General features: G+C 40.0%; 3 protein-coding genes and 1 long non-coding RNA gene across 4 annotated transcripts; 1 reads left to right on the top strand and 3 right to left on the bottom strand.

The window, feature by feature from the left end:
* Window positions 1–21,837: 21,837 nt before the first annotated feature.
* Window positions 21,838–28,468, bottom strand: LOC120295424 (zinc finger transcription factor YY1-like). Its single transcript, XM_039316561.1, is given in 7 exon segments — window positions 21,838–22,734; window positions 23,052–23,195; window positions 24,331–24,420; window positions 25,697–25,902; window positions 27,037–27,095; window positions 28,131–28,158; window positions 28,161–28,468. Coding segments are annotated over 7 exon segments (1,140 nt in total). The 5' UTR covers window positions 28,231–28,468; the 3' UTR covers window positions 21,838–22,191.
* A 9,785-nt stretch (window positions 28,469–38,253) lies between these two features.
* On the bottom strand, window positions 38,254–49,216 carry LOC120295583 (disease resistance protein RPV1-like). The gene is made up of 5 exons (XM_039316826.1): window positions 48,374–49,216; window positions 47,552–47,672; window positions 39,799–40,812; window positions 39,331–39,579; window positions 38,254–39,249 (listed from the first exon to the last, which is right to left on the bottom strand). Exons 1-5 carry the CDS (start codon window positions 49,036–49,038, stop codon window positions 38,329–38,331), a joined length of 2,970 nt encoding a protein of 989 aa, XP_039172760.1. The 5' UTR covers window positions 49,039–49,216; the 3' UTR covers window positions 38,254–38,328.
* Window positions 49,217–60,380: 11,164 nt separating this feature from the next.
* On the top strand, window positions 60,381–64,010 carry LOC104452593 (disease resistance protein RUN1). The gene is made up of 4 exons (XM_039316737.1): window positions 60,381–61,032; window positions 61,180–62,407; window positions 62,542–62,844; window positions 62,931–64,010. The coding sequence occupies exons 1-4, from the start codon at window positions 60,536–60,538 to the stop codon at window positions 63,924–63,926; spliced, it is 3,024 nt and encodes a 1,007-aa protein (XP_039172671.1). The 5' UTR covers window positions 60,381–60,535; the 3' UTR covers window positions 63,927–64,010.
* A 309-nt stretch (window positions 64,011–64,319) lies between these two features.
* Window positions 64,320–67,139, bottom strand: LOC120295607. The gene is made up of 2 exons (XR_005552972.1): window positions 66,719–67,139; window positions 64,320–64,992 (listed from the first exon to the last, which is right to left on the bottom strand). It is a non-coding gene; the product is annotated as an uncharacterized LOC120295607 (long non-coding RNA).
* Window positions 67,140–72,089: the final 4,950 nt, after the last annotated feature.

The following is a 72,089-nucleotide window of genomic DNA, read 5'->3' as shown; positions in this document are numbered from 1 at the left end:
GCACACTGCTTTTTCATGCCCCTATTTTTATTCCAGTTCTTCATTTATGGGCATTGACCTTACTTTTACCAGGTACACTGCTTTTTTATGCCCATGTTTTTTTCATTCTTGTTGCTTGAGAGCTAATCTTGACAAGTTCAAGCAAACGCCTTTGTTAGACTATTGAGTCTTCATCTTTTGTCGGCGCTTTTGATTATGCTGCTCAAACGGCAGTAGCTTCTGCTTTGCCTCCATGTGAGGGTGAATTTATAGACTCAATTGAGTTGTACAATAGATACAAGTGCGTAAAGAAAGAATTACTCTTCATGACTCTAGGGCACTTAAATTAACATGAGTGTTCATATGCAATAAAGACACCCGAAGATTGATGCAAGTGCGAGCAATAAAATTTCTATCTCTCTTCTCACCTTGTGATGCTGTTTCGCCTCCGATCTGCCCCAGTGTGGGGTGGCTCTTGACAGGGATAGGACAGAAATTTCATCAGTGTATGGGGCTCAATGGGGTGAGCAATGAAATGCCTCTCACTGTTTTGGTTATCGTACCATTCGCAAGAGAACTCTTTACCCTGCAGCTATGGAATCTTCTGCACTCATCTCACAAGTGTATAGATAGGGGACTGTGTGTAGGATATGGCTTGCCTTTCATCATTCTGACGCACCTCATCCAGCATGCTCAATTAATCTTGTATTCTTCACTTAGCTGTCTATTCTAATAATCCTCAGTGGAATCAGTGACTTAGACAGGCAAAATCATCATGCAGAATTCATTTGGAAACGACATGCAACATTTCGAATATGATGGAGTTTGAACTCTTCAAAACAAGTGAATGGTTTTGACTCAAAAAATACCCTATTGACAACTTTAGGGGCTAACATAGTGGTGTTTCCAAATATGTTAGATTTTGAACATCAAAAGGGTTATTCGCAAATGGACGTCGATGGTTGTCCCTATTGATTAAGAATATGACACATGAATGATCAGTCGAGGTTGGGAATCTGATCGGGCATCTCTGCTTTTGCCCCTGCAGAAGAGAAGATGTATGAGTAGATCAATTAGTTTGGCGAGTTGAGGCCTGAAGATTTTCTGTCATTTGCTTTGGTGATTACTCAGGATGCCATTTCGCTTAGGAGAGCTTATCAGAGTTTGACATGTCTTTCCTTGATTTGTTATTCGCAATTTTTTTTACGGTCAAGTGATCCTGCAACAAATAAAAGGGATCATGTTAGTCAAAAACTCTTTCAAGAGTCGAATAACTTGGAAGTGATACAACATTACCCTTCACTAGATTGGATGGACCTGAAGTGCAAGTGGGACACGAAGTCCTATGTCTTTTGCTTCGTTAGGTCATCTGCTCTCTCGTAATTTGCTGGCGCAAGAGAAGCAAAATTTTTTTATTATTTTTTTACCAAGCAGCTAACTACCGCGTCGGAGATTCGAACCCTCGACTTCGGACCTTTTTGCTTCTTCCCGGATACCACTCGGCTAGAGGCGCCGATGGTGTCCGTAGGGCGCTTCTTTTTTTATTTAACCGAACCGGCTCCTGGACGACACTTCCTTTCATACCAAGTTAGGTAAATCGATATGGGTCATCTGATTTGCCCAAATTAACCATTAAGCTTGTTTCTTGAATCCTATGTTTCCTGTCAATAGGAGAAAATATGTCAAAAGTGAATTCAAAGAGTGGGGAGTATTGGAAACGATACCAAATTACTCTTCCCCAAAGCTTGTATGTGCTAGCTCTAAAGATATTTGAATGTCGATGATGGCCTCTTTATCTTGGCATAGTTTGACATTTCTTTCAATTGGCCTTCCTCACTCATGGCCACGTATGCATGATTGATGGTTGTTGATTTATCTTCAACGCCTTCCTTCTGTGGAATTTCTCCTTATAGCATCATTGGGCAAAAGTCATGTACCTCAAGCTTCTATGGAATCTGAGATAAAAAATCTCAAGCTTTCTGATGGCAATTACTCATTGGAAGAATATGCGTCTGGAGTGAAGTTTCTAGATTCCAAAGTCATTGTCCAGGGTGTGAGGCTATAGATCGCTTTGACTGTCTAGATTTTCTCCCTGTTAACAGTAGTCACTTTAAAGGAAGAGAAGCAATTCCTTCTTTGTGCTTCTTGGCTTGTTGAAGCTGGAAGTCCCGCCAATGAACTTGTGACATCCTGCCATGAGCTATCATGCTATGCATGCTTCAAGTTTGATAATATGCCTGTGCCTATTACGTCCCATCCTTCGTCTCCTGTAGATGGAAGAGAGAGGATGTCATTTTCGACATTATGTTCAGGGAATAGGACTTACCATTTTGAAACGTGATGATTATTTCTGTTTGCCCCTGCTTTCTTAAAAGGGTGTTCTCGAGTTTGGTCTGTTCACACGATGTGCCAGTTTCAACTGCCTTCTGTCACACTAAATCAAAAGGGGATGCTATGAAGTGAGAAAGTTAAAGAGACAAACATGATTAAATTCATCATCTTATTTTGACAAAAGCTTTTGGTGATGAAATATTTTTCATTTTCAAAATATTTTTTTTGGGAGAAAAAGCATGAGGAAGCCCGGCCCTCAGTATTCTCCTTGGATGATGTTTTCTTTTCATGGTTGGATAGCATCATCGGGCTGGTTTGGGATACCGCCTCATGCTCTCAAAATATTTTCAACTTTATTTAATAGGTGGATTTACATTTTGGAAAAGTGTTTTCAAAAGTTAGTTCCTCAAGCGGAACTAATGTTGAAAATAAAAACAAGCCAGACTTAAGAAAGAGGTACAAGTTCCCACGTAGGGGAATACGAAAGGAAATTAAAAAGGTTCTACTCGGCGGGCCTGCACCCATTTCCCCTTACGGTCCTTCATTGATGGTGTCCATGAAAAGGTCTCCAAACATGTCGGGGATGTCATCTGGCCCTTCTTTCTCTGTTGCTAGGGGTGGCACTTCATTGCCTGAATAATACCCGGCCTTCGCCAGCCCTTGATGAATGTCAGCAGTATGTGCTTCGACATTTCTGCTCTAACTGTCTTCAGAACTGAATACCGCATTTACTTTGTCGGTGTGATCAGGGAGCGAATTGCTCTGGAATGAGAAAGCTTTAGTGTCTAACAGGTTATGGATTCGACTCTTGAGGGCGAAACACTCATCGCCGAATGCCCCACTTCTTCCATGTGATAGTCGCATATCTTTGACGGGTCATAGTTGGAAAAACTTTCAGCGTTGGGTCGCTTTGGCTCAATCGAAAGGAGGTTCTTCTTCCGAAGGATTGCCGATGCACAGTGACGGAGATCCGGGAAGAGGAGTAAATTGTCTCTTATTCTTAACGCTTGGGATGGCCGACGGCTGGTGGTCTGTTCTGTCTTGCACTTGTCTGAATTATTGGAGAATGATTGTAGGTCGCATTGACATCTACCAGGGGTTCTTTATCTTTCTTCATGCTGAACCTGCCCGTGGATGTAGGTTCAGTGAACCAACCATCCCTCAACCCTATCTCGATTTGCTCCCCTACTGGAATGAGTTGATTAAATGATTCGGTGATCGTGGTTACCATTCGATTACGGTACTCGTAAGGGAGGGTTTTGATGAACATCTTTCTCAGCTCAAAATCGGTTGGTTCAGGACTGATTTGGGCAGCCAGATTCCTCCATCGGATAGTATATTCTTTGAACGATTCATGCTTTTTCTTTTCGATTCGCTCAAGGTCCTCACGAGAAGGGTAATGTCCATTATGAACTTATACTTTTGCTTGAGGAATGCCTCACTCACTTCACTCCATGTTTCGAGGAGATTCATGTTCTTTGTAATGTACCATCTCGGGCGGGGCCTATTAGACTTGATTGGAACAAGCTGGATCATTAATGGTGCATTATTAACGTATTGGGTCATTCGAACCAAGTACATTTGCAAATGAGCCCTAGGGCAAGTCGTGCCATCGTACTTCTCAAACTCAGGCATTTTGAATTTTTCCGGCATTTTCACATTGGAATAAATGGAGAGGTCCATCAAAGTAGGATCTTGGAGGCCTTGCAGTTGTTTCAGCTTCTCCTCAAGCTTTTCGAGGCGTTTGTCATGCTCGCTTTTAGACAAACGCCATGCCCTAGCTTTCTCGATCATGGTTGGGTGCGGATCATCCTCCAATTCGGGCATGTTATCGTCGGTATCTCCACCTTGATCACCCTTAGTAGATGATTGTGGCAACAATACCTCGATTGAGGCCGGGGCGGGAGTGAGTTTGCCCTGGATGGAGTCTATCTGCTTTGAAAGTTGTCGAAGCACATTGAAGACTTGCTTCATTTCACTTTCCATGACCGCAATACGGCTTGGTACATTTTCTTCGGCCATTCTTGCTCTTGCTTTTGAACGAGTCTGGATCGGCGAACGTTAACGTTCCGTGATTACCTAGTCATGAGTAAACAAACGTGTGTGAATACAAGGCGTAAATAGGGAGTCAGTCCATGATGACAACCTAATCCTACTATTTTTGTTTATTCATGAAAAGGTAGAGGATTTCCTAAACATGGGATTGAAGAAGGGCACGTGACATGTTAACATGAGCTAAAAAGATTTTCAATTTGAAAGGCGAAGAAAGCATGAGTTGCAACAAATTTTGAAAAAGGTTTCTATCCCCTTTTTTTAGGCAAATGAAAATTCTTGCGGAAAAGAATTTTGTAACATGCTTGAGAATAAAAACATCAACTGAAAGTAAATTTTTTTGCAAAAGTTTTTTTTTTAAACTTTATAACAATTACTTTCAAATTTAACTGACCGTGGTATTAAACCCTAAACTAATCATGGACCGCTCAATATATGCAGGAAGGTAAGTAAATTGCAAAGTACACGAAAAAAAACTTACATCACATGAGAAAATTGATGACAATCACATAGACATGCGCATGATATGTGCGGCTCGATTTCTAACTGAGAAGGCTTGGTGAGATTAAAAGGATATCCGCCCGTCGCAGTCTCGCGTTAGCAGCATACCCTTCTAACCACGGCTAAGAAATTCGGGGAAAAGAAAGGCAACCTCTACATCGCAGTCTCGCGTTCGAGGTCGTATCTTTCTTAACACCATCCTAGAAATCCTATGGCGGCCCGGAGTCGGGCGGCGGGTTGTGTGTGCCATGTGTAGTGCTAAAACATTTAAGGATGCACAGCAGTTTCTAATCACAAAACATTTTATTTTAACAGAATAAAAAAAAAACTCTAAGCTATTATCCTGCTTAAAAGAAAAAAAAAAACCTAAGTTAGCAAAGCATTTAAACAAAGATAAAATGGCCTAAATCCTTAAAGTCCCCAGCGGAGTCGCCAAGCTATCGCGACCTCTTTTTTTTTTTTCGACGCCCGCGATCGGGTACGAGCGCCTAAAGGAGGCTAATGGCTCGGCTGAAATTAGTTAAGCCCGGACTCTCCCAAGTCCACCAATTCACGACTTTAATAGTCTGAGTTTTTAACCTGTAAATCAATTTTTAAATTGGAGTCGCCACTAATCGATTTTTGGTGGGTTGATTAGAAACCCAAGTGAAGTATCGGGAGAAATACTCACTCTGCGCAACCAGAGAAATTAGGATCGGGGACTTGATTACACTAGTTAATCACTAATGCCCTTTCGGTACCTAATATTGTTTAAACCCCGAGGTTTTTTGGATGTTCGAGAGATTTTCCATGCACTTTGGGAGGAAAAACATTTTTGAGTCTTTTTCTAATTTTTTTGACACAAAAGGGATTTTTGGTATTTTTGAAACAATACAAGTCTTTTTGGCGTTTTCTGAATTTTTTGGCTTTTTCATGAATTTTTGGCTTTTTTGGATTTTTGGCATTTTTTGAAAAATATGGAATATTTTTATTTTTTTTATTTTTCGGAAAATAAAACATTTTTCAACATTTTAATATTTTTCGATTTTTCTGGAAATTAAAACATTTTTTTATTTTTTTCGAAAATAAATTATTATTTATTTTTTTGGAAAATATTTATTTATTTAAATATTATTTAAAATAAAATTTAAAAAGCCGACCGGGGTCGGATCCGCGGGTTGGGTCCGACCCGGACCCAGCGGGACGGGCCCGCGTTGCGGGCCCGACTCGGATTTTTTTGTCTTCTTTTTTTTTTTGGCAAGGGGCCCAAGCCCACAACAAAATTGGGCCCTTCCGCGAAGAACAGTCCGTGCACAAACGTGCCCCGGATGACCGGGCCACGAAAATACTCGCCCGGTTTGCAAACCAGGCGATCCGGCCCAGCGAGTAAAACCCTAAGGGAACCGGGTCATCCGCCCGACCCGATTCCACCCGGCTTCGCGACTCCCTCTCCCTCTCCTCTCAACTCGCGACGCCGGTGGAGGGGCTAGGGCGGCGGCTTGTGTCGTCGACGACAAAGAACGCAGGGGACGGCGAGGAGTGGCGAGCGGAAACGACGACGGCCAAGAGGGGCTGATACCTGCTTGTGGAGAAGATATGGCGCAGCGGCGTGGGGAATGGTGACGACCCAGCACAGGGGGAACTCCGCGACGGGGCTCCGAGTCGCGGTGGTTCTTTGAGCTCCGAAGCAGCAGCGGATCTGGGGGGTGCAGGTGCGTGTGACGACGATGGGGCAGCTACGAGAGTCCGTTAGCTTTCCCGATCTGTGTGGCGTTGGCGGGTCGATCGCGGCGCGGTGTCGGGCGGGAACAAAGCGAGCGAACCTCACTCCTCCGGCTGACCTCGCTCGGCCTCTACCCTCAGATCTGACCCTTCACGCTCAGATCTCTCCCTCTCAAGCTCACCTGCTCTCGGATCTGGGTTCGCTTGACGCCGGCCTCCCCCGATGTCTCTCGGTGGGAGGTCGTTGCTTGCGACCCAATCCTTCGCTCGCTCTTTGATTTCCCCCTTGAAGTCTCTCAAGAGGAAGATCTTGGAGTTTTCTGTTCTTTGGCCTTCCCCCCGACACCCTATTTATAGGCGCGGGGGTGCCGGTCGACGGAGGCTAGGCCGGCGGTCCTTGGTGTGCCAACCGGCCTTCCTTCGCCGGCCGAACCGGCGTCAGTTCCTCCCCTTCCACGGAGGCTTGCTCACCATCAATGCCGCGTCCTCTCAGCCACCGGCCTACGCTCCTCTCTCTGTTGTAGGTGGTGCTCAAGCGCGTCTTCGTCGCAGCGCGTGACTTGCAGAGGCGGAAGAAGGAGGAAGGAAGAAGATGGGAGGAAGAAGACAGAGAAAAAAAAGGGGGCCAAGTCGTGCGAGCCCACGTGAAGAAAAAAAGGGGGCCGCTGCTTTTGCTTTTCTTTTGTTTTTTCTTGTTTTCTTTTTGTTTTTATCGAATTTATCTGAAAAAGAGGCAAAATACAAAAATAAAGAAACTTAAGCCTAATTAAAAACCTAATCAAAATTTTAGATGTCAACAATCTGCAAGATAATTTGAAGGTCGTTAGAGTATGAGTTTTAGTTCCTTTCTTGATCATTCGTCTCATTAGTACTCTCCTTGATCAATAGTAAAGGATGAAATCTTGTTCTTCTTTTGTCAATTTTAAAACTAGAACAAAAAATTTGATGCTGCATCTGACCATCTAACAAAGATTCTTCAAAGGTACAATATGTTTGTGAATGTTGTCGCACCTATATTACCCAAAATTGGAAGTGATTGCTCTTTCAAATAAAAATTGAAAATGATTATTGCTTGGTTCTCCTATCATTGATTTAATTTAACTAGTATGAAAACTAGATATGTAATAATCTAACCAAATACATTGCGTTATTCAAAAAAATATCTTGCACGAAAAATTGTGATTACATGAACAATAAAAAAGAGATAACTTTCTGATTCCAACGGAGTACTGTGATCAATCTAACTAACAAAAAAAAAAAAGTGTATTTTATTTCCAAGATGTCCTTAAGGATGCTTATAATTAATGAAAACATCTGCTATATGATTAATATGCTGACCTTTTCAGACAATTTTAATCTTTCTTAACGAGATTTTTTAGGATTATATCTTGTGATATTATGACTCACATATATGTATGATATATTATCATTATCTAAGTATTGGATTCTTAAGCATTACCTGTTAAATGATGTCTCGAATTTGTGTCGTGTATGGAATCCATATCTGCTGGAAGATTTTGATCTGATGTTGCCTCTATATATGTATACATAAGTCCAAGGTTCAGCACAAGATATTCGGTGATTACTTCTTTTATCCATGTTTTGAGTATTTGACCAAGAAGTGGACGTCTCTTCCTTGTTCAATAAAAAAGTCAGCACAAGAAAGACAAAAAGAAAAGGGCAGCTCTTGTTTAAGCGGCACGGTGGACTCCAAGAAGGATTAACAAGGAGCCGAACAGACGACTCTTTCTTGGACGCACGAAAGAGTTTAAGAGTTTGTTCTTCGGCCACGCATAGGAGCAAGACACACGAAAATTAATTTGTTTTTAGAGTTTTACATCCAATTGAGTTATTTATTTTTCAAATACTATGTGCTTCAAATTAATCTAAGTATGTAAAACATTCAAGCTTATGAGTGATTGTAATTCTCACCCTCCCCATTGAGTAGGTACCAACACTCGTACCAAACCACATAAATCTACTGTATCCTTTATTATTCTTAGTATATTTCTCTACTAATTTCACATTAACTTAATTACAAGGTGCTGTGAATTTCAGCATTAATTTTTCAACACTAGTAAAAAATAAATGTATTATAAAGAAAATTTTGATCAACTAAGGATCCATTTGTTTCACAAAAAATGAAAAATTTGAAAAACTTTTTCCTAAAAATGACCATTTATATCACTTGAAATAATTAGTCAATAAGAAAATGTTTTCATCATCGACAACAAATTAAATTTAAATATTTTCTTGGGCAACGAAAAAAATTTCTTTCATTCATTTTTATAAACAATATAAGTAATTATTTTTAGGAAAATATATTTCATATTATTCATTTATCACAAAACAAACAAAACATAAGTATATCCAATATTTTCAAGCGCAAATGGTATGAGTAAGTTACTAGATTCATATGACCTAAGAAATTCGACGTTCAATTGCTGTAACCACAATTTTTTTTTTTTTTTGCTTTAGAGTGATATAAAATTGAATAAAAATAAAACAAAAACCGACTTTATTCGGAAGTTTAAATGTACTTCTTAATTATTCATCCTTCATATATTTTACGTCTAAAATTATGAAAAATTACGACTTTATTTATGTTATAATATCTCGTGCATGGCACAAGGGTTTTTGTTTTACTTTTTAGAAAGAAAAAAATTCACATCTATAGCACCAAACAAGGAATCTTTGCCAGAGGCATATTCGACTGTTCCTGCACCGGCCCTTGTTTGTTTTTCATTGCGCTTTGCTTGTGATTGTTTTCATTTTCTTTTCTTTTCTTTTTTTCTTTTTCAGTACATCTGAAGAATTTTTTTAATGTACATCTGAAGAAGGAAAAAAGAAAATAAAAATGAATCAGCAAAGATACCACGCTCCGGCTAAATCAGCTTGCAAAAGTGGGCACTGAGACCCGTCCAAAACAAAAAGGCAATCTCTCAGTGCACGTTCAAGCTTTAGCCAAAGATCCTTGCACAAATTGCTTTCGCGAAAAGCATGCTGACGAATGATGAAACAACTTCGGAAAGTACGTAGAATCTGGTTAAGAATCAGCCAGAATCCTATTTTCTAGTACCTTTTAAGATGATCTCTAAGGAGGCATCACACAAACTGATTGGTCTATATCGGCCTATGGGACCCTGATAATTGAAAAGCCACATGTTCCATGTTGACCATGTCATCTCCAACCACACCCTGGAACGTCAGGAAGAAAACTACGTTTGGGACGCATGGAAGACGAAGATGCTGACACTGGCACGCACGTGCACGAAAGGAAGATGACGAAATGAGAGCCATGGAATTATGATAACTGAACCACTGGAGTAAGAACCACATGCATCTGCGCCAAAAATTTGATGGACTTCGTCTTTGTTTGAAAAGCCGCACGTCCCACATCAACCATGTCATCTTTAACCCCATCCCCATGTGTCATAAAAAATAAAAAATAAAAAAAAAAACTACGTTTGTGGGGAGGCACGAAAGGCGCTGACCTTGGTGCGCACATGCACATGAGGAAGCAGACGAAACGAGAGCCGCCAGCTCTCCTCCCCAAGATCCGTCTTTCCCAAAGATGCTCTTTGTCCCCCACCTCCTTAAGGTTCTCGCCGATCTCGAGAAAAACATGAATATAATTTCATGAGGCTCGCAAAACGAGAATTAATATAAAAAAATTCACCATCACCTAATAAAAATAATTAAAATGACCAAAAGAAGTCTTTGTAGAGTGGATGAATTTGTATAGAAATTGATAAAATATTGGTCATACAAAAAGAAAAATAATTAAAAAGTTATTACTACCAAAGAAAAATGTTTATAAATGACCAGACGCAATGTGAGAGATTGGGTAAACTACTTAAAAAAAAAAAAAATCTTGCACTTCCGAAGGCCACCACTTTGCAACATTATCATATGCAAGGCATCTTATAGGATTGTCCGAGTACTTAAAGACGGTACAAGCCAAGAACGTGCGATCCCAATGGTAACTCCATGGTTCAAGTTTTCTCGGAGGTTTTGAATCGTGTTATTTAGGTTGGATTGGATTGGATTGGATTAGGCTAAGCTAGGTGAGGGACTCGTCTAAGTTAGAAATCTGAAAACTTATGCTCCGTTCGTTTCACGGAAAATAACTTTCGGAAAATGTTTTCCGGATTTTCCGGTGTTCGTTTCACGGAAAACCAACTACTCAAGGAAAATACTTTCCATCAATAGAAAAAACTACCTTCAAATATAAGGAAAATGTTTTCCATAACTTCTTCCACCTTATATCTTTTTACTAACACATTTTTATTTTATTTTTTACGCTTTTTCTTTTCTTTCTTTCCTTTTCATCTTTCTTCCTTAGCTTGGCGGTGTGGTCGGCCCCGACGGCGGCTGCGATCGGCGACCGGGCTGCGGCCGCGGCCGCGAGCGGCTCGAGCTCCGCCCAGGCCGGCGAGGCTCTACCTAGCCCGATCTGTGGAAGCCGAGCTCGCCCGAGCCCGCGAGCCTTGCTGGCTTAGTGCGGGCTACGGCCTTGCCGGATCCGGCGAGCTAGGCGAGGCTCGAGCCTCACCGGCTTAGGGCGGAGCTACGGCCTTGCCGGATCCGGCGAGTTGGGCGAGGCTCGAGCCTCGCCCGAGCTTGCCGATCCGGCAAGTTGGGCAAGGCTCGAGCCTCGCCCGAGCTCGCGAGCTCGACAAACCTCCGACGAGCTCGGGCGAGATCGGAGCCTCGCTCGCTGGATCTCGCGACCGGATCTTGGTCGGCTATCGGGCGATCGGCCATCATCGGGTGTGCGCCGCGGAAGGAGGAAGGAGGAGGAGGAAGGAGGAAGGAGAGGGAAAAGAAAAGGAAATATAAAAAGAAAAAGAAAGAAAAATAATAAATAATAAAAAAATTGATTTTTTTAAAATATAAATAATTAAAATTTTATTTTTAAAAATATAAAAAATAAAACTAATGAACGGTGGAAAATAATAAAAATTGTATTTTTAAAAATACAAATATTTTTGGTCAATTAAAAATATTAAAATTCAATTTTTTGATAATTTTCATAAGCAATTAAATTAGTTAATGAACGGTGGAAAATGTTTTCCACTCAAAATTTAAGTTTTAGCCGAACACCGGAAAATATAGCCATTTTCTTGGAAAATGACTTATGGGAAAATGTTTTCCGGAGATGGCCCATTTTCCACGAAACGAACGGACCCTTATTCCAACTATTTATATGCTCATGCACTGATGTTCAACCCTTAAGTAAATTATTTGCAAAGTGATACGTTTTAGCTATATTATGCAAAATTCTTCTAATTAGAATTCAATTTATTTAAAGGTACATATCATTGATGTGCAAATATATTTGGGTTATGAAATTTTCAAAAAATATAGCACTATATGGACATGGAGATCTTGATTCTAAGTCCCTTATAATGGGGGCTTTCCTTATGTTACCATAAGAAGATTGAGAAAATTGGTTAATGAGCATGAATTTGGCAATGAATCCGTATAGCTAATTTTGTCTATGAAATGATTACTATAGATTATAGTACGCCCTTGTATTGTTTTTCAAATTATAGTTCTTGGAGAGTGTCATAACCCAAGCTTTCATTTTATTCGGAACCTAGAGGACTATATCTAGGTCCAAAGTTTAGAACCGCTTTTGAATAAGTTCTTTTTTGAAAGGGAACGCCACCAAAAGTCCCAAATTTTGCTCATTGTGACGCATTTATTCAAATTTTTTTATGATATCAAAATCCCCAAATTTGTACCTATATGACACATTCACTCCAAACTTTTATTAGTGTGACACATTTATCCCAAACTTCTTTTTTATAATGCCAAAAACACCAAAATTTTTGTGTGACATCAAATTTTTGGGGTAAATGTTTCATATGGATATGATTTCAGGGTTTTTAGTGTCATAATTAGAAGTTTGGAGTAATTGTGATACACTATACAAGTTTGGGTTAAATGTGCCACATAGATATAAGAAAAAGTTTGAGGTAAATGCATCACACCATACAAATTTGGAGAAAATGTGTTATATAAGTACAAGTTTGGGCTTTTTTGTATCATATAAAAAAAATTGTATAAATATGTCACAATAAGCAAAATTTGATATTTTTGGTGACTTTTACCCTCACCATTCATAAACCTAGATAGACACGACCATCGATGATTGATGCATAATGCCTCATCACCCTCCTTTGCCATCCCCTCCAGATGGACACAATGTCCAAGTTTGACCATCAATGATGGATGCATAATGCCAAGGCCAAGCCAACAGGCTTTGATCGGCATCATTGTTACTCTCTCCACCTTATTTGGGAGTGGCACACACATGCACAGGAGGAAGAGGACGAAGTAAGAGCCATGTGATCTCCTCACCACCCTCCCTAGCTGCCCGCCTCCCTCCACCCCCCTTCCCCCCAAGATGGACACGATGTCGAAGTTCCACCATCGATAATGGATGCATAATGCTAAGGTCAGGCCAATAGATTTTGATCAGCATCATTGACTTACTCCCTCCATTCTATTGGGGAGTGGCACGCACATGCATAGGAGGAAGAAGATGAAGTGAGAGCCATGTGGTCTCCTCACACCCTCCTTGCCCCCCTCCCCCAAGATGGACACAATGTCCGAGTTTCACCATCGATAATGGATGCATAATGCCAAGGCCAGGCCAATAGATTTTGACGGAGTGGCACGCACATGCACAGGAGGAAGAAGATAAAGTGAGAGCCACATGGTGCCCCCCCCCAAGATGGACACAATGTCCAAGTTTGACCATCGATGATGGATGCTGGCCAGGCCAATAGATTTTGACAGAGTGGCACGCACATGCACAGGAGGAAGAAGATGAAGTGAGAGCCACATGGTGCCCCCCACCCAAGATGGACACGATGTCCAAGTTTGACCATCGATGATGGATGCATAATGCAAAGGCAAAGCCAATAGGCTTAGACATGCATCATTGACTTACTCACTCCACCCTATTTGGAGTGACACACACATGCATAGGAGGAAGAAGACAAAGTGAGAGCCACGTGGTCTCTTCACCACCTCCTTGGCCACCCGCCTCCCCCCTCCAAATGGACATGATATCCAAGTTTGATCATCGATGATGGATGAATAATACCAAGACAAAGTCAACAGGATTTGATTGATTGATTGATATCATTGACTTACTCCCTTCAACTTGTTTAGGAGTGGCACGCACATGCACAGGAGGAAGAAGATGAAGTGAGAGCCTCGTGGTCTCCTCATCACCCTCGGGCGAGCAGATGGACACGATGTCCAAAGTTGACCGTAGATGATGGATGCATAATGCCAAGACCAGGCCAACAAGCTTTAACCGGCATAGTTGACTTACTCCCTCCACTTCGTTTAGGAGAGGTACGCACATGCACAGGAGGAAGAAAACGAAAATGAGAGCCACATGGTCTCCTCACCACCCTTCCCGACTGCCCCCTTCCCCCAACAAAAGAAACAACCTTACCTTCCCTCTTTCCCAAAGATGCTCTTTTGTCCCACTGTTTTTTCCCATATCTGATTTGTTCTAGCAAATAAAAAAATGATAAACATATTTTTATGAGACATGGGACATGTGAATTAATAAAAACTCCACCATTATTGAAGATAAATTAATGGGAAAAAATTATTTGAAATGACTAGAAAAAGTCTACATTGGAAAATGGGTGAATTGTTTTATGAATTGATTAAAAAATGACCCACTACCAGAGAAAAAAATGTTTAAAAATGACTAAAAATGTCTGCCTCAGAGATTCAGTAAATTATTATCTTCATTATTGCACTTTGGAAAGCCATTATTTTGCGGCATCATCTTTGGCAAGACGCCATACGAGATTGCCCCCACACTCCCTGGAGATGAAATGGGCCAAGAACATGTTGACCTAGTGTTATCTTCTCGGTTCAAGTCCTCTTAGCAGGTTTTAAATCATTTTACTTGGGTTGGGTTGGGTTGGGTTGGAATGGGCTGGGCTAGGCAACGGACTCATCTCATCTAACGAACAAACGATAATTTAAGCGATAAGCACAAATACTGTGCACTCCGCATGGGGCTCTCAAGTAAGCCATTACGTGAATGTTGTTGCGCTTAAATAACCAAAAAGTGGCAATTTGCTTTTGCAAATAAACTTGAAAATAATCGTTACTTGTTTTCTCTCAAAAACTATATATATAATTATCTAATTATAGGTAGGTATGCCTTGGGTCAACCAAAAGTATTTTCAGTACAAAAATTTGAGTTTACACGAAAAAATAAAAAAGGAATTTTCTGACAGGAGTATTATGGTCGATTTAACTAATACTAAGGGTTAATACTCTGAAAAACCCCAAACTGGTACACTTGTGACAAATTTACCCCAAACTATTTTTTGACCACCAAAAACCCCAAAGCGATATACCTTTGACAAATTTACCCCAAATGGTACACTTGTAACAAATATACCCTCTGTTAATTTTCGTTAAATTTTATTATCAAATTATTAAGTTAAATGACATGTGACAATTGACTAGTATACCAATTTGAGATTTTACGATCCGTTTGTCAGAGTTTACAATTTTGATGATTTTTTTATGGTATTAATCCAATTTAGCGAATGGTATATTTGTCACAAATTTATCAATTTGGGATTTTTTGCAGTCGAATAAATTAGTTTGGGGTAAATTTATCATAAATGTACCAATTTATGGTTTTTTATGGTCAGTCGGGGTAAATTTATCACAGATGTACCAGTTTGGGGTTTTTAATGGTAAAAAAAATAGTTTTTGATAAATTTGTCACAAGTGTACCGGTTTGGAATTTTTCAGAATATTAACCCAAACTAAAAAGAGTATAGTGTATTCTATTTTCAAAATTTTAAACGCATTTCCCTCATTGTGCTAGGTAAAGGACTTATCTTATCTAGTGAATCAACAAGATAATTTAAGTCATATACTTTTTCCAACTACGTACATGCCCGCACGATCTGTGTGTGGCTCTTAGTAAATTATGTTTTGAAGTGAAATATTTAAGTTAAATCATGCAAAATTCTTCTCATTAGCAGCGGATTCATGTTATTTAATACGTTGCGGTCAAAAGACAATTGGATGTTCAGATTTTTAGTTAGCAATAATTTTGAAAAACATATGCGTTGCATGTACATGGAGATCTTGATTCTAAGTTCATTATAATGCGGCTTTTTTTTTTCCTTATATTACCAGAAGAAGATTAAGAAAATCAGTAAACTAGCACGAATTTGGCCATGAATAAGTACACTTTATTTTGTCCGTGAAATGCTTCCTACAAATAATAGTATGTTTTTGTATTTTTTTTTCTCAACTTATAGTTCTTGGAAGAGTACCACCACGCTAGCTTTCATTTGATCCAGAACTTAGTGGGCATTATATCTAGGTTCAAAGCTTAGAACTGGTGTAAAGCAAATTTCAGAGGAGTAAATAGCCATTCTTTCGAAATGATAGCGCAAGTAATCCTTGCACTCTCAATACCAATTCCTCCCTTATTTTCATTAGATTAAGAATAATCAATTGGACCGTCTACAGAAACCAATTTTCTCATGGACACAACCTCAGTTTGGCCGTTAGATGGGTTTCGTAACTAGGGATCTCTGCACTACCATTTGATTCAAAAATTCTAAGGTGAATGCTGCTGAAGATTTGTTTGACACATGATTGTGGCTCATTGAGGAACCGCGAGTCATGGAGAATAAGGCCATTTGAGCTTCACAGTGGACCCAATGGCAGTATGCGCCAGGTCTAATCTCGATATCCTTGGCTCCTCATCAACCTAATCTTTCCTCTAAATACATATGTTGGTACAGATAGCTCACAGTGGACCCAATGGCACATTCTCTTAGTCCTCTTCCATTTCTTCACTATCTTATTCCTCGTATATGTCTTCTTTAACTGGCCACGGTTTCTTCACCAGATTCAAAGTGACGGGAGTAGGGCTGGCGGCACCTTTCCTCTTAGCGGACTTTGCTGGAGGCGTCTTCAAGTTCGGTTTCTGAATGCTTTCTTTCTGGCTTTTTCCGTTGGCGCGCTTTCCACCATAATTTATCTTAATCACTAGCTTCATCCAGTTCGGGCCTGTTTGGCTTTGGCAGTGATAATTTTTGTTATTTTGTTCCTAGGAATAGATTTGGAATAAAAATCCGTTTGGTAAAATTTTTGCTCTCAGGAACAAATTTGTATTTTTTTTTGTTTTTGTTTTAGAAGTAGATTTGGAATATAATCAAAAAGTAAAAAAAAAAGTTGATTATTTATTCTCGGGAATAATTCTAGAATCAAGCACCTATTTTTTTCTCTCTCTCTCTCTCTCTCTCTCTTGTTCTTCTTCCCTCTTTCTTCTTTTTCAACTTGCTGCCGCCACCGCTGTTGCCGTCCATCGCCATCCACCGCCAATCGCCAACGGCCGGTCGATGAGCTCCGGTGAGCTCATCGGAGGCTCACCAAGCCGGTGAGTTCCGGCGAGCACGCCGGAGGCTTGCTCAGCCACCAGCAAGGTGGGCCTCACCAAGGTCTCCTCGGCACCGGCAAGGCTCGGCCTAGCCATGGTCAAGCAAGCTCGGCCTCGCCAAATCTAGGCGAGGCCGCTCGCCTAGCCAAGACACGGCCCGACGACACTCCGGTGAGGTCGCTGGCCCTCGTCCTGGTCCGTCATCAATCATCCCAATGTCGCGACCGGCCACCTTGAAGAAGAAGAACGGTAGAAAGAAAGGAAAAAAATAAGGAAAAAATAATGAAATTATTTTAAAAATTAAAAAAAAATGATTTGAAGTAGAAATTTTGAGGGCAATGCAAAATGCAATTTTATTCCAGGAATTGAAATTTTAGACAGTTACCAAACAGTTTAAAATGCTTAAAAATTATTCCCGAGAACAAAATTTAAAAAAAAAAAAAATCATTTATGATCGAAATTATTCTCGAGAAGTAAGATTACCAAACGTGCTCTTCATGATCCGCATTGTGTGGGGCAATCTCGACATTCCAATCAGCCATGTACTTAAGATTGTACTCATGAATGTCTCACACGAACAAGCATAAGGGCAGTTAGATAATGCTGGTCCATAAGCTCCGCCTTCGGCTTTAGAAGCTTTTTTTTTTTTTTTTTAATTTATTGTCGATGCTTAAATTTTGACAATTGAGCACAGTAAAAAAATGAAATGAAATGAAAATTTAAAAGTTAAAAATAAAATTTGGCCAACGTCATGTCAGCGATTTTCAGTTAAAATTGGTCAAGATAAATAAATTTGGCCAAATTGAAATATTTATATTAAATTAGCACAAATACAATATGCTTAGTACTATTTTTTCAATAATTATCCCTCTGCTCTGCTGTTTAAATTGACTCAGGGGATTCCCCAGCCAACGATTCACTAAATGAAACTCCCTTTCACCCGTAAAACTGAACACAAGAATGATGAGGCCGTCAAATCCTCTTTGTTGATTCAGGGACAGGTTAGTAAACGATAAAAAAATTTAAAGATGCAAGCATTGGAAACAATCATTACAGACAATGTAAATTCCACTAAAAGATATAACTGAAATTGAAGATGAAGAACAATATTCTTTGATCAAAGCTTTACAAAAAGTACATTTGAGGTATTTATAACCCACGGTTACATGTAAACAGTTACGTGCATTGTATGTGATTCTTACTATATACCTATACTTATCTAGAAGTAGTCACAATCCGAAATTATTTGCTCTACTTTTTTAGTTACATCCTTACACCGACGTCTCATTTCTGCCTGTCGACTGAGTTGGCATAATTCACTCATTGATACTTCTTATGCTCCAATGCTTAGCCACAGCCTGGGGTTTGTTGATGACATTCTCAACAAAATTTTCTCACCGACCGACCGATTCTAGAGTTGATCATGTTTCCAAGACAACTTCAAGCCTGTCATTGTCAAAATGAGTTGTGGTGCCTTTTTCGATCCTTTGTAGTCTGTTCATTAAACAAACTAATTGATCTGAAATGGCCTATAGATTTTTAGGAATAAGAACCACATACGTGTGTGCCTAATCTAATGGAATTTGTCCTGCCTAAAAAGTCGTGTTAGCTATGTCATCTCTAACCATATCTTGAATTATCTTGTAAAATACTGCTTGAAAATCATCCGATCGGGTTATTTAATAGACCCATCTACCCATGATTGCTTATAGAATAAGCCATAGACTATATTAAAAGCAAACCACCAGGGATTGACTATACTTGACAATTTCGTAATACTTGTGAGTTGTGCGAGGTGGGAATTAATAAAAAGGAATGACCATTACCGAAGGAAAACCATTTAAAATGACCAATAAAAGTCCATGCCAGAGAACGCATCGATTGTTTTATAAATCAATTAAAGAAAAAGTTACCATTGGTCATCAAAAAATAAAACTTATTAAAAAATTGCCACTACCAAAGGAAAATATTTTTAAATGACCAAACGAAGTTTGCGTCAGAAATTGCGTAAATTATTATTTTTTAATTATTGCACTTTCTTTTGTCAGACAATTGTTGGACTTTTGAAAGCCACCAATGTTTTGTTCCAAAAAAAAAAAAAGCCACCAATGTAGCAGCATTGTCGTGCGCAAGGTAACCTTTCGAGATTCCTGGAGCAGTTTTTGTTTTTTTTTGGTTGGAATCCCGGTAGTTAAAGACGAGTCAAGAACATTGGAATCTCCACTAGGGGTGAGCGTGGTTCCGGTAGAACCGGGAACCGGAACCGAACTGGAGGAGGTTCCGGTTCGATTCCCGGTTCTAAGGGGACCGGTTCCGGTTCCCGGTTCTCTTTTTCCGGTTCCTCGGGTTCGGTTCCTATGGGAACCGCCGGTTCCAGTTCGGTTCCGGTTCCCATAGGAACCGGAACCTGAGGAACCGGAACCGGCAAAGTTACAAAATAAAAAACCTAATTCTTTCCGTGCGATTCCCCCTTCCGTTCAACTTTCCCCCTTTCCCTTTCTTTTTCCCTCTCTCTTTTCTCCACCTTTTCCTCCTCACGTCACTTCCTGCCCCCACTTTTTCTTTTCCTCTCTCTCTCTCTCTCTCTTCTCTTTCCCCCTCTCTCGGCTGAACCCCCACCTCTTCTTCTTCTTCTTCTTCTTCTTCTTCCTTCCTCTCGCCGGTTGCTGCTTCACCCACCACCACACCGCCGCCCCACGCCCTACTCACCACCACCTCTTGGCCACCAAACCCCCACCACGCACTGCTCGTCCAACAAGCCGTCTCTCCGTTGAGTCCGACGAGCTGTCTTGCCGTCCGCGCCACCGTGAGGCACCGCCGCCGTCCCCAAGCCACCATCACCACCTCTTGCTGCAGCTTGCTCGGCCGTCCGAGCCATCGTTGCTCCGAACCGTCACCACCTCCACCCGAACTGAGCTCTTCCCCCCTTGGCCGTGGGTTGAGCCGCGGCTGCCGCCTTCTTCAGTGCGCCGTTCATGCCGCCGTTGGTGCCGTGAGTCTCGTGCCTTCGTCGCCGTCGCGCCACCGTCGCCGCGTGCTCGCCGTCGCCAGATCAAGAAGAAGCTGGTGAAGAAGAACCGGAACCGAACAGGCCCATCCCTCCCTGGATTCGCATGCGAACTGACAACACTTTCCTTCACGTTTTGTCCAAAAAAAGCCGTCTTTTATTTTATTTTATTTTTTTGTGGCCTAATTTTTGTCGCCGAAATCGTTCAGGTACAACGCGAAGCGTAGGCACTGGCGCCGCACCAAGCTAGGGTTCTGAGGTGTTTTCATGGGAGGAGTTGCTTTTGCTTTGGGTTAGAGCTTTTTAGTTGTTGCGAAAGAGACCTTGATGCTTTTCTAATTATTGCTTTTAAGCGAATTGAAGACTTTTAAGGAAGCAAATAGCTGCTTAGATACAGTGCTGCTTTGTTACTCTCGAGCACAAGCATTTTTTATATCCAATGATCTGCGAATTGTGGTAGTTTCTGTTGCTTCATGTGGTTTTGATAGTATCAGAGATGGGATTTTAGTGAATTTTAATGTTGCTTCAACTTTATGTCTTGTTAAGCTTGTCGCTGTTACAACACATTGTGTTCAATGTTCAGTGCCTTTGATCGGTTCTACTAATGATTGGCCTGATCTTCTTATTTAGATGAGACTTATAGGCTTGTGTTGGACTTGCTTTTCCTGTTCAGTGCTTGTTGAGGTCACGGTGGTGCTTGTTCTCATAGTGTGGTAGTGATTATTAGTGGTCGTCCTTCCAGACATTGGGGAGCTTTTAGTTGTGTCAATTCTGAGGAATTTCAACTTATGTGGTATTGGTTTGCTATCTGCAATGTCTAAATAAGAGTAACATCGTTTATTGGGCATCTTCAATAGCTTCAAGTCGGTTTAGCATGTGAAGTGTGTTCTAGCATCAGGTTGCAGGATTCATGGCTATGTCGTTATTATTGCTGCATTATTTTCCATTTTTTTAATCTAAAAATGAAAAATAAAAAAATAAAGAACCTGTTGGAACCTGGAACCGACCCTGGAACCTTGTGATAGGGTGGGTTCCATTCTTGCCGACGGGTAGGTTAGGGTTCAAAATGAGGAACCCGTGCAGAGGGTAGGTTCAGGTTCCAAGCGGAACCTGTAAGGAACCGGGAACCGCTCACCCCTAATCTCCACGGTCTCCTCTCGGACGTTTTGAATCATGTTACTTGGGCTAGGCTGAATTGGGCTGGGCTGGGCTCATCCGGCAAATCAAAAAGATAATTTGAGCCAGAAGTCCTAAAAAATTTTCCGACTACTTACATTTTAGCGGGCTCCGCTTCGACTCTTAGGTAGATTATACTTGTGAAAGTGATATGATTTAGCTTAAATTGAGTAAAAAACAATATCTTGTGATGATTCTATGTATTCACATTTTCTAGTTAACCGAAATTTGGAAAAACACAATCAATAATCATAATGTCTTATGGTATAATTACAGAATTAATATTGCAATGCGTTCCATAGACACGGTGATCTTGATTCTATGACACCTAATTCTATGTCCGTTATAATGCAACTTTTCCTTGTTTTTCTAGAAGAAGATTAAGAAAGTTAATTAGCATGTATTAGGCAATGAATACGTATAAATAATTGTCTATGAAGTGCTTCTTATAAACAATAGCATGCCCTTGCATTGTTTTTCAACATATAGTTCTTGGAAGAGTACCATAATCCTAGCTTTCATTTGACTCAGAACTTAAGAGGACAGTATCCAGGTTCCTATAAACATTTTCAGAGCAGAGCAAATACCGAAACTTTTATTGAAATGATAGCACCATTATTCCCTATACTCTCAATTCGAAATCCTCCCTTATTTTCATTTGATTCAGAACAATCCCCTGGACCGTCTACGAAAACAATTTTTGCTTACGGACACAATCTCATTTTGGCCATTAGCTGGGTTTCATAATTAGGGATCTATGCACTATCCATTTAAGTCTGAAAAATTCTGAGGACAATGCTGCGGGTTTGTTTGTGACACATATGAATGCACCTCATTGAGGAACTGCGATTAATGGAGAATAAGGCTATTTGAGCTTCACAGTGGAGCTAATGGCAGCATGCTTCAGGTCTAATCTTGATACCCTTGGCTCCTCATCAACCTAATCCTTCCTCTAAATGCATATGTTGCTACTGAGAGCTCGCTAGTCTTCATACTCAGTCTCTTCATCGTCATCCTCGTTGTTTTCGGCATATCTCCATCCCTCCACATTCTCTTGGTCCTCTTCCGTCTCTTCACTATCTTCTTCCTCGTATATGTCTTCTTTAACTGGCCATGGTTTCTTCACCACATTCAAAGTGACGGGAGTAGGGCTGGCGGCACCTTTCCTCTTAGCAGGCTTTGCTGGAGGCGTCTTCAAGTTCACTTTCTGTCTGCTTTGCTTCTGGCTTTTCCCGTTGGCACGCTTTCTGCTGTAATTATCTTGATCGCTAGCTTCGTCCATTTCATGATCCACATTGCGTGTGGCATTCTCAGCGTTCTCATCAGCCATATACTCGGGATGCTCTCTTCTCAAGTGAAGTTTGAGCTTGTACTCATGAATATAAGCCTTGTCACATGTCTCATACGGACAAGCATAAGGGCGGTCAGATGATGCCAACCCATAAGCTCCACTGGAAGGTTTAGAAGCTTTAGTAGTGATCTTCTCCGGAGGTGGTGTGTACTTCGCCACCTCAACTGCCGCATTCTGTGGAATTTGGTAGAAAGTCAAAGCCACAGAGTCAAAGTCAATTTAATCAATGACACTTAGAGCTAAAATAGCCTCTGGCATAGTACTCAAAACTTAGATTTCCCATTGTTTCCAAGTTGACCAATATTTATCAGAAAAATGAAGAGCTCACACTTTGCAAGTTAATTTCCTATTGGATGGTGCTCAACTAACCAATTATGATCTTAATCCTCACAATCAAATCAGTGGAACCCAATCTCAAATTGGTCAGATGCCTGGCTCCCCAAGCATCTTTCATTTCAGTACTAACATGACAATAGGAAAGCAAGACCAACCTTTTCATGCTGCGATGCGATGTGGTTCTTAAGCTTGTACTCATGTGCATATCTCTTACCACAATCTGGGTAAGGGCAAATATGATAGTTCTCTTGAGAGTGCGTTTTCATGTGGGACCTCAGGTTGAAATCCAGGGAAAATGCCTGAAATAACAAGTTAACTGTCAAATACAAGTGGACCAAACAAATAACGGCTATGAGCATCTGTGGCATGTCCAGAATAGGAAGATCGAAACACAACACGTCACTTATCCACCAGTGTGCTAATTATTCATGTCAACAGATCAATATCCCACATGAAGAATAAGCCTTCCTTACAACACTTATTCACAAAATTCTTAAGTGACATCTCTTTAGGTTTTAAGTACTGAATTATTATATGTAACCAATTATGATCTTAATCCTCACAATTTGTATAAAGGAAAGCAAGAATGGAATTAGAATGTCAGTGAACAAGTTAGGAAAGCAGACTACAATATTTATCAGCACTTACTATACTAAATAAAGGATTTCAAATAAGAAAACATTCTACTTTTCATCCTTGTATTTTCATGTTTTCTCTAATCAATTCCCTGTACTATTAATTTGTTTAATCAAAGCTTCTACTTTCATAAATTATCTAATGAAATTCCTCTTACACCACATTCAGCCATATCCAACTAATGTGGCCATCAAACAAACTCGTAGTGTGATGTGGACAAAATCTTAACAAATGTGGATGTCCAAGCGGTTGTCCACATGGGCTAAACTTTATCCACAGCATACCCCGGCATTCTTTACATGTGATAACTATATTCACACGCATGCTGTCATCATGAAAAGGACGTGTCAATTGAATTTGATTGGATTTAGTGTCAGGACACTTGATTAGAAACTATGTGATATACAATTTAACTTAACAAATTAAATATTCAGCGACTTGGTTAGAAAACGCGTGCAAGTACAAGAATGAAAAATTGCTTAAAACAATTCATGCATTTTGATATAATAACACCAACCTCACCGTGATTGTCAACTTCTATTTTTTTGGGGTCAGATGATTCTCAACTAGTAATGGAAAGAGAATTAAGCTATTTCAGAGATGTGAAAATCTCTTACTCAGTCTTAGCCTGTATAGAATTCTAGTCAGGACCTGGTTGGGAACTACAATTCTGGCAACACCACTATAGAAATTTGAGACACCATCTCATACAAAAATAAATGCCAACAAGTGAATAAAGATAAACAAACCCAGCAAAACCTAGAAATTAGATTCGGGGGCGCCAGATTGATTGACCACCTTACCACAGCCTTCATAAGGACATACAAAATCTCTTTCCCCAGTGTGAATGAGAAAGTGCCTTTTTAATTTCGAACTATCCAAAAATTTCTGCAATACAAGCAAAGGAACAATCAGCATGCAGTGCAGACCTAAAGAGACAACAATGAAAAATAACTTTCGACCACAAAACAAAACACAAACAACTACCAACAAAAGATGAAAAATAAAAAACTACTACCAACAAACACCCCATCTAAAACTTTGAGACTTCATTAGCATTTGATGAGGATATGCCCGCAAGCTGGTGGAGAAACAATTTTCATTTTTTGTAAGTTTAGGTAGAAGGTCCAACCCATAAACTTAAGCTACTGGGTAAAAAGAGAACACATCAATATAAGGCCAAACAAACCCACAAACAAGTGATGTTGGATACTTTAACCCCAAAGAACCACAAAGGGAATGGATGAACGAGGAATAAGACAGAAAAGTTGCATGTGAATTGAAATTTTAACTCGAAAAACAAAAATTATTAAGAGAAGCACCAGCCCAGAAAACCAGATGCTGGAAACTAGTTGTTAACCGATCTCCAGTCCACTACCACTCACGGTTAGCATTGGTGGTTGCTGACCAGTGGCTGATCATTGCTCTGGTAAGCAACCAGCGAAAGGGTGCCGTTATTGTGGAAGTGAGCGTGTGCACATGCGAGAGAGAGAGAGAGAGAGAGAGAGAGCTAGTGGACAACTGGACATCCCTAACAAGGTCCATCAAACACGACCTAAAAGTTCATAATGTGGTAAAACTGACCAATTGACAATTGAATGAACACCCCTTGGCATTCAGACAAAAACCACATGCATATCAATCTTCCACATTAGTCATAAACCCCATCAGGCATTTGGATTCTTAGATGATATTTGATTCCAAACACGTAAATTAAACCTATCCACCACCAAGACAACTAGAACTATGACTGTGGATTGATCATCCAATGCCCCTATATGGCAATATGAACAAGTAAGCTTAAAGTTGTTCAAAAAATTAAAAAAGCAGCAGACGGAACAAGCCCCAGGTTTATTTTTCTACTTTTTTAGTAATCTTCATAAGACCATGTATAAAATGAACAAGAGAGCCATTAAAATTAGTAAAACGCATTCTGGCAATTGAAGCAAAACTATGAGAGAAGTCGTATTGTAATTGCTTAAAATATTACCCAGGCCATTCTTCAGTCACCACCATATGGTTATAATATCACATGATTTCATTCACCATCCCTGAAAAGACACTAAAATCTAAGATAACAGCTAGACATTAGCTAAATAGAGGAAAGCACTAACTACATTGAGATGATATAAGATGAACAAGCACAAAAAACAAGGCACACTACCTTTCCGCATCCCTCATAGTGACACACATACTGTCTTTCTCCATGGATGTGAGAATGCTTTCTCAAAGCACCAGCATCAATAAAGATTTTTCCACATCCTTCATAGCTGCAGAGGAAAAGGACTTCAGTAGTTGGCTCTGGCTCTGGTTCTGGTTCTGGCTCCTTTGGCTCCTTTTCCTTCTCTCTCAGGGCCTTCAATGTGCTCTCTACATGTGAGACATAAAGAAACTTGAGCCCATGCTTAAAGTTCTTTTCGTTCTTTTTTTGTAAGTAAAGGCAATACCAAAAAAAAAAAAAAATAGAATAAGGAGGTATACTAAAGCTAAACCAAAGAGAAATGAAGAAGAAAACACAAGTGAAAAAGAGAAAGTAGAGGAACATTCTAATTAGAGAGTATATAATCAAAGCAGAGTTTAGATGGGCTTCAAATTGTCTAATGAAATTCGAGCATAAAACTAGAGCTCCAAAAACTTCTCATTGATTTTATAATCTGGCACTATTTATAAGAACCTCCTAAAGTAGCTATCCAAAATATACACAGGCTTAAATTTTAATTTTGCAGATAAACCACTTGCTTCCAGATCCAATTGCCATAGTTGGCTATCAGCAAACAGATTCATCTAGTAATGCTCAATTGAAAATTCATGCGTTTCTTTCTCCAATCCTCCAGTAAACCACACAAATAAAAATAAATAAATAAATAAAGAGCACATTCTTATTCAAGAACTCTACAAGACAACTCCACCATTACCATCACCACAGCCTCCATGAAACTAAGCCAGCTTATAGGAGATAATAGGCCGGACTTAATCCCCGGTCATTATGATATTGGAGAAAATTTTCAACTACAATAACATTTAAATGCAAATAGCAAATCTCATTCAACCAACGTGTACCCTTAAAAGAATTTTCAGTAAAGAAAAGAAAATTGAATATTAGTTTAAAAATGGCACGTACACCAATTCTTCCAGTTACTTGAAGCCAGCTAGGTCAGTTTACGCCTCACCTGAATTAGCGATTTCCCCAAACATCACATGTTTCCACCTACCTTTTGACAAAGGAGTTCTAATTTGGCTCTTGGCTTTCCACATTAAACCTGTCACTTCTTTTGTACACTTAACACCCACAGTTTCTAGAAACATATAATTATTAACATTTAAAGTCACCTCAAATTTCTATAACATTAAAAAATATTACTTTCGACAGGTCAGGAAATTCAATATGGCTTATTGAAGGCCTTAAAATTGATAAGAAAGCCAATCCCATTGCCTTTCCAAATAATAACAGGTTAATAAAAAGAATTCAGACATTAAAAGTTCCAAACGAAGTGCAATAGTCACCTGTAACCCATTTCAAGACATAGCACTTCCCGCCAGTCGCTACAACATCTTGTGGCACCCTAAAAAAAACTGCACTACGTCATATATAAAGCTCAATTCACAAAATAAGATGGTAAATGCAGCAGTTAGAACCATCATAATACAAGAATAAGGCGCAAAAGAAAGAGCTTTCAAATTTTGTAAAAAAAACTCGTGGTAGTAAACTCAGTCCACCACCGCCTACCACATGATTAACAGTCAGAAATTTGTAAAAGGAATCCCTCAGAAAACAAGCAAACTCAAGAAGCCAAGCTTAGTAAGAGTCCAAATACACACTTAATGCTACGGCTTTCCATGCCAATAGGTTAAGCCCCCTGGAAACGTCAGATATAACCAAAACATACACAGAATTACACCCGGGGAAAAAGAAGTCCAAGTAGAAGATGCATTCTGGTACAGCTATCTGATGTTAAAATTGGCAAACGCAAGCATGTACACATACACATCCGTGAGGATTGAAATTATTAAACCATAAAAAAAGAATAATTACGATGATGAACACCTGGACAAGATAGAACTACCAAAGCACTTTCTTCCGGTGGGACTTTAAAAAAACTCCATTCTGCCAAAAGTGGCACGTCAACAAATCCCATACAAGAAAACAAACTTATTTCAAGAGTTTGCAAAACGCAGAGCAATGATCCAAACTCAATCATGCAGAATATTCGATAACTCAAATAACCATATGCATAATCTACATAAGACAGACTATATTCAGACATTGGATGCCGCAAAAGAGAGCTCTTTCCAACTACCCATAACCAGATTGCACGACAACCTCCCCAAGCCTGAGCAATTATCAGCAAATTACAGCAGCAACGACTTAAATTCGCAATTTTTTTACTTGCCACCTCACTCACATGTACCCAGTAACTCAAGATTCATGCCCACTACAGAACTGTTTAAGAAAATCGATGAGATTTACGCTAAATTCCCACTACAATGGCGTACACAGCACAAATCCCCAAATTCCCCTTCCAGGCAGAATAAGTCAACCGAAAAAAAAATCACAAATTGGGCCTCAAAACACACACAGATTAATCGAAAGAGAGTACCATTCCTTGACCCACTTGACGGCGGGGTCTTGGCCTTGAGGAGGGGGCGCCGGTCGAAGATGTTGTGGGTGTAATGAGACTCCATCTTCAGATTACGCATGCTCCGTCGCTTCGCTGCACCTCCACATCCAAATCAAAGTCCAAATTGATTCAAGAATTAGGGCTTTAGCACCTCCAAATCCAAATCAAAATTCAAATTAATTCAGAAATTAGGGTTTCAGAAAACGAATTCGACCCGAATTGAGGGGAGATAGAGAGAGGGAGGCTGTGGGAAAGCTAAAGGAGACGATGGTTCGTATTGAGGGTTGGTCGTTCACTGGAAGAGCCGACCATAGACATAAAAATTGTGAACAGTAAATAGTTAAATATGCGATGGAGTTGCCGGCTTTTGAATTAGTGGATAAGTGACACTTGAGGAAAATATGACATTTTCGAAAAATATATTTTGAAAAGTTATCTTCAAAAAAATAATAATATTTTTCGGTTTTAAGCTAAGACACGAAAATAAATTGAAAAATATTTTTTTATCGTTTTGTAAATTTTCCTTATAGATATATATTATTCGAATAGGAAAAATGCCAAACATAAGCATGTTTGTTATATAACATGATTAATAATGACGTGGATAGCTTTTTACAATTTAAATAAAATTATTTTTTTAATTATTTTTTTTTTTTTTGTTCTTTTTTTTTCTATCTTCCTTCGCCAGTCGCCAAGGCCAGCGATGATTGAGCCTTGCCTGTTCACTAGGATTTGGCAAGGTCGAGCCTAGCCAACCCTAACCCGTGGCCGATTGTCGTCCGTCGCCGCTGGAGGAAGAAAGAAAAGGAAAAAGAAAAGAAAAGAAAAAAAAAATAAAGAATTATGTAATATAAAATTTACATTAAAAAACTCAATTTAAAAAAAAATTGTAAAAATATTTACATTAATATTAGTCGTGCCACATAAGATGGTCGACATCCATGTCAGCCATTTCTGACCCTAATGTCCTAGGCATCGACATCCCGGGCTCAACCTCGATGGACTTAGGCACAAATGCCAATGTCTTAGGCGCCCAAGCATTGGGGACCTAGCCCTGCTACTAAGGGCCTAAGAAGGGGCATTGGGGTTCTCATGCTAAAATGTAGAGTTTCTGATTTGATCCAAACATTGATACATAATCATATGCTGAAATTTAATTTTTGATTTTTGAAAGAGGAAATCATTTTCCCCAATTAAAGCTATGGCGGGAAAATATTTTTCGTTGCCTATCATTTGAGTCATTTTCCTAAGCAAACCAAACGTAAAATAATGAGGAAACAAACAAAGCCTATACCAACTAGAGGAGAGCATATCAAACCACTTAGACTGGGAACTGCTGAAACCGGATTGGACTAGCCGATTTGGTCCGGTTCCTGAGGCCATCAATCTGATTCTTAGTTCCATAAAAATGGGAATTGGTCCTTCCATTGCGGTTGGTTCATAAGTGAAATGAGAGTGATTTGAGAGCCGATCACTCCTAATACCAACATTTTTCGATAGATTGCTTCAGTGTCACTTTGTTAAAAATACGATTACTTAAATACCAATTCCAATTTGGGATTCCAAAAATCGAAAGTGATAATATTTTAACTTTTTTTCATACCAATATGGCTTGCTGAAAATATGACATAGCAAAATTCAATGAGAAAAACGCTAAAATCACGTCACTACGCATGAAAAGCCCCAAATTTAACAAAATCTGTTCCCAAATCGCTCAATTTTCCCGTCTTCTCCAAACCCTAATTCAGACCAACAATCTTACGGCAAAATTAAGAGCTGAATCTCACAATGAAGAAGGAATAAGCACAAGCGACTCAAGTTCATATCAACAAAGCCAAGAAGAAAGTGAGTATCACTGTTAATTCTTTCACCTTTTTCCATGTTGCGAGATTCCTTCATTCTTTCGCCAAGCCCTAATGTTTTTCCTGTGAGCGAGTGAGGAAGAGAGGACGGCGCCAAGTGATTGAGTCCCTAAGTGAGAGAGTGAGAGAGAGAGAGAGAGTGCAAACAAAGAGTAAGAACAGCGACAAGAGAGAAATTCCGAGTGAACACAAAGAGGAATTTATTTATTGAAGAAGATATTCAATTTGAGGGGTGCGACATCCTTAAGGTATAGAAAGGCCATTCATCGTCCATGTCCGATTTTTTCCCCATAAAAAGCCACCTATGAATTAACATTTTTTTTTTTTGTTGAAATTTGTCACCGGAGGCACTTAAGTAATCATTTTTCTTTCTTTTTCAATTTGGCACTTAAAGTGATCCACTAAAAACTTTTGGAATTAAAATAAATATCTTACGAAAATTATGATACTTCTAATGTCATTTTCCTTTTTTTTTTCTAACTATTTCATTCTTTTTTATGGGTGATGATACTTTGATTTACATTACTTAGTAATGGATTCAAACGAAATACTGAGGGATAGGAATAATATGGAAATATTTTTAAATATGCGTTCAACCCCAAACTCGGCAACGCGCTTTATAGGATAGACAAATAACTAGGTATAAGATATCTAAACTTTCCAATTTCGCTAAAGCACACTTTGGTACACTAATTTTTTCCACTCACATGAATTGGTGACAAAGGTGACCCAAGGTTATTTTGAGCATGACATCCCTGATTTAACCAAAAAAAAAAAGTAGTATATTGAAATCAAGTCGTTAACCACTTGATTGATGTAGCATTGAGCACAAAAATTCCAAAAAAAAAAAAATTGTTATTTCCTAGCCATAATAGCTATTAGCTTCATGTATAAAATCATGGTGAGTTTAATGAAATGATGAAACTAATTCGTTGGTGAAATTAGGATCCAAAGTAAAGAAAGATGGTGCTCGTGGATGATGTCACTCCGTCTTCTCTCCACCTAAACAGTATCTCGCCCTCTTAAATTGATTTACCTGTCCTTTACGTTCATTCGAAGGGTCCACTCCTCGAGTGCTACGTTTCGCAAAACTTTGGGGGGAAAATGACTCGTTTCGTTTCTAATTGGCTCAACATGACCGTTTGGTTAGTGATTTTTATATAATTTTCTAGTAAATAGCTTTATATATATTTCATTTCTCATTAGGTCAACATGACCGTTTGGTTAGTGATTATTGATTGAATTTCCTAAAAAATAGCTTTGAAATATATATAGAAAAAACAAAGGAAAAACAAAGGCCTACTTTTGATCATTTACGTAGTAGAAGCAAAGGGCCGTTGCAAGCTATAGCAAGGGCTCCGATGTCACGGCACCCAAATGCGGCGAGACACCAAAGTTGCACCACCACAAGAGTCACCTGGATCACCTCACTTGTCGCGTGACCCCAAGTTAGGCACGGAGGGCTTCAGGTCCAAGATAGACAAGACAGCCGCAATGGGCTTCAAATTTTGAGTTCCTACTTCGACTTTGACTCCTAGGCTGTGTTTGGTCGTCCGGATTTCTAAATGAGATAGGATTGGATAGGATAGGATAAGAAATCAATGGATTTCTTCATATCCTATTAATTGTTTGGTGAACTACGGATTTAAAGTCGGATATCCTCATATCCTATCAAATATACTGTTTGGTGAACTACGGACAAGAAAAAGATCAAAGACAATGGAAGATTGAATGGCCACGAGGAAAGATCAAAGAGACGAGGCACAAACATGATTATTTTTTCGTGTAAAAAACCTTGCTATCCTTCAATGAACCAGACAGACCAAGAAGGACAGCCTGGAAAAATCACAAAGAAGAAGTGACCCATTAAACATAACACCCCCAGAAATGCAAATATTTCTTTGTCTCGATCAGAAACAATTAGACCCAACAAAGGCATTGATCAAATAAGCTCTTATCTGAGAAGGTTGTGATCGCAAGGATGGCAGACCCTGAGGAATAGAGAAGCTAACCAGACGCCAACACCAACTTTCCTTCCAAGTCAAAAAGCAAGAAGAGACCAGGACGAATGAAACAAACTCGCAGAGAGAGAGAGAGAGAGAGAGAGGAAATTTGAAGGCAAAAAGAAGGCAAAAAATGTACCGAGGCAAACGAGGAGTAAAGGAACAAAAAGCTTGAGTGGCGGGGGTGCTGCGGTTGCTCCAACCAGAGCCATTGCAAAAGCAGACGAAAGCACAGAGAAAAGCAAAGGCTTGCACTGACTCCCCAACACAGCTCAGAGAGGAGCTTGTTTCCTTGAAGCGCAATGTGGCTCGCTTTGGTTGGCCTTGTTCCGTGTGCTCCTCTAAGCGAGTATATATGTACCCACTAATCGAGCATCCCGCTTCGATTGCACCTCGGTTGCCGGGGTGCAATCGAAGCGGGGAAAACATCGTGGTGGGGGGAATCGATCAGGAGGGTGATCGACGGGCGATCACCCGCGGACGGTCTTACCTTGGCGGAGGAAGAAGGCTTTCATAAAATTTTGATGAGGATTGGAGAGCTATTGAGGAGAAGACTTCAACGTCGATATTTTGGAAACAGAGAGTCGTTTGTGGATGAACGACCAAGAAAGAAAAAAAAAAACATAGGGTTTTACGTTTCGGATAAAAGAAATCCTATCCGACCTTATCCCACCTGCCCCCTCGGATTTTTTTATCCGGTCTATATCCCATCTATATCCGACCTTATCCTATCCTAGACAGCTACCAAACATGGGATAGGATAAAACATATCCTATCCTGGTTTTTATCCGGTCGACCAAACGCAGCCCTAGGGTTTTCAATTTGGGGTTGGTTTATATTTTTAATTTGATTCAGGACCAGATCTACAATCTTGGAGAAGATTTAATGGTGGCTAGGCAAAGGCAAGATCGGAATCTAAAAAAATTTATGGGGGCAATTTTGGAAGAAAAAAAGATAATTCATCTTGAAATCTGCATTCTAAAATGCTGAAAGTCCAAGATAAGTCCCCACCTCCTCTTGGGCTTTCAACTTTGCCAATACCAATTTTTCTCCAAATGGTTACAAAAAAAATTAACCAAACACCCTAATTTTCTTCATAGTGCTTTAAAGGTCCAAAACTCATTGGAAAAGCGGTTCTGAAACGCACCGGCACTACAACCATCATGTACACCTTCAATCTTGAGAAGAATAGATTAAAACACTCACGCACTATTTAAGCTATCCCTAATTAGTAATTACTATCTTCAAGGAATGGAGGGAGGGTGAGAGAGAGCTGTGGATGAAGAAAGTGTTGAATAGGCATTTGAGTGCATGACTCGAAAATAAAGTAAGAACAATCGAGAAAACAATGAAATTCCCTGACATGTATCAGTCGTAAGCTTTTGCACCTAAAATATCTCTTGAAGGTTAGATAGAAGGACTTAGTCAGATGGTGATGCGCAAAATGATTGATGACTAAACGACTCTCCTCCCTCTTATCTTTGTAACGCAGAGGTAGAGATGAGCATGGTTTGTCAATTTTGAATAATTGCAAATGAGAATCGTCCATTGATTCCATAGATCTATCCAGAAATTGGACCGCCATTCCAATCCAATTCTCCTGTGGGTCCATGGAACCGGTCCGGCCCAATTTCACGCACTCAGTACAACATTTTCCAGCTAATCAAAGTAAAGAAAAACATAAAAAAAAAAAAAAAAAAAAAAAGCTCTCATATTCTTAATTGCAATATTAGTAAAAGATTGAATTCATATTAAAAGTTGAAAGTTGAGGCCGTGAATGAGAGATGGAGAAACAACTTAAACGAGGTGAGAGTAACATGAAACGAGCTCGAGTTAATTGGTGTTGAACTTCGTATTAGCATTTTAGGATTTTTCATTTTTTTTAAATTTTTTTTATTTGGTTGGAAATTTTCCTTAAAAATTATATATATTAGCGGTCCGATTTGGGTAGGTGACTCCACACCTAGAATCGGGAACCAAATCAATACTCACTGGGGTTCCAATAAATTGGAATTGAGAACCAAACTAGCTCCCTTGGGAACCACTGGTTCTAAGCAGTTTTCGATTCTTTTGCACACCTCTATGCAGAGCACACATGACACTTCAAATCTTGCTCAAAATCAGCTACAAGAGCAAGAGGGTGTTGCTAGTGTAAAGGATGCTCCGGTTTCGCTAAGGGTCGGGTGATTCCATGCACCTCTTGTGGCAAATAAAAAGGGGCTAGTAGAAGCCGGTAAACTAATATTCGGCGGGTTGTAAAATTTACTAAACAATGGTCGACTGTTAAACTAATATTTGAGTTGGTAAGTTGCAAGATCAATTAAACTACACAACTAAAGTTCTAAAAGCCAAAAGATGGTCACTTGCTAGCCAAGTACAAATCGGCAAATCAAAATGTAAGTTGGCAACTTTTGTCAAATAATTATAGTAAGTAGCTCAATATTGATGATAGGAGGGTAAATTCGATGCTCACTAGTAGAAAATTATTAGTGACTACACGTTGGTAACTTCCTCAAGCGTGTACCGTAGCTTGCTGTAATCAATATTGGTCGGTTCCTACACTCACCAGTAAATTTCGAATGTCAATTGGTAATTTTACAAACCAAACTGCAAATTGGCAAATATGGTAGCAAGAAACTTTGTGTATCTTCAAACAAATAATACTAGTAAATTTTGGGGCGCAATAATGAAAATGAAATGAAAGTTTGAAGTTACTGATTAATTAGAAATTGGGTAAATCCAAATCCTAGTCGGTAACTTCTAAGATTTTTTTTTTTTTTTTTGGGGGTCAAAACTTACGGGCTCAACAATCGGCCTGTGCCCTCAATTTTACTGGGGAGAGGTTATGCGGCTACTGGGCCGTAGCATTAACGCTGTTACGCAGACACCTAGTAGTCTTCGAGTGCATTTTTTGTCATCCAATGGACACTCCCACTAGTGTCAACAAAAAGTTACATTTCTAACTGACCCAACTGCACTTCCTTCTGTGTTGTCTTACTAGATGGGTTTGCTCGATCGGTGAGAGTTTCGTCAGCAAATCAGGAGAAGGTACCTCTAGTCAAGATGATGAGCGAGGGAACAGATCAAGTGAGTTGGGAAGCCTAAGCACTTATCACTGAAACCCAGGCCCATGAAAAGTCATTCAGTAATATGAAGTTGGCCAATTGTCAAAGAGAGAGTAATTGTATTACGAATTTGGTTGTCAAAGCCCACCGCAATAGATGTTGACCGGTTAACTTGTCTTTCGGAAATGCTTTGCTCTGATGCTTATATTTTGACGTAAAAGACTTTTATATGACAAGTGCTTTCCAACCCGAAAAAAGAAAAAACTACACCTTCTGTCTCCCACACACTTTCGGCACCCATCAAGGCCTCTCCACCACAACGACCCCTTCCACAGAGCTGACACCGACATCGCCCCCACTCCAGACCCGCACCACCATCACACGTAGCCACTGCCATCGTCTTAGCTTGATCTCACGCCCATCTCTCTCTCTCTCTCTCTCTCTCTCTCTCTCTCATATCAGCATCAAATTTTCAAACAAGAACAAATCGATCGAGAATTGAAAGCTAGAAAGAAAAGTCGGGCAAGCAAAGGCCAATGGGCCCTCACACCCCTCAAGTTTAGCCATGAAGGCCTAATTAGCCCATCAACCAAGCCAAGCTCAATTCAAACCCATTTCAAGCAATGGGCCCAAGGACAAAATTTGAATTTTTGTCATAAGTTGTTAAATGTCCATTTTTGCCCATTTTAGAAGGTTTAACAAGAAGGTTTAACAAAAAGACAAAGGGGACAAAGAGCTTGGCTGGGAGGATTTTAGGGGGTTTGGGTGAGAAACCATGATGAAAATGGAGGGAAGATATCTTAAATCTCTCTTTCTCTCTTTATCTCCCCTTTCCTCCCCCTCCCTTAGTGTTCGGTCACCCCTTCCTCTCTCCATTCTCTCAATCTTCTTCTTCTTCTTCTTCTTCTTCTTCTTCCTCCTCCTTTGTTCTTCACCATAGCCGCCCCCTTGCCACCACTCGCCTTCACCTATCCCTCACATTGCCGTGCCGCCGTTGCTTCGTCATCCTCATCACCGAACCACCACCATCACCGAACTACCCCCCTCTTCGCGGTGAGCTCAAGCTTTGCTAAGCCACCACTGTGGTGCTGCCATTTGAGCCATGAGTCTCACGTTCTTGCCGCCATCATGCCACCGTCACGCCACCATCGTTGTGAGCTTGCCGTTGCTGAAAACCTTGAATTAGCCTCCTAATCCTTGATTAGGGAGTTAATTGCGTTTAAGGGTAGGATTAGATTATGGTTAATGGTCGTTAGTGTTAGTTAATGATGGTTTAGTTTTAATCAAGTTTAAGGATGAATTAGATTAAGGCTAATGGTAGTTAGCCTTAATTAAGGACAGTTAGCACTAATTAATGATGGTTTAGTATTAATTGTGAGTAATGATGTTTTATATTAAGGATAATTATAGTTAGCTTTAATTAATTGCAGTTAGTCTTAATTAATCGTAGTTAGTTTAATTGAATACAATTAGTCTTAATTAATTGCAGATAGTCTTAATAAATGGCAATTAGCGCTAATTAATGGCGATTTAGTCGATGGGCAGAATTTATGCTTAAATTATTGGATGAATTTATGCATAATTCATGTTGTTTGAAGCTTGTTATGCCATGAAAATGATTGTCCAATTTATGAACCTTAAGTACTATTTAAAAAAAAAAGGTTTTATTAGCATGTAAATGACATATTAAGAGGTGTTGCGTTTGGATGCCAAGTTTTATGTGTTAAATGAAGCAAGGAGGTTTTGAAAGAAAAGTGCATGACCACGTGTGATTATTTTACTGCAATTTTGTATGAGCATGAACCATATTTGCAATGGGCTAATTAATGGAATACAAGCATTGGTGTGCTTGAATGGTCACTAAATGGAACCCGTCACCCAACAAGAGTTTGAGGATGTTGCTTGATTTTTATCGAATGCCCTGTGGGGGTTCGAATGCTAAGTCACAGTTGAGGCTAGATTGATATCCTTAAGGAATGTCGTCTATGGCAGGGATTCTAAACGATACCGTGTCGAATGGGGCGGGATGATCCCTGGTCATGCCGGAAGACCATCAATTCTTGTATTGGCCGTGGCCTGAGGGTCGTAATAATTGGAACACACATAGATGCAATGTGCATGGATATGTATGAGATGTGTTTTGATTATTTGTTAAGCTTATTGCATTATTATGGGCATATGTGAATTAATAATATGTAGGGGTGTGCCAAAATAAGGTAAGAAAATATATAATGTCACATGATTAGGCTGTCTCCGAGACGAATGAGCGTCCTAGTCGAGGCTTAAGTCGTTGACTTACCAAGATTTTTTTTTATCTTACCCACTGTTGTTGAATATTTTCAGGCCCATAGTTATGGATGTGCACTCTATTTGTTTTGGAGTCCTCGTGTCTTCTGAATGGAACGTGGCTGAGTATGTTGTGCCAGGGACTAAGATGATCTTTTTCAAGCACACCATCACTTTTTGGGTTCACAAGGGAGTAAATCATTTGGTTCCCTATCATTTCATAGCCTGGTTCATTAAGTTTGATGGGGATCTCATTGGTCCTTTTCCAAGGATTGATGGCCTGCCATAGCGAACTAGCGCCGGAGTGGGAATCACTTTTTGGATAGCTCTCGTGATAGTGAAGTTTAGATTAACCCTAACCCTGCTGGTTTTTATTGTTGGTTGCTAAGAAAGTAGCCTTTTGAAATGGGCTTGTAATTACCAAACTTCCTAGGGCTAACAGTTATAAATAAAAGTACTGCTTTTGGAAATGTTTGTTGTGTTTATACTATCCTTGTTTATGTTTGACTGGGTGTTTATATTATGCTTCCACTTACATTTAATCGAAAGATAAAAAGAATGAGTTGGCGATGCGTTTTGAGAGGTTGCAATTAAACAACCGTTAAGGGATGCTCACATGCTCGGGGGTTTAGGGACATTTCCAACGACAAAAAGCATTCCCCCATGGTTAATTATCAATGACATGAGCATTGTCTCTTATTCAGCGCACGTGTATTGTTGGATTATCGTAGTTTTTGTGAGATTATTACCAACAGTCATTGAAATTTATGACCATGCTAAATCGATACACACACATCACATTGAGCTGAAAAAAAGAAATATAAGAAAGAGGGAACATATTCAATTGAGAAGAGTACGTTAACACAACTCTAAAATTGCTGTGGGCGTAGTGTAATCAACCGCACTAACTATGACAAGTGATAGCACAACCATCTAATCCAAACTAACACTGTAATGTTTATCACGGTAAATGTCTTGGAGATTCTAACATTTCTGGCATCAAGTTGGGATTGACATAGAGGTCAATTAGGTTAGAGGGAAGGGTAGGCAACTCTTTGATATGGTCGCAGTGTAGCAAATCCAGAGTCTGAAGCCTTGACAAGATCTGGATTTCTGATGGAAGGCCAGATATACAAGTAGCCCGAAGCCTCAGTTCTCTGAGATGACTTAGTTTCGAAATACCACTCGGAATGACTCCCTCCAAACTCCTACACCACGAGGCATGTACTTCTTCTAGGAATTTCAACTCTCCGATGTAATTAGGAAACTCTCTTAAGAAACAAGAATCCATTTTTAGCACTTTCAAACACCGTAAGTTTTTAGTTGAATCAGGCAATCTTGAAATACCTGTACCTGAAATATCCAACTCTACTAATGAGAATCCCAATTTGCCAGTGGATTCCGGAAGCTTTCCTAGCTCACGACAATCCCTTAAAGACAAGCGTCTAAGTTCCTCCAAGTCTCCAATTAATCTGGGGAGTTCAAGAATATTTGCATCATCCAAGGCTAGCACCCTAATAGCTTTAAGTTTACGAATTGAACCAGGAACACGAACTAATGAGAAACAATTAGTGGCACTAAGAATTTGCAGTTGAACCAATTTGCCTATCGACTCAGGAAGTTCTCGAATGGAAGTGCCATCAATCAGGAGCTCTCTCAAAGCTTTCATTCCATTCATTTCTGCTGGCAACACGCTAAGTTCGGAGCAGAACTTCAAATTCAGGGTAACCAAGAGCTTCAGATCATCAATTGAAGGATCTAAATGAACCAATCGAGAACATCGCTCAAGGATCAGTATTTCCAAATTTGGGCAACAAGAGAAGCTGGGGTTAATTAATAAGTCCCCACAACCTGTAAGATTCAAGACTTTCAAACGCTCCATCTGCAAAACAAGGAAAAAAAGTTCAGATGGCGTAGAACTCTCAGTTTTATTCAAACAACAACAAATGAGCTATAAACCCACCTTAATTCTTTTCCAACCTCCCCAGGATTCTGTAACCTTACTCCACGAAAGATCAAGAATAACTAGGTTCTCATTTTTCTCTAAATGAATGTTGATCGCATCTCGAGGGCACCCTTGCCAATGAAGCCACCGAACGTTCAATAAGGCATCGGCAAACTTTCCACCAATATTGGCGCCACCCAAGCTGAGAAATGTCGTGTTCGGTAGGAATTCAAGACCTTCCTCTTCAGTGTTAAGGGGGTTTTTTCCCTGTATGATGGACCACAAAAGTCAAGTAGAGAAACATGTGGAAGTATTCAGACAATAAAATAATTGCTATGGATGCCTAAACTCCCATGAGGTAAAGAAATGCTTTGTGCATGAAAGAAAATCAAAAACAATTTGACGCCAAAATGCCGCAACACCAAACACCAAACCCACCGCCCCCGCCACCCCCGGGCCCCGGGGCGGGGGGGCGGAGCGACATACCTTTTTCCCCTTGTTCGTGTCCTGGGCTATGGCAGGAATGTCCAATCCAGCTTCTGTTCCAGGATCATGGAAACCTTCACGAATAATCTTCCTGGCAAGGCACCTTAGCATGCTGTGCATGCCTATTTTGTTTTCTTCCATTTTTATTAGGGACATACGACAAAGGTCCTTGATTACAAGATGACCATAATAATACCAGCGCCACATATACGAGGCAATTCGACAATCGACATCTGGGGTATAAAAAGCAATATCAAGATACATCTGATTTTGATCTTGATCTAATGTATCATAAATTATGCACAGAATCTTCTCGTAATCTTCCTGAAATTGTTGTATGAGATCTTCGAATTTATTCCATTCTTCTAGTCCTTTATTGTGCAAAAAAGAACCAAAAACTTTGAGAAGTAGTGGAAGTCCCTTCGCGGCCTTCACTATTTCGATTGCACTTTTAACATAAGAATGTAGTTCGTCACTCCTTTTAGTTGCTGCATACTGCCAGAAAAAGTTGAAAGCTTGTTTATCATCCATCGGATTAACATTGTAAGTATGAGCCAACCCTCGAGCAATAAACCCTTGAAGAACTCTGCTTTCTTTTGACGTAACAATTATTCTACTTCCAGAACCAAACCAATCAAGCTTAGCTCCTACAAACTCCTTGAGGAGGTTCCCATTTTCCACGTCATCAAGAACAATGAGAACTTTCATACTCCTTAATATTCCTTTCAAATATCGTACTCCTTTGAAAGCAGAAGCAACCTCACACTCTCTTTTTAAAATATTAAAGATCAACTTGGTCTGAAGATACTGAGCACCTCCAGGTTGCTGCGTTGTTTCTTCAATCTCTGCAAGAAAACTGCAGGCGTCAAAGTGAAGGGATATTCGGTCATATATGCTCTTGGCAAGAGCAGTCTTTCCAATGCCATCTCTCCCATGGATTCCAACAATTCGTACGTCGCTTACTTCCAGTTCCAATAATTCCATTATTTTCGATTCTTGACTGTCTTCAAGCCCCTGTAAAGGTTCTTAGGGAATGTTAGTTAGAAGAGAAGTGCAGAATTATACAGAGGTACTGATGATAACGCCATGCTCTGAAACATGTGCTTTGAACGTGCCTGCCAATCAATCATATGCCTTGCTAGTCGAGATGTGGTAACTAATGTTTAGCAGACAGAGTAGATGGGTTGTTGAAGAAAACCTACAATGAAATTCCTCCGACACATTCACTCCATAAATCTCATTCAAGCTAAAGATACGATGGTAAACCTGCTGTCTCTATTATGGAAAAATCTAATAAGTAAAACTGGCTTACTAAGCATCAAAAAGCCTAATCTGACTAACACATCCTGTTTCTTGTCCTTCGTAGTCTGAAAAGGAAGCACAGAAAGGAGACTACCAGCCTTATCAGGGACCATCTTCGAGTTGCCGCAGTCATAAATTCAGTAGGAGTTTACCTTGAGATCTCATTTAGATGTTTAAGATCTATAATGACTAAAATTAATGCCACAGAAAGAGGAAGAAAGCACACACATAATCTAAACACTCCCATCTCACACTGCTTCCGCTGTTGAAATGCCGATCCAATTTCCAGAGTCTTCTAGATAGACATGTGCTAGAAAAGTCCAGAAAAATCTAAATTATAATCCTTGGGCGGCAGTGGAAGTGTCTGGAGTCCACTAAAGCTAATCCATGCAGAAATATTTGCCTTGTTAGTCGGTTTACAAAGCTCTGGCGGTGCAACTATGCGAGGATAAAAAGAACCGAAAAAATCTCTGACTTGAGCAGAGATTTTCTAATTTTTATGTCGGTTGTAAGCGTATAAAAAGTCTTGGGTCGTCCAATATACATCTTAGGAGACCAACCAATTAGGCTCTCCTCCTTTCGCTTGCAATAACAATTAAAGAATAAAAGCTTTTTTTCCCATGTTCCAATGTGCTCCTTTGTCGTGAAAGTCCACTCTCATGCGCACTTCTGCTGTTGTTTCTTTGCTAAGTACAACGCACACGTACACACCCGTACATCAACGCCCAAAATTAATAGTGGTACCAAGGCGTTTATCCTAACCACCCTCCGCTAAAATCACTCACCTAAATCTCTGACACTAAAACTATGGTCAATTCTACCTTATCAGTTGTGAGATTTTATAAAATTATTACCAACTGTTTTAAAAACTGAAACTGTTAGATGAAAGTGTGGTTTATTATTAAATATTCTTATACTCTCCTTCACGCTTAATTTAGTCTTTTATGCTTAGTACTAGTGAAAATTTAATTGAAAAAGCAAAAGGGGCCTGGTAAGATTTGAATTTAGAACCTTCAGTTCTGATACTATATAAAATATTGTAAGACCAAAAATATCATAACAGGAGGTTCTAAGTTCAAATATTTTCAGGCCCATTTGCCTCCCAAATTAAATTTCCATGCTTAGTACTAGACATAAAAGACTTTGAGAGGGATTATTAGAATATTTAAATAATAAATCACACATTCATATAATAACTTAAGCTTTTATAACAATTAATTGTTGTCGTACAATATATTACATGGTATCAGAACTGGAGATCATGAATTCAAATCCTACCAAGCCCCATTTGCCTCCCTAATTAAATTTCTACGCTTAGCAAAAGACCAGGTACGTGAGAGGGGGAGTATTAGAATATTTAAATAATAAACAACGCATTCATCTATCAGCTTAAACTTTTAAAATAATTAGTTATGGTCCTACACAATAATCTCACATGGTATCAGAGCTTGAAGTCCTAAATTCGAATCTTTTTAGGTCTCATTTGCCTCCCAATTTAAATTTCCATGATTAGTACTAAGTATAAAAGATCATACTAAACGTGAGGAGGAGTATTAAAATATTTAATTAATAAATCACACATTTATCTAATAGCTTAAACTTTTAGAACAATTGGTTGTAATCCTACAGTATTTTACATGATATCATAACTGGTGGTCATGAGTTCAAATCTTACCAAGCTTAATTTGCTTGCTCAATTAGATTTCCACGCTTAGTACTAGGCAAAAGACTAGACTAAGCGTGAGGGGGAGTGTTAGAATGTCTTAATCTAATAACTTAAACTTTTAGAACAGTTAGCTATAATCTTATCTTACATGGTATTAAAACTAGAGGTCTTGAGTTCAAATCTTACCAAGCTCCATTTGCCTCCCCAAATGAATTTCCACGCTTAGATGAAAGTTCATTATTAAATATTCCAACACCTACAATTCCTAGCATTGATGAAAATAACTATAACTATTGGAGCATTGAAATAAATACTTTCATGGTGGCCCAAGATTTAGGGAAAATTCTAAATAAGGGCTCGAAGCGGATCTTGTTTCAAATAAGGAACATAAGTATTATCACTTTCTTAAATAAGAGCCCGAAGTGAATCTTGTTTTAAATAAGGATCCGAAGTAATTATATTTGGTTCAAATAAGGGTTTGAAATGGCTATGTCTATTTCAAATAAGTGCTTGTCGAAAGGGTATTTTTGTCATTTATCATTTTCCCTTTTTTCTTCTCATTTTCTTTTTTTCTTTCCTATTTTTCTAGTTTTTCTTCTTCCTCTTCGTCAGTGGTTAGCTGGCCACTGGTGATGCCCACAAAAGGCTAGGCAAGGGTCACTCTCGCCCGATTCGACAAGGTCCACCCACACGACCACAGATGAGGGACGGCCTCGCTTGGGCAAGGTGACCCTTGCCCTTATAAAGGCCACCCCTCATGACCATTTGCGAGCTTGGCCTCATAGGCCCTAGATGAGGCCGACACTCACCAAATCTAGCAAGAGTAACCTTGCCATCGGCTAGCAAGGGCTCGGTGACCTTACCGCCATTGGTAAGGGCCGACAAGGGCTTGGGTGAGGGCTCAACAACCCTTATTTGTGGCCAACAAGGGTCATTGAGCCTTTGTCAACCACGTGCAAGGTCACCCTCGCCAAATTTGGGAGGGCTCGCAAGCCCTTATCCACTATGAGTGAGTGCTTACAAGCCCTCGCCGACCCTTCCTAGTGATCGTCGAGGTTGCCAAGCCCTCACCGGCCCTTGCCAACAGCTGGCAACGCTGAGCCCCCACTAGCCTTTGCTAAGGGCCGTTAGCCAACGTTAGAAAAGAAAAAAGAAGAAAAGAGAAAAAAGAAAAGAAAATTTGAATAAAAATGCCCTTGACTAGTTCGAAAATTTAGCCGACTAACGACTAGCGAGACTAGACCCTTATTTGAAACAACCATGACTACTTTAAGCCCTTATTTGAGACAACCAAGGCCACTTCAGACCCTTGTTTAAAACAAGATCCACTTCGAGCCTTTACTTGATAAAATGATGGCACTTTGGGCCCTTTTTTGGAATTTTTCCCCAAGATTTATGGGACATCATGAAGAAAATTGTTGACATGGTGATTTAGTCATTACCAACCATTTTAGATAGAATACCGCCTTGATTGGAAGAATTACATTGGAATTTCATACAAAGGTTTAAGATTATATTGTTAAATCGAAATATTTATGATTGAATTGGCATATATACAACAGGTTTATGACCAATTAGATAATTTTTCACCCTTCAAAAGTGCTTTGGAGGCACTTGTTATGCACCCAAATAAGGATATTGAAATTTCTAGGGAAAATTATTCAAAAATCTTAAACCTATTATACATTTATTATTTCAATTCTAAACATTTCAGTTTTACTGATTGAGTCTTAAAAATTTTTACTTTTTGCCAATTAAGTCCAATTGGCCAATTTTCACCGAAAATTGTTAACGTGAACGTCATGTCCTACATGGCACGAGCGGCACCGACTTAAACAATTTTGAATAATATTTTAATATTTTAATATTTTTTTCATTTTCTATTTTGATTCTTTTGTTTTCTTTTCCATTTTTTTCCAAACCCTAGCCGATGAGGTCATTGGCCAACCATCACCAACCATAAATGTGGGCTCGCGGCCCTCGCCCAAATCTAGGCGAGGGCCATGGCCTCTCATTGGCCGGCAAGGGTGTGGATGCCCTCATCTAGTGTGGGCAAGGGCCATGACAACCTCGCCAGCCCTTGTCTTGCTCCGCAGACCCCTTTAGAGCACCGTTCTTGTAGCTGGGTAGCAATTGCCTTTCTAGGTGTCCATTTAAGTGCCGTGATTTTGTCCTTGAACCTACAGGTCTGAAGATGTTGCAAAGGGTTGCTCTAGTGCTACAGTTTTCGCAAGATCAAGTGTCAATGTGGCCAGTGAGGCGCAGAGGCCCTCACTTGTGGCCGGCATGGACCGTAACGCCCTCGCAGGCCGGGTTTGGAAAAAAAGGAAGAAATAAAATATAATAAATAAAATAATAAACAAATTGAAAAATATTAAATATTATTAAAAACTATCCACGTCAGCACTAGTTGTGCCACTTAGAACAGCTAGCATTCATGTCAGGGATTTCCTACCAAAATTGGCTGGATAAATTCAATTGCAAAAGGTGAAAATGTTTGACTAAATTAAGAAAAAAAGTACAATAGGTTTAGGATTTTTAAACAATTTTCCTGCAATCTTCAATATATTGATGACCTTACAATATGCACAATCGATGCAGAACAAATGCTTCGGGACAAGAGTCCATAAAAATTATATACGGCCTCTATTTATAAAGGATTGAGAGTTGAGAGACACTGCAAAACCCTAATTGTCCTATTTATCACTCACCTACTATCGCTAATCATACTTCAACACTCCCCCACTAGAAGTATGTAAACATGTCCAAATCTACTTACATATATTTATTACCCCCATTTTATTAAGCGTGTCTAGTTTAACTATGTTGTAAACATGTCAAAAGACATCAACTCATTCACGACACTTTTCTTACTTGTGTAGAGAATGCTTGGCCAATCTATGATACAAATTGCAACCTAGTTTAATCCAAAGACACTTATCCTGTTAACATGCACGTGTCGCCCAATTGGGTCAACCCTAGCGATTGCCCAAGGCTGCGGTGATAGGAAAAATGGTGGCTTCGTTGTTTCAGAAGGCAATTATGGGATTTTGGCTACTTCAATAGAGTTTCTTTTCAAACAGTGCTTCCATGGGTAAACCATGTGGTTATTGCCAGAAAATACAAAAGACGCAAAATAAAATATAAAAATTTTCTAATAGCAATGTTTTAGTAATTCAATTTTGACGCATCAATCCTCCTTACCAAATAAAAGGTAAGAGGTATTCTTGAATCATTAAAACTTTGTTTTGCGAGAAACGTGACATTTCTGGAAAATATGTTTTGGGACAAACATATTTTCCGAAATTTGGCTAAATCTTGAAAATGAGCCAGAAAATATTTTCTGTTGTATGGTTAGGAAATTGATTTTCTTAAATAGACATACCTTGTTCAAGCACTAATGACTTATGTATGAGTAGCCGAGAATTCGAGTATGGCCACTAGGGCCCTCAGTTCCGCTCAATGGACCCTACCCCAGGCATGGATACCCGGGTCCCAGGCACAAGCACAAGCATCAATCTCGAGTAATGTCTTGATGGACCAAGGTGCTGGACATTTGGGCACAGACTTTGGGGTCTTGAGCCCAACCTCGATAGACCTAAGCTAGACCTTAATGGACCCAATCCTAGCCTTGATGGACAGGGGCGTGGGCATCGAATACCCAAGCCTGGCCTTAATGGATCAGAGCCTAGGCGCCAAGGACTTGGCATGAGCCCTAGTCCCAAGCCTAGACTCAATAGACACGAGTCCAGCCTCGATAAACCCTAGCACTAGCACTAGAGTCTCAACTCGACCTCAATGGATCCAAGCCCAAGTGTCAAGGTCCCGAGCTCGACCTCTAGCACGGTCCTAAAGGACACAAGTCTAGGCACCAAGGACCCAGTCACTAGCACCAAGGTCATGGGCCCGAGTCTCGTGCCCAAGTGTTGTGGACTTGAGCTCGACCTCAATAAATCTCTGCCTAGGCACTAAGGTTTTGAGCATGAGCATCGGACTCTCAAGCCTGGTCTTTGTGGGCCCAAGTAAGGGCGTCATGGAGCTGGGCAACAATACCGAAGTCCTAGGCCTTGCCACTAACACTCGTTTTCCTAGCCCAAATCCTGTGGACCCGAGCCCAAGCATCAGGGTTTTGAACCTAGCCTCTTTGGACCCAGGCTTGGCCTTGATGGACCCCAGTGGACCTTGCCTCGGCCTCTAGCCCAAGTTTGCAACCAAGGTCATAGGAACAAAAGTTGGCGTTCCCATGCCCAAACACAGAATTTCTAGCTCAAACGCTCATATTTAATCATATTTTGAAAGAGAAAATCATTTTCTTGAATTTAAGTGTAGATTTTCCGTTGACTAGAGACTCATTTTCCTAAGCACTTCAAATGCCACAACACGAGGAAAATGTTTTCCGCAAAACAAACAGAGCCTAATATATTGATCTTTGGTGAAATCAACACAATATGTTTATGAAGTGTAGAATTATTTCCAAAAGTCGTTGTGCATTCTATTCTTGCAAGGGTAATTAGCTACTGATAAAATTGAAGTATGTGCAAGCTACTTCAAAGTTCGGACGATGACTTGCATTCTCTTGTAGTTTCAATTCATGAGTTTGTCTTAATTCTATTGTATTCTAACATTACATCAACTATATAATCATGTAAAATTAATTCGTGGTGATTAGACATTTTATCTATTTGATGAAAAACACACTTAAAGCTGAAACTAACTTCATCAATGGTTACAATCTTTAGAAGAGAGTACTCGAGAAGAGAGGAGAATAGAAGCGAAGAAGTATACCGAGGTCCTGTCGGATAGTATGGGATTATCACAAGTGGATAGATCTTCAGGCACAAAATTGTGCTCTATCATCAGCTTATGCAAAATTTCTCCAACTATGGATGTAATAAGTGCCTCTTTCCTGCCAAGGCAGAAAAAATCTCAGTTCTAAACCATTAAGAAATGCGATGTAAGGACCTACCACCCAACGCACTACATAATGAAACGACAATTTGATGTGCTAAAAGATCGCCGATCCTTTACTGCAGAACATGATTTACCTGATGCAAAGATATATTAAACATACTACACTGATGTTTTGTAATTGTGTGAACGAGGGATAATGCCATTGCAGCAAGAATTTAGTCCGACCCATAGATTATACCACCGCAGTTGGCCATTGGGTGAAATTATCACTAAACTACGGGTTGAATTACAGAATGACGCGATCAAGTGGATGAATAGAATGTATTTTTAAAGATAGTTCACTGAGCCAAACTGAGATATGTTATGTAAACGGGGAAAATTCCAGAAGGATTTGGCCTGAAAAAGAAAGAAGAGGGAATTGAAAATGTTAACCCAGTTAAATCCAATCAATAATTTACTCTTTTTTCTCTAGTTTTGTCCCCATAAAGCTTTGAAATGGGTTTGGTGACGATCATAAACCAAGCAAGTGAAAGAAACAATATATAGTACAGCAGAATGGACCAATATTTGTTTCTTTTCCTTTTTTCCTGGGAGAATGTCATTGAGTTTCCTTTTACTGACATTCTCGACATTACCTACGTCGATTGAGCTTAAATCAGAAGAAACCTACAAGAAAAGAAGACAGATGTAACATACCCTTCGTATGAGCTTAGTTCCCATCCCTTGACTTTACCAGCATTCACGAGAGCCTCCTTCCACTTCTTGACTTTCTCAGCGCCAAATTTCTGCCTGTGCGATTCCAGGGCGTCTCTGTAGAGTGATTTTTTTTCCAGCTGCACATCAGACCGTTTCACATCATAGAAAATGGGCAGGATCTCTTTCTTCCCACCTGATCTAGACGTGTCTTCTACCATGAGAGCGAGCATCTCAAGGCACCGAGGTCTATAAGCATAGTTTAGGGAAAAGATAGGTATATAGATCTTGGAGCAGTAGACCGATAGCAGAAGCTCTTCGGAAGTAAGGGGGGTTCTGTCATATTTGAAAACGCGAATATTGCCAGCTTTCAAGCGGTGATAGAGGCTATCGTCGAATTTAAAGATATTGGATCCTGAACTCAGGAGCACATCATAAGCTGATTCAGCCTCTAATTTTATCATATCTTGATTCTGCCTCGCTTGTTCAACTTCGACTCTTCTCTGTTTTGTGCCAGCGTATTCAGCTGTACTTGATCCAGCCTCTAACTCTATTATATCTTGAATCAGCCTCGCTGGTTCAGCTTTGCCGCTTTTCCCTTTACTTTGATCCAGCCTCGCTGGTTCATCTTCGCCTATTTTCCGACTACCGCCAGCAGATTCAGCCATACTTATTCAACCTTTAACTTTGTCGTATCTTGATTCAGCCTTGCTGGTTCATCTTCCGCCTTTTCTGTCTTTGCTGCCTGCGGATTCAGACATACCTGATTCCGCCTTCACCTCAGTCTCTCGTCGTCCAGTTTACACTCTGCCTGGGTTTAAAAGAATAATCAAGACAACCGGTCGGTCCGGGTTTGCATTGCCAGTCGTTCAATCTGAGCTGTAAATTCAAGAAAAATTACTCATTTTATAACATTCTCAACTTACCTTCATTCGAGGAATATTAATATATACAATGATTATTACCCATTTACAAATAATAGAGTGACATAAAAATGATGTAAGTGACTAACGGTCTGTTTGTTTTACGGAAAATATCACGTTTCCAGAAATTCCAAGAAGCCATTTTTCAAGAAAATGACTATATTTTCCGATATTTGACTGAAACTTAAAATTGAGTGAAAAATATTTTCCACTATCCATTATATGATTTGATTTTTTTGGGAAAATTAATATTTTTAATTGACCAAAAAAATTAATTTTATTTTTTATATATTTTTTAAAATGTATTTTTAATTATTTTTATTTTTAAAATGGAATTTTTTTAGTTTTATATTTTCTTTTTTCTTTCTTTTTCCTTTTTCCTTTTCTTCCTCCTTCTTCCTCCTTCTTTGTAACAACCCCAACTCCATTCCCAAGGTCACGAGTAGCGAGGGTTATTTTCACGACGTCTCGTACGCGTCACCATCATGTTTCTTTTATATTTTCATTAAACACATGCAAAAGCATTACAAACAACACCTAAACAACAACAACAAACAGCCAAGAACATAACCATTTATAAATATACAATTACATGAACTACGTTTACAAGCCCTTCTATCACAGGCCGTTATATTTATAACCACTATATCCTCTATACTCAAAAGGTCGAGGTAAACCTTAGCTCCTTTAGCAAGATTGCAACTTCTTCATGCCTACAATTCTGAAAAATAACGAGGTGAGTCATGAACTCAATAAGTAAAATCCCTAATTTTCTAGTAGGAGGGCACATCTACATATCTTGCTTATGCATATATCGGCACTCATAAAATGATTCTTTTACCGTCGTCCTAGCTCAACCAGGCGCTAGCTTCATGCTGGGCTTCCTAGTTCAACTAGAGTATCTAGGCTCAATTAAGGTATCCTGGCGTTAGCTCACCAACGCATCCGGGTTCAACCCCATCATCCTGGCTCAATTAGGGCATCCTGAGTCAAGCTCACTCAAGACATTCGGTCTCAAACCTAGGCATCCTAGCTCAACCATGGCATCTCGTTCAATGAAAGAGGTATCGCCACCAACGTTATGTGGTGATGGACGCTCTTTCCTCAAGCGTATCATAAAAGTGCATCACATAAGCCGATTTTTACTTTTCTTCTTAGTCGACTCATACGATGGCCAATGACGTGCTCATTCAAGTGAATGTACCACGGCTCTTAATATCATGCTATATCATATGCCGAGCACGATTCTTAGTCCATGGCTTGAGCCGCATGCCGAGGCTGATGTTTGCACCACGCAAGATTTAGAATCGGCATGCTTGAATACTGATCTAAGGCCTTGCGACTTAGGCCATCATGACTTGATGTCGATTCCAAGCCGAGCAAATCTCGACCTTGTCCCGGGGCGTGAACACACTCAAGCATGCAAACATGAGTAAACTATACAAAAGAATATTACAACATACACGCGGCTTAAACGAGTGAGCACACCACTAAACTCAACAACATAGGCTATTGCCTTAGCCAAGAGTTAGATATTCTACTTACCTTCGATGAACCTCGATGAACTATAGGTAGTTCTACTAAGAGGGGGCCGTTCGATGAGGTGATGGAAGAGCAAGGCCGAGAGAGGGAGAGAGGGCGACAGTGAGAGGGCATGAGAGAAAATAGAGTATAAATGAGGGAGAAGTGAGGTGGTGTGTGTGGTAATGGGGAGGAATGCCTCTATTTATAGGCAAGCCTCTCATCATTACCCTTCCAAATGGATCAAAAGGATTTTTTTTTTTTTTTGTGGCAAGCCTAAGTGGATAAGGTGGCAAGGCTAAGGAGGAAGATGTGGCAAGCCTACTCCCTAGGGCAACACCGGTTCCTTCTCTTATTGGGCCATCCAAGTCTTGTAATGAAGAAACGGACACTTGCTCTTCAAGTTTTAGGTTAGGTGTCAATGGCCTATTCTTTTAAGGGACATCTAAGCTAAATGACTCACCTCTCTTAATAGTTGCCTAGATTTCATGCAATCGTTAGGCTTAGATGTGTTCACATTACCCAACTTGCTCTCCAAGTTCCTTCTCTATAACACGCTAAGGTCCAAAATTTTATAATGCATTCTTATCTTTAAGCCAAGAAGACTCTAGATTAGCTTACTCCTCAAATTGAGCGTGCAACCCCTACCACTCCAAGTTTTGGACATGTTGCTCTCCCATTCCAACTTGAAAACAGCTTTGAGTAACTTTTGAAATTAATGTCATTACCTTATCAAATGGGCTCGAAAAATTATTAAACTTTAGTTTGTTGTGGAGAAGACCTCAAAAAACATTCCTCATAAGGCAACTTAGCCAAATTCATGCTGTGGAAAAAGCAGTAATTCACCGAACACAACCCAAAAAATTCATCCGTCGAGTAGATTCAATGGTCAGAGAGAGAAACTCATTTCAAAATTCAAATCTTCACAAAACTCTTTGAAATTTAATATATTGTATATATGGACGTCATTTAAAATTTTTATGAAGGAAACACATCCAAATTTGAGAGGGAAGATTTTATAAAAATTCAAGAAAGCAACCTGGTTACCGTTTTCACTATATTGGGCAGGTTCTATATGGTAATTGATTAGGTCTTTGTCCCAACCATTTCACCTAAAAAAAATCTGAAATTTAAATATGTTATAGATTAAGATGTTTTGAACAACTTTCATGTAGTAATTTTTGCAAGATTCAAGTCACAAAAAGCTCTAAAAAATCGAAAAGCGGTGAAGGTCCAAGTAGTTTCGAGAAAAGACTGGAAATCATAGTCAAAACCTAGGGAGCCTAAAGGTGGCAAATCTATGGAGGAGAGGTGGCGCCCTACAAGATTACTTGCCATCATTCCCTTATGTCTTGAGTCACCCTCCCTTCATTAATTACTTGGGACCCGTAAGCCTCCACACTCATTATCCTCATTTAATTGTGTTCACACTTGTTCACACTCATTTTCTAGGAAGATTTGGCTAATTCAAGGTTCAAGTGTCTTCTTCATTAGTGGTTCCAAGTCAAAGTCCAAACTTATCTTCTAAGGCAAATGCCCAACATGCCGAGTGTCCATGCTTAGTCCACACTCCTCAAATTATTACGTGACGAAGGCATTAAATGCAACTTGGAAAATATCTAAGTTAGAATGCCATCTCATTGGACAAGAGTTAATCGAGTCTAACCACAACCGACTGCCTTATTTAGCCCAAGGTTTATGCCTAAACCATGACCGGATGAAGTCAGACGCAACTGGGCTCAACAAGCGAGACCAAGTTTGGACTTCTCATTTACCGTGTAAAGGGCTCGCGATTGGGTCCAAGGGCCAAGCCTTGGGCCAGTCGAGCAGTTTTCTAGTCGGTCCGCAGGCTAGTCATCTAGCCGGTCCTGTGGCTAGTCCTTAGTCCATAACTGACCCTCGGGTCGATTCGTGGTCTATTCCCGCCATCATAGCATGCCTAACGATGACTGGCTGCCCGGCAATCGACCAAGACATGAATCGTTAGATCCAGTGAGCTCGAGACTTGGTTGATCCAGGAGAGCCACGAGCTTACCGACCTCAGCAGAGCTCGAGCTCGCCTAGGTTGGGTGGCCCAAGCTCCGCTGCTAGATCCGGCAAGCTTGCAGCTCACTAGAGCCCGACGAACCTCTAGCAAGCTTGGGCACGGCTCGAGCCCTCCCAGCTCGCCGATCTAGCGAGGCCGGGCAAGGTATAACCTCACCGGAATCTGTGAGCTCAAGCCTTGCCGGCTTGGGGCGAAGGTTGAGTTGGCTTGCGGTCCATCATTGGCAACCAGCCAAGGCAAAGGAAAAAGATGAAAAGGAAAGAAAGATAAAATAAAAAAAAAGGAAAAAATTAAAACTCAATTTTTTAAAAATAAAAAAGAAATTATAAAAATAAAATGAAATGTATTTGGTGAAAGAAAGTAAGGTGGAAGAAGTTAGTCCATTTTTGAAAAGTGGAAAACATTTTCCTCACTTTTAAATGTGTTTTTTTCCGATAGAGAAAAACGTTTTCCTTAATTAGTTCATTTTCCGTGAAATGAATAATAGGAAATCTGGAAAACGTTTTTCTAGAAGTTATTTTCCATGAAACAAACGAAGTCTAAGAGTACTGAAGAAATAATTTATGATAAATTCCACTATTTACAATATTCCATGAAATATTACAAATATTGAGAAATTCAACCTTACAAGACCTAGGGGTAAATCACTATGATGATTACCAACTTGTCATGTACAAGGACTCGTAGAAAGATTATAAACATTTAGGGAAATCATCAAGTAAAGTTACCGTCACTTACCACAATTTACAATGTTTTACTCTTCTATTGGTTTAGGAAAAAGTACAAAAAAAAGTCATAAACCTATTACATTAATATTAATTCAGCCCTAAAACCTTTCAATTTAACCAATTTAGTCATCAACCTTTTGCATTTAAGCCAATTTAATTCATCAGGCCAATCTTGGTTGAAAATCGATGACGTGGGCGCAAAGTATCATACATGGCATGCATAAAGTGCTAATGTGGACTTTTATTTATTTATTAATATTTAATAATATTTTGAATTTTAATATTTTTTATTTTCTTTATTTTGTTTCTTTTTAGATTGAGGAACAAGACACTCTCCCCTGCCATAGGTGAGGGCATCATGGCCCCTGCCAGATTGGAATGAGGGCTACAACACCCTTGCAGGCCACTACCCAAGATTATATTATGTCCCTAATGGGGAGAAGTACACTATCAGCGCCATAAGTTGTGTACGGCGCTTACTTTGGTGCCAAAAATTTCCGTCGGATCACTTAAGTGCCAAATCAGAGGAAAAATGATCACTTTGGTGCCACCGGTAAAAGATTCCGGCCAAAATGATTACGTGGCTTTTTTAAAAAAAATCGACAAGGCCTTTAAACGACGTCGTTTTTAGTCCTCCTTAAGAAAACGACGTCGATTTGCCGTCCTACATGGATGGCCTCACAAAACGACGCCATTTAACTCATTTGGGGATTTTTTTTTTTATTTTATTTGGGGATTGAAATTAGGGTTTTTTCGACCTAGCTCGCTCAGCCGTCGTCACTCGGCCTCCGCCGTCACTGGGCCGCCGTCGCTCGCTTAACTGCCATTGCTCAGTGCTGTTTGGACGCCCTCGATGGCACACAAGGGAGCACCAACCCCAGTCGTCGGAGCCTAAGTACTGCAAGACGCAGGCTAGGCACTCATTAGGGAGATCGGAGATGGAGAGGGAGACATCAATGGCAGCGCACTCGTCGGCGGCCTCCCCGAGCACCGGCTAGATCACGGCCTTCAACTTGGCTGCTGAGTGGCCGTCGTTGGGGTTGGGGTCGGGGTCGGGGTCAGGGTTGGAGCCACGGCCGCTAAGTGGCCATCATCGGGGTTGGGGTTGGGGTTGGAGCTACAGCCGCCAAGTGGCCATCATCGAGGTCGAGGTCGGAGCCGTGGCCATAGAGTGCAGGGGTCGTCGAGGACGGTGACTGGCCGGAGATTTAGGGTTTTGAATTGGTGGAGACACCAAACGGCGTCGTTTTGGTGTTAGGATGCTGACTGTACTCTCCGACGAGCCACATTAGCTTCAAAAATTAATAAAAAAGTGCCACGTCAGATTTTTGGCCAACCAGATCGGAGTTGGCACCAAAGTGAGCATTTTTCAAACTTTTTGGCACTTTTTTTGGCACTTAATTAATCCGACAGAAACTTTTGGCACCAAAGTGAGCGCCGTACACAACTTATGGCACTGATAATGTACTTATGGCATCAAAGTGAGCGCCATCCCTAATGTATATAGTCTAAGAGCACAAATTTTGACAGGTTAACATAGATGACTTTCAGATTATGCACCCTATCATGTAGTTGAGGTTGCAAATTATTACTCCTGAAATTAGCAAATATTGTCAAGTGTCGTGATTATACAACATATAAAAGAGTTATTTTTATTTAGAATGATGCTGACTTTACATGATAACTTATTTTATATGAACTTATGCAAAAAAAAAAAAAAAGGTTGTTTTATGCAAAAGATCCTTATCAACTTAATTACAAAGAGAGATTAAATAGTCATAGCATGTTTTGGTTAGAAATTAGTATTAGGATACACGTGTGAGTTGTATTTGAAAAGTCCCACATCGGAGAATTAGTGTGGTGTGAAACAGTTAATATATCCAAGTTGGCACATAACTCATTAGCTTAAGCTTTTGAGTGAAAATAGATTTAACTAGATATATTGATGAGCTCGAACTTGGGCTCTCTCTTGTATTTCTCCAAGTAAAGGTATCAAGCTTTTGCTGCATCCTCTTAACAAATGGTATCAAAACCAAGCGTTCATTGGTGGGCCCATAATCTGTCTATCTTTAGTGAATATCTCAATAAAGAAATATCAAGATCAATGCTTATTTCAGGTGCAAATTTTCAACGTGAAATAGAGATGATGGGGGATGTAATCCCAAGTTAAGGGGAGCAAACCTAACACACAATAAAGAGATCTCAAGATCAATGCTTGTTTCGGGTGGAAATTTCTGACGCGAAATAGAGACCATGGGTGATGCAATCCCATGTTAGCGTATTAAAAGGGGAGCAAACCTAACACTGCCCTCACACGTGGGGGGGGAGGATTTTAGGATGCATGTGTGAGATTCAAGTTGAGATATCTTGTTGATGTCCAAGAATACTCGGACTAAAGGGGAGCAAACCTAACATGTGAAGGGGAGATTATTAAGTACACGTGTAAATTGTATTACAAAAGTCGCATATTGAAGAATTGGTGTGGTGTGGAGCAACTAATATATTAAAGTTAATTTATAACTTATTGGTTTAAGTTTTTGAGTTAAGGTAAGTTTAACTGGATATGTTGATGGCTCGAACTTGGGCTCCCTCTTGGCAATCTTCCTGGGTAAAAGTATTGAACTTTTACTGTTCGCTCTTAACAATAGTCACAACATTTTCAAATAGTCATAATAGATATACGGATTTAGGAGCAATTTCACATCCTAACCTAATAATTAGGGAAATTAAACAACTTCAATTTTATTTTGTGAACTAACCTTTTCTTTTTCACTTGAATGGACACGTTAAGGGGATTTTTGTCAATAAATCTATGATAGATACTACATTAAAATTAACACTTTTTCATCTAATGGTTAATATTAATTAGATGTAGGGGTATAAGTTAGCCCAAATCTGATGTGCCAATAAGGAGAACATCATAAAAAAATTGCTGCTCAATATATAATATCTATGTTGGCAAACCATCAAAATCACTCATCTCTTTTATTCTTAATGGGTTAATTCTTAGTTTTAACTTAATAGTTGGCAACTCTTTGCTTAATTGGAAGAGGAAGTTGTCGTATTAAACGCCGCCTCAGCTCTCTCAACTATACTCATTTAATATCTCCCTCTCTTTCTCATGATCACCCTAATTAAAGCAATGTTATGTATACTTAGATGTTTGTTCGGTAGTTGTGGATGAAAGGATGTCGAGATATTGATCATGGGAACTAGTCAAGTGAAGGAACAGTAGAATGTCGAGAACCATCCATTTTTGAAAGGGGGCTTGTCGAATTTAAGGCCATCTTAGCTAGGGGTGAGCATCAGTCCAGGGTCAACCCTAGACCAACCCTGGACTAGCCCAACCCTACAAGTCCTGGTCCAGTTTCCAGAAAGATTGGGTCGATCCTTGGTCCTAGAATTCTTGGACCAACACTGTGCGGATCGGTCCTTGGTCCTAAGAGTTCCGGGCCCTAACTCTATATATATATTATTTATAATTTTTTTATATAGAGAAAATCTTAAAATAAACGGTTTTAATAACATTAAACAGCTCTTTAGTGAGGAGTTTAAGTAATTTTACATTGTTCTTTAATAACTTAGGTTTTTAATGTCTTTTACGACATCAATAGTCATCATTTACAAAAGAGGAAAATGATTTTGTGAGGAGCCCTCACGGCGTCCAAAAAGGCATCTTATGGCATCATTCTTTAGTATTCATTCTCTTCTGTCTTATTTGTCCTCTTAGTCTTTAATTTGCCAAAATTGAAAGATTGCCACTTGACACTCGCCTCGCTCGATTTGGGTCACTCGTGCCGCTCGCCGCTTAATGCTCGCTTGGCTTATTGCTCCCTGCTCGACATTAAATGCTCATTCCGTTCGACGCTCAACCCACTTGACCCTCACTACTTACTTTTCTTAGCTGACCTTGCTCATCATCAAACCCATTGGCTCAGTACGATCCTCAGTTGCCCTTTTAAGGAGTACAAAAAATGAAATAAAAAAGTATTAGTTGATCTTGGATTGACTTTGAAACCATATTGAACCCATTAGGTCCGTCCGGTCTTTTTTAAGGGATAAAAAAAATGAAATAAAAAAATTTGGTTGATCCCGGGTTGACCCCGGAACCCGATCCATCGGTCCGGTCCTCGGTCCCAAACTCTATAGGGTCGGTCCTCAGTCCCAAAAATTGAGGACCAGCATTGTGTGGGTTGGTCCTAGGGTTAGAGGGTGAACCGGCCCAACTCGGACCATGCTCACCCCTAATCTCAATACCCACAACTACCCTCAATTACTCCCTCTCCCTCTCCCGCAACTACCCCAATTAAAGCAATATTTCGTACATTTAGATGGTTGTCCATGAGTGGTGGAAGAAAGGACGTAGAGACTTGGACATTTGTGATGGTGACTGATCTAGGAACAACAAAATGCAAAAAAAATCATCCATTTCCATATTTATGTTTTTGTTTAAATACCATTAAAAAAATCAAAATTATGTCCAATTGACACAAATACCCTAAATTTTTATTTGTGTTATAAAAAAATCCTAAACTTGTCCATTGTGACACAAATACTCTTAATTTTTCTTAGAAAAGTAATAACATATTTCTATGAGGCTGGCGACATGCAAATTAATAAAAATTTTACCACGGAGATAAATTATTTAAAATGACCAAAAAAAGTCTATGTTGAAAAATGGGTGAATTGTTTATGAATCAATAAGATATTGATCATAAAAAAAAAAAAAATAATTGAAAAAAAACCACTACCTAAGAAAAATGGTTTAAAATGACCATACTAATGCTCCGTTCATTTCATGGAAAATAACTTTCAGGAAAATGTTTTCCGGATTTTCCGGTGTTCGTTTCACGGAAAACCAATTACTCAAGGAAAATATTTTCCATCAATGGAAAATACTACCTTCAAAGATAAGGAAAATGTTTTCCACTTTTGAAAAGTGGAAAACATTTTCCATAACTTCTTCCACCCTATATCCTTTTACTAACACATTTTTGTTTTATTTTTAAGCTTTTTCTTTTCTTTCTTTTCTTTCTTTTCTTTTCATTTTTCTTCCTTAGCTTGGCCGGCCCCGACGGCGGCCGGCGATCGGCGACCGGCGACCGACCGCGGCCGTGAGCCGCTTGAGCTCCGCCCCAGCCGTCGAGGCTCCGCCTAGCCCGACTGTGGAAGCCGAGCTCGCCCGAGCTCGGCGAGCTCGGGCCTCGCCCGGATCGAGCAAGGCGGACCCTCGCCGGCTTGGGGTGGAGCTCCGGCCTCGCCCATCCGGCGAGCCGGGTGGGGCTCGGGCCTCGCCCAAGCTCGCCCAGGTCCGGCGAGCTCGCGGCTCGCTAGAGCCCAACGAACCTTCGGCGAGCTCGGGTGAGATCAGCCCGAGCCTTGAGCTCGCCGGATCGGCGATCGGATCTTGGTCGGCTGCCGGGCGCTTAGCCATCGTTAGGCGTGCGGCGGAAGAAGGAGGAAGGAGGAGGAAGAAGGAGGAGGAAGGAGGAAGGAGAAGGAAAAGAAAAGGAAAAATAAAAGAAAAAGAAAGAAAAATAAATAAAAATTTGTTAGGAGTCATTAACGAATGGAGGAAAATGTTTTCCACTCAAAATTTAAGTTTCAACCGAACACCGGAAAATATAGTCATTTTCCTAGAAAATGACTTCTCGGGAAAATGTTTTCCTGAGATGGCCCATTTTCCGTGAAACGAACGGACCCAAGTCTGCGGAAGAGATTGGGCGAATTATTTTTGTAAATATTGTCCTTTTTTTTTTTTGTTTTGGGGTGGGGGGAGGGGGTTCTGAACAACTATTGCCCCTTTGAAAGCCACCATTTTGCAGCAATACCTTGGGCAAGACACCTTACAAGATTGCCCCGCTGTTACTTGAAGACGAAACAAGCCAAGAACATGTGGATCTAGTGGTGTCTCCCAAATTCAAGTCCTCTCGGATGTTTTGAGTCACGTTACTTGGATTGGGTTGGATTAGCTATGGAACTCGTCTCATCTAGCCAATCGAAAAGGTAACTCGAGCTGGAAATCCTAAAAACTTATTTAACCTACTCGCATGCATCTTAAGCGGAGGACAAGTTCCCCGCCAGAGTTGGCGGTGATTGCCAATGCCCAGCACTCTTTTTTTTTTTTTCTCTATTCTTCGATTCTAAAAACTACATTTTCTGATTTCTAATTTAAACTTCTCTTTTTTGATTTTTTTTCCCTCTTGTTTTGTCTTTTCTTAGGGTACGAGTTAACCCTTATTTGGTTTGGTCGATTAATTTTCCTCAATTTTATACTTATGAAAAGGAGATATTGCTAGATATGACATATTTACAGACAAATGATTTTTTTTTTTTACTACACATAAAATAGTCTAATGTGGGACCTAGATATATCTTTAAAATGCTTTGTCTAGAGTTTATGATGTAAAATTAGAGGGCATTCCCTCTTAAGTGGGGAAGAAAAAGATTTACTTAAGAACTAGGGGCACCTTCAATAGGGAGGATAGACTATGTGTCACTTCTTCATATGTGACTACTGTCGAGTAGGTTGGAATAGTAGCTAGCTACGCCTAGGGTGAGGAGATTGATTAATTTTCCTCATTTTTACACTTGTGAAAAGGAGATATTACTAGAAATAACGTATTTAAATAAAATGTGTTTTTTCTGCTATGCATAAAATAGTCTAATACAAATGCGAAATTACTTATGTTTAGTATATGTTTTAGTAAATTTACTAGGAATAATGGTAATCTGATCAACAGTCCAAAAAATGGACGGTAAAGCTTGATTGTAATATATTTACCGAGAGATGTCACTTCGGGTTGCTCATTGGAATACCCTTGCTCGAAGTCAAGATTCCATAGCTTTGGTCTGCAAGCTTCTTCTCTTCCTCAAGTGATCTCCCAGTTGTCCCCCCGTCCGACGCAAAACCTGGTCTTTACGCCTTTCCTTGAGCTTCTCACTCATGGATATCTGCAATAGCCACTTGTCGTATTCATCTACTAGATGGCCCAATGATTGCCGCTACGAAGTCTTTCTCAGTTTCAGAGGAGGAGATGTTCGGGGGGGCTTCATTGAATTTCTCTACGAAGGCCTCGCTGATTCAGGGATCTATGCATTTATCGATCATCGTGGGATCGAGATAGGAGAAGAGATCATGCCGACAATCTTAGAAGTGATCAGGCAAACGGAGATATGCATTCCCATCTTCTCCAAAGATTTCGCTTCCAGTAAGAGTTGTCTGACGGAGGTGGCGGAAATGGTGGCGCGTGATAGGACAATCATGCCCATTTTCTACGACGTCAGCCCTTCAGTAGTCGGCAAACAGGAGGAGAGTTATCAAAACTCCTTCTCCACCCATGCGGCCCTGGGGTTGAGATCAGCGACTATAGACAACTGGAAGAAGGCACTGCGCAGTGTTTCAACCAAGCGAGGATGGGAATTGGAGAAATTTAATCACTGGTAAGTCGAAATCAAGACTTCCATGCTATTTTGACTTTTCCAACAGTAGTGAGTAAAAGTCAATGCATCTGTTCTTTTGCCTGGTGTATTATCCGACCAGTTGTTCCTTTTCATACCTTCCTCTTTCCTTCTTTTCCCGTTTGGCAGGGAGCATGAACTTATAAAGGAGGTTGTTTACACGGTCCGCCGACTGTTGAGGAAGGATGACTTAGATGTGACAGAACATTTAGTGGGGATGGATCACCATGTGCAAGTGATGATGAAAAAACTTGGTGTTCGCTATGAAAAAGGACTAGTAGTTGAAGGGCAAATGCTGACGGGAAAATGTGTGGTTGAGATATCGGGCCTTCCAGGAATTGGTAAGTCGACTCTTGCCACTGTTGTTTACAACAAAATCCATCATCTCTTTGAAGGTAAGAGCTTCCTTAAAGATATCCATGGAGAAGTTGAGCAAAGGAGACTCCTGTCTCTCCAAGAAAATTTAATTAGTGATCTCCAAAAGAAAAGATGTACGCTCAGATCTTCTGCTGAAGGTACCAAATTTATCCGCTACAAATTTACAAATTTGAGGGTTCTCATAATCCTAGACGATGTTAGTGATTTTAAACAAATCGGCCCGTTAGCTCGAGATCCAAATTGGTTCGGTCCAGGAAGCAGGATCATCGTGATTTCTATGAGATGCAATCTTGTTGATGAGTATATTCAGGCACCGATAGAAACTGCTGATCTAAGTGTGCTTGGTCATGCAAGCGAGAGGATTGTGACCTCCAGCAGAAGTAGTTCTGTTAACATTTGTGATGACATCCTCGTTGAAAAATTCGAGCTGAAGCAAATGAATGATGTCCATGCTTTTCAAATGTTCAGTATGTATGCTCTTAAAGGAGGACCTCTTCGAGAGGAAATCGCCTCTGTGGCATGGGACATTAGTTTGGCTGCCGAAGGGCTTCCTTTTCTTATTAAGATTGTCGGTTCACTTTTATGGGGAAAGCCCATAACGTTTTGGAAGGAGGCATTGGATCGATTGAAGCAAGAGACTTTCTCTAAGGAAGTCAAAGGAATTCTGAAGGCAAGATATGAAGCTTTAGAGTACAGTGCCCAACAGATTTTTCTTGATGTAGCTTGTTTTTTTTTGGGAAAGGACAAGACAATATCCTCTTACATGTGGGAAGCTTGTAAATACCATCCTACCACACGGATTGCTGAGCTTCAAGACAAGTCTTTGGTAACAACCACGGACAATAATGTATTTTGGATGCATAATCAAGTAAAATTCCTGGGGAGGGAGATTGTCGAGGAGGAAAATCCAAGTAAACCTTCCAAGCGTAGTAGGCTTTGGAATCAGGAGGATATGGCACGAGTACTGAATGAAGAAAAGGTAAATTTTGAAGACAAAAAAGTCTCTTTTAGTTTGGGATAGAGTACTTCTTTTGAATACTTTTCTATTTTCAGAGATGATTGTGAATGCACTTCTATTTCACTGTCCGTTTTCCATTTTTCCACGGTTGGCAGGTCGCTACGGTGGAAGCCCTCACTGCCTCGTTTGACAACCCTCGTTCATTTGGTAAACGTAGATTTTTCCATAATTTCTCAAATCTTAGGTATCTTGAAATGAACTGCCCTATTTTAAAGGGACATAAGCAAACTTCAAGGAACTCCAGAGAGGATCTTTTGCTTCCATGGTTAAAGTGGCTTGAATGGCAAAGGTGCCTCAATATCTCCATTCTACTAGCTTTAGATCTATCCAACTTGGTCTATCTTAATCTGTCTGGGAGTACCTCCAGAAATTGGCGGTGTTGGAAGCAAATTATAAAGGTATGATGACATGCCTGTACATTGTTGTCATCCTGTTTAACAATAGCTTGAAGTAAACAAGGCGTTTACATTCGCTTGTTTTGCAGAAGGCCAAAAACTTGAAAGTTTTGATCCTAAAAGGTAGTCGTTGGCTAGCTAAATCTCCAATTTCCCATGCTCCTATAAACTTAGAGAGACTAAACCTGGAACGTTGTTCTATTTTACCTCCGCTTGTTATGAGGTCCATAAGCAAGCTAAGGAACTTAGTTTCTTTGGATATAAAGTTCTGCACCTTTGTGCAAGAGTTGCCAGAAGATATAGGTCACTTGGAAGCTCTGGAAGAGCTTTATATCGATGGAACGGCCATTAGAGTCATTGATTTCCCAGAGGGTTCGTATGGGAAGCTTAAAATTCTGAGTGCTTGCAACTGTAAATCCTTGTCTCTATACGATTCGATTGGTAACTTGAAATCTCTTTCGTACCTAGCATTGGATGAGACTGAACTCAGTGACCTCCCTTTTTCTATGGGAATGCTGGAGAAACTCCAGACGCTATCTTTGAGAAACTGCAGGAAGTTGTGGAAACTGCCAGATTCCATCGGAAACCTCAGGGAGCTGCAACTCATGGATCTTTCGTACACGTTAGTCAATGAACTCCCTTTGTCTGTCAAGGATATGAGAAACTTGAAAGTATTAAAGATGGCTCACACTTTTATTAGAGAATTTCCTGGAGGCATCAAGAATCTAGAGAGGCTAGAAGAGATAGATTTCTCGGATTGCAAAAGTTTAACGGGGGAATGTGACATTACGGGATTATCGTCTTTGCGGGTTTTACTTCTAGAAAAAACTGACATTTCTCAGGTCATTGAGACGGATGGTCAATACTCTAATTTCCCAAACCTCAAACTAGATGGCAGATTTCACATCTCGAAAGATGGAAATTCAAAAGGAGCACAGCATTATTTCAATGGATGTGATTGTGAGACTAAGACACGGTTCCAGGCTGACGGACATCACATCGGCATGCAGATTCTGATCAGTGACCGAAGCAAGGTGGCGGTCAGACAGAAGCAAGAAAGTTCCCAGGGGACGAGGCTTAGCTAAAGAAGAAGAGTTCGCGCCCGTCTCTTTAATTCTAATTTTGTAACTGATCGAGCATGTCAACTGATCTTCCTGCAATTACGGCTATTAGAGGCATAACCAAATTCCAATTTTCGCTTCTATTCTAATTTCCAATCTCCATTCTTCTTTCGTTTTCTTGGCCATCACACTCACTCACTTTTTATTGTCTTGTATACTTGTCAATTTCCCGCAATTTTGTGCGTACGTGCTAATGATTATTAATGGCATAAGCATTGCCACTGGATTCTGTTCTCCAGTATGCCGAAGTCAACTACTATCGAATTGACGCTTGTTTATGAGTTTCGAATATCGGTAATTTGACCGCGAAAAGTTTGCTCGCCGAGTAGGAATTGTGCAGGTTAAGAATATGGTCAGTAGTAGAGAAAGAAATCTTGCTATTGTTCCTTTCTTTGGCAATTTTAAAACTAAAACGAAAATTCGATTCTGCATTCGTCCATCTAACAAAAATTCTTCAAAGATACGATATGTTTGTGAATTTTGTCGCGCCTATATTACCCAAAATTGGAAGTGATTGCTTTTTCGAGCAATTAGAGAGGCATTCCCGAATCAAATTTACAAGAGACGACAGAACACCAACTCACGTCCATGATCTTCTTCTCGAACAGCATGAGCGGCTTCTCGAACTCCAGCGTGACCGGCTTCGGCTTCTCCTTGAGCGGCTTGAAGGAAGAGAGGTGGCTGAGGACCCAGCCCTTCACGTTTGGATCCAGATCCTCGGGCCACGGGTACTCGTGCTTCTTCACCTTCCGGAGCTTCGCGGCCACTGTCAAGCTGCCCCTCCTCCCTCCTCTGGTCCCGAGCCGCGCCCTCAAAAGGGCCCTCAGGGAGATGCCATGAGCGGGGCCATCACAGCCCGAACCGCCTCCGATCACCCCCGAAAAGGTAGGAAGCCGTGGCTCCCGCAAGGGACACCGACGGCCGGATCAGAGAAGCCATTGTGCCCCGTTAACTCCTCAGGCCTTAAACTCCACCAAATCAAGGACTCGCCCACGAAGCTGCCCACGAGGCCGCCGCATGCAATGCAGTCCTTTCGAGCCAAAACACAAAAAATAAATAAACAGAAACAAGGGGTCCCATAAAAATACCATGGCATGTTTGTACGAAATTTATATTCATGTCACAAAAATCTTAAACTTTTGTCCAATATCTCTTTTAAATTACGTGGAAACATGCGTGGAGCATCCATGGCTTTCGGAAATGACATTATCTTAGAAATTTAAGCTCGTCCAAAGAAGATCTTGAAAAAAGTCGCGAGACTTCAGCCATCTCAAGGCGAGCATTGTTGTCGGCAACATATCTCTTCTTCGTAAGCTCTATTATGGAATATCCTGTGTTATTGAGCGAAGAACATCCGAAGCCCCGCATGTAATTTTTGACTTGGTGGGCCCCACGGAAAAAAGAAAGTTGAAAATTCAAAGAGAATAGGGAAAAGAAGGGAGGCTCTGTTCTTAAAGGCCAAAGGAGCACGCGAGGAAAGGAAAAAGAAAAAGAAGAGAGGCAAAAAACAGAAAGAAAGAAAGAAAGAAGATGGAGAAAAAGGAAAAGGGTTTTGCGGTTAAGAGGACCTTACCAAATCGATTCAACTCCGATTCGTAACCCTCGATAAATGTTTGTGGCCCTCATTCTTCTAATAGGAATAGTTTTCAGAGTTAGGTCACATTCGTCCATCTAACAAAAATTCTTCAAAGGTACAATATGTTTGTGAATGTTGTTGCACCTATATTACCCAAAATTGGAAGTGATTGCTTTTTCAAATAACGTGATGTCCTTAATGACGCTTATAATCAATGAAAATATCTACCGTATGATTGATATGCTGACATTTATTAGACATTTTTAATCTTTCTTAACAAGATTTTTGGGATTATATATTGTGATATTACAACTCACATATACACGTATGATATATTATCATTATCTAACTATCGGATCCTCAAGCACTAGCTATTAAATCATGTCTTGAGTTTGTGTCATGTGTGGAACCCACATTTATTGATTTAATTGTAAGATCCTATCAATTTTCGCATTAATTTTACAACACTACAGAAAAAGAAATGTATTTTAAAGAAATTTTTTGATCAACTAAGTACATCAAATTCTTTGCAAGTATGGAAATGGTATAAGCAATTCATGTGACCTAAGCAATTCCACTTTCATCTCTGGAGAAAAGGCCAAAAAAGGTTGGCCTCAGCTGTGTGCGTTCATCGTCATACGGTGCTTGAACGCATCGCTGCCAGCTTTTCCCTTTATCCCTCTACCTTGCGTTGCACGCGGGGGAGAAGACTCTGCATTTCCTAATCTTTAGATGCTCAATAGACATTAGTTTGTCTACATCTTTTGGACCACGAGTTAAAGTTTTGTTCAATGCACATGGGTCATGGAAGGATTACCACAACATATATATCTTGTTTTCTCTGAGATAAACTAGCGGCTGCTCTGAAAATCTTACACGATCTCGGCCCCCAAATAAGACGAGACCATCTCGACTTGCAGTTGTTAAGTAGCATGGGGTGAGCTCGTGTACATCGTTTTTCTTCCAAACCCGTCAGAATTCAAAATAGGGCGTGTGCACGAGAAATCAAATCATACATTGTAATGGAATACTCGAGTTAAGAATAATTGCGTGCAACTGGGGTGAGATCACAGAGAGTGAACGAAAAGGTTAGTGGCATTGTTGGCCTTTGGGTCTGCACAATGTGACGGGCGTGTTAGCGCCGAGCTTTTGCGTACAGCGTAAACATCACGAGACTTACCATGGGACGCGTGGAAGATCGACGAGGAGTGACGGAAGTGCCTCAGCAACCAACGGCTACGATCCAACTCATGCACACTCAGCAGCTCGAACGAGTCAATGTCGTGATTCTCGAAATCAACAAAGCTTTCTTTGTCCATCTTCATTTTCTGGCAGACGAAATTAGTACTCTGCAAGCTGAACAAAAGCTTAGCTCGGCCAACAAAGAGAGAAAAAAGCATACTTCTTTTAGTACATACAATATTTGATGTTGACGTTCCAACTTTATCTTTTTTCTTCTTCTTTTTTCCGGTAATAATTTATATTTCTTCCTACTATTTATTGGAGAACATGACCACAATCACTCAACAACTCAATCGAGTCGATGTCGTGACTCTCAATTCACTTTATTCCTTTGCAGACAGAAATTAATGCTGTCTAAGCTAGGCAAGAGCTTAACTTGGCTGACAAAGAGAGAAGAGCATACACCTTTTAGTACATACCCTTGACATTTGATGTTGATGCTCAAACTTTGATCTTTTTTTGCGATAATAATTCAAATATTTTTCTATTGCTTCTTGGAGAACACAATCATGGTGCTCACCAGCTCAATAGAGTCAATGTCATGACTCTCGGTTGCAATAAAGGTTTCTTCATCCATCTTCACTTTATTCCTTGACAGATGGAAATTAGTACTGTCCAAGCTGGGCAAGAGCTTAGCTCGGCCAACACAGAGAGAAAAGCATATATCTTTTAGTACATACCCTTGACGTTTGATGTTGATGCTCAAGCTTTTATCCTTTTTTTTAGATAATAATTCAAATCTTTTTACTGCTACTTGGAGAACACGACCACGGTGCTCACCAGCTCAATCGAGTCAATGTCATGTCTCTTGGTTGCAACAAAGCTTCCTTTATCCATCTTCACTTTATTCCTTGGCAGATGAAAATTAGTGCTATCCAAGTTGGCCAAGAGCTTAGCTTGGCCGACGAAAAGAGAAAAGCATACACCTTTTAGTACATACCCTTGATGTTTGATGTTGATGCTCAAACTTTTATCCTTCTTTTTGATAATAATTCAAATCTTTTTTCTACTATTTCTTGGAGAACACGACCATGGTGCTCACCAGCTCAATTGGATCAATGTTGTGTCTCTCAGTTGCGACAAAGCTTTCTTTATCCATATTCACTTTATTCCTTGGTAGATGAAAATTAGTGTTGTCCAAGCTGGGCAAGAGCATAGCTCAATCGATAAAGAGAGAAAAGCATACAACTTTTAGTACATACCATTGACATTTGATGTTGATGCTAAAACTTTGGTCCTTTTTTGTGATAATAATTCAAATCTTTTTCTATTGTTTCTTGGAGAACACGACCACGGTGCTCACTAGTTCAATCGAGTCAATGTCGTGACTCTCGGTTGCAACAAAGCTTTCTTTATCCATCTTCACTTTATTCCTTGGCAGATGGAAATTAGTGCTATCCAAGCTAGGCAAGAGCTTAGCTTGGCCAACAAAAGATAAAAGCATGCACCTTTCAGTACATACCCTTGATGTTTGATGTTAATGCTCAAACTTTGATCCTTTAGTTCAAATCTTTCTCTACTGTTTCTTGGAGAACATGACCATAGTGCTCACCAGCTCAATCGAGTCAATGTCATGACTCTTGATTGCAACAAAACTTTCTTTATGCATCTTCACTTTATTCCATGGTAGATGAAAATTAGTGCTGTCCAAGCTGGGCAAGAGCTTAGCTTGGCTAACAAAGAGAGAAAAGCATACACCTTGTACATACCCTTGACGTTTGATGTTGATGCTCAAACTTTGATCCTTCTTTTCGATAATAATTCAAATCTTTTTCTATTATTTCTTGGAGAACACGACCACGATGCTCACCAGCTCAATTGAGTCAATGTTGTGTCTCTCAGTTGCAATAAAGCTTTCTTTATCCATTTTCACTTTATTCCTTGGCAGATGGAAATTAGTGCTGTCCAAGCTAAGCAAGATCTTAGCTCAATTGAAAAGGGGAGAAAAGCATACACCTTTTAGTACATACCCCTGACATTTGATATTGATGCTCAAACTTTGATCCTCTTTTGCGATTCAAATCTTTTTCTACTGTTTCTTGGAGAACACGACCACAATGCTCACCAACCCCATCAAGTCAATGTCGTGACTCTCAGTTGTAACAAAACTTTCTTTATCCATCTTCACTTTATTCCTTGGTAGATGGAAATTAGTGCTGTCCAAGCTGGGCGAGAGCTTAGCTCAGCCAACAAAGAGAGAAAAAGAGAGAGAGAGAGAGAGAGAGAGAGAGAGGCATGCAACTTTTGGTACATTCTCTCAATGTTTGGTGTTGATGTTCAAACTTTAATTCTTTTTCCAATAATAATTCAAATTATTTACCTATTGTTTCTTGGAGAACACGACCAGTTCCATTGTTATAAGTGAGATTAATGTTTGTAAGGTTTCCCAAATTTGCTCGATCTATGTTTCTCATTTGTAATTTTATGTTTAAGACTATTTAATTTGCAAACTAACGCATTGTTTATTAAAAAAGGTGAAGTTGGCATGATTCGACCCAAACGACATCGTCTAACATATTGCTTGCCCCAAAACTAACAAATTGATGCAAAATTATTTATGTTTTTCAAACCCTAAACCTGACCTCTAAATTGAGGAACTGGGGCAAAATGCAATTTGACTAGATTTAGCTTGGCTAGAAAGCGTAATATGTTTTTCATGTTCTTACTATTTAAACGATATTGTGCAACATGAGAATTAATAAAAAAATCATTTACCATCACCAAAGGAAAAACATTTAGAATGACCAAAAGTATTCAGTTAGAGAATGGGTGAATTGTTTATGAACTAATAAAATATTGGTAATCAAGAAAGAAAAACATTTTAAAAAATGACTATCACCGAAGAAAAATATTTTAGAATGACCAAACGAAATATGCGTCAGAGATTAGATAAATTATTATTTTTAAATCATTGTGCTTTTGAAAGCCACCAATTTGCAGCATTATTTTGGGCAAGACGGCTTACAATATCGCCCAGAGTATGTTGTTCTAGTGGTATCTTCCCGGTTCAAGAGATTTTAAATCATCTTACTTGGGTTGGGCTCGGCTGGGCTGAAGACCCATCTCATCAAATAAATCGAAAACGATAATTTAAGTGAGAGGCCCTAAAGCACATTCCTATTACTTATTTGCCGCTTACTTCGTGTGAGGCTCTCAAGTGGAAAATATTTAAAAGTGATAAATCACGCTAAATTCTTCCAATTAGAAGTAGATTTATGTTGTTTCGAATGTCGTGCTTAAAAGACAATTCAATGTTCAGATATTCTTAGTTAACTAAAATTTGGGGAAAAAAATGCATTGCATTTATGTGGAGATCTTAATTCTCAGTCCATAATAATGTGACTTTTCCTTATTTTACAAAAAAATTGAGGAAATGAATTCATTAGCATGAATTTGGCAATGAATATATATAGCTAATTTCTTTATGAAAATGCTTCCTACAAATAAAGGAAAAGTCCAAATAAAGGCTTAAAGTGCCCAAATTTTCTCAAATAAGGACCTAAAGTGGATTTGGTTTCAAATAAAAGCATGAAGTGGCCAAATCATCTCAACTAAGGGCCTGAAGTAACCATTCTATTTTATTTTTAATTTTTCTTTTTCCTCTTCCCTCTGCCAGCCATGGCAAAGGTTGCAAGCGCAACCCTTGCCAACATTGACCAATCGCCCTCACCCGCCTAGTCTAGGCGAGGCAACGCCTAACACCACCAAGGACGACTCTTGCCAAATTCAGTGAGGGTAGCCCTCATCTAAGGTGGGCGACCTCTATTGGCCATCGACGCCGATGATTGGGGAGGGAAGAGGGAAGAGGAAAAAAAAAATTTAAAATATATAGTAACAATTTTTTGACCAAAATACCCCTTCTTTGACGGTCGGAAGAGTCACCAACCAGCTAACGGCCCTTATTTGAGACAATTTGGTGGCCCTTATTTAAAACAATGTTTACTTAAAATTCTTATTTGATAAAACGATAGTACTTGAGGCCTTTATTTGGAATTTTTCTTATTAATAATAGTATGTCCTCTCTTGAATTTTTCCATGTCGTAGTTCTAGAGGGCAGTATCTAGGCTCAAAGTTTTCAACCGGTGTCAAACAAATTTCGGGGCAGAGCCAATTGTCATTCTTTTGAAATGACGGCCCAAGTAATCTTTATACTCTCAATTCGAATCCCTCCCTTGCTTTCATTTTTTATTCAGAACAATCCCTTGGACCGCCTATGAAAACGAATTTTGCTGATGGACACAATCTCAGTTTGGCCGTTAGATAGGTTTCGTGGTTGGGGATCTCTGCAATATCCATTTAAGTAGAAAATTCCCAGGACAATGCTGCTGCAGATTTGTTTTGACACAAATAAATGCAGCTCATTGAGGAACCGCAAGTAATGGAGAGAAAGAGCAATCAAGCTTCACAGTGGAGCTAATGGCAGCATCCTCCAGATTTAATCTTGATATCCTTGGCTCCTCATCAACCCAATCCTTCCTCTTAAATCCATATGTTGCTGCAGATAACTCGCCAGTCTTCATACTCAGTCTCTTCACCATCATCCACGTTGTTTTCTGCATATCTCCATCCCTCCACATTGTATTGGTCCTCTTCCGTCTCTTCACTATCTTCTTCCTCGTGTATGTCTTCTTTAACTGCCACGGTTTCTTCACCACATTCAAAGTGACGAAGTAGGGTTGGCGGCACCTTTCCTCTTAGCGGACTTTGTTGGAGGCGTCTTCAAGTTCGGTTTCTGGCTGCTTTGTTTCTGGCTTTTCCCCTTGGTGCGCTTTCTGCTGTAATTATCTTGATCACTAGCTTCATCCAATTCATGATCCGCAATGCGTATGGCATTCTCAGCATTCGCATCAGCCATGTACTCAGGATGCACTCTTCTCGAGTGAAGTTTGAGCTTGTACTCATGAATATAAGCCTTGCCAAATGTCTCATACAGACAAGCATAAGGGCGATCAGATGACGCCAACCCAACAGAAGGCCCACTGGAAGGCGGAGAAGCTTCTGTAGTGATCTTATCCGGAGGCGGTGTTGTACTTCGTCGCCTCAACTGCTGCATTCTGTGCAATTAGGTAGAAAGTCCAAGTCACAGATTCACTATCCATGCCGATTCATGGCCAGCTAATTTCAGCTGCTTTACCTTCTACAACTGTTTTGATTTTTGTTTTCTTTTCTTTCCCAGCTTCACTCAGTGTTTAGTATCTTGCCCATCTTGCCTCTCACTCGCCTTTTTTTCCCCCAAAATAATGACCCACTAACTTCCATAAAAAATATCGGATACTGGTTTAATGATAGCTACTCAAACCTCTCTCTCG

This window comes from Eucalyptus grandis, chromosome 7 (assembly GCF_016545825.1).
Source record: "Eucalyptus grandis isolate ANBG69807.140 chromosome 7, ASM1654582v1, whole genome shotgun sequence".
NCBI lineage: Eukaryota > Viridiplantae > Streptophyta > Magnoliopsida > Myrtales > Myrtaceae > Eucalyptus > Eucalyptus grandis.
This window is presented reverse-complemented; position numbering and strand designations above follow the sequence as displayed.

What these genes read in the sequence shown, in the direction of transcription:
- LOC120295583 (XM_039316826.1), bottom strand. Translation starts at nt 49,038, where the DNA reads ATGGCTGAATCTGCTGGCGGTAGTCGGAAAATAGGCGAAGATGAACCA. An exon ending in TACTATCCGACAGGACCTCG is followed by an intron (nt 40,813 to 47,551) that starts GTATACTTCTTC and finishes GAACCTTTACAG; the next exon opens with GGGCTTGAAGACAGTCAAGA. An exon ending in ACACGAACAAGGGGAAAAAG is followed by an intron (nt 39,580 to 39,798) that starts GTATGTCGCTCC and finishes TCCATCATACAG; the next exon opens with GGAAAAAACCCCCTTAACAC.
- LOC104452593 (XM_039316737.1), top strand. Translation starts at nt 60,536, where the DNA reads ATGGATATCTGCAATAGCCACTTGTCGTATTCATCTACTAGATGGCCC. An exon ending in GAGTACTGAATGAAGAAAAG is followed by an intron (nt 62,408 to 62,541) that starts GTAAATTTTGAA and finishes CACGGTTGGCAG; the next exon opens with GTCGCTACGGTGGAAGCCCT. An exon ending in GTTGGAAGCAAATTATAAAG is followed by an intron (nt 62,845 to 62,930) that starts GTATGATGACAT and finishes CTTGTTTTGCAG; the next exon opens with AAGGCCAAAAACTTGAAAGT.